Consider the following 72089-nt stretch of genomic DNA (forward strand, 5'->3'; position numbering starts at 1 on the left):
ACACTCATGCATAGAGAGATAAACAAACTAAATTTGCAGACAATACGGAAACGACCCACCGCTCCACAAATTTATTGCACTAGCATGGTAATGATATATCAGAGAAATAACCCAGAACCATGAAACTTTTCTTCTGTAATTTGGTCTAACCTAGAAGCCATATCTGCATTTAAATATTTTTTTCCATCTCCAACAATCCCATTCCGGAAAAATGAATTATTGCTTATACCATGTGCTTCAAATGTCCGGTGTTATTAACCTTTAATTTGCTCATAGTATCAAAACTACAGACACTTATGATTTGATCAAGAAGACATGAATTTTCTTCCTCTAGAGAGAAAGGTTTTCCAAGAAAATGTGCAAGGCGCCTCAGCTGAAACCGGGGCTCATTTCTCAGATCTTCATACCTCATGAAAGGTTTTCCTTGTTTGGCTTTTCTAGGCTTTCTTTCCAATATCCCAGGATTTGATCCCATATCGGTCCAAGTGCACTGATTCCTCTACAGTACAGATCAAAGGCCTCTTCTAATGATATGGGAGATGGCCGCATGTTGAACTTGTAGGCAAAGTGAAAGAGGGAGACAAAGTTCTCCTTAATGTCCCTGCAGAGATAAACAATTCTGCAGTTTGATGAACTAGAGTCATCCGTAAGGGATTTTGGGAGGCTACCTACTGGAATATGAGTAGCAAAAATCCTAGTGCTGCTATCTGAGGAGTTGCAAACAACATCATACTCAGATGGATCGAGTAATTCAAAAAAGGGAACGAGCTGATGGGGAGTTTTGTTAAGCAAAGGATGGTGAGGATTCTGAGCCTAAGGGTTAATCAACGTATAGATGATGGCCTTTAACCAAGTGGTGCCGGATTTAGGGGCACTAACAAGAATTACATCATTTTCGCGGGGTTCAAAACGATTTTGATAATTAACAACACCTTGCAAAGCTAAAGGAGAATACCAGAATCCTTGGTATTGATATGAGTAGGTTGGAGCTAAACCTCTCGCTTTGGGCAAGGATGAAAGCAAGTCCTTAAACTCTTGGTTGCAGACTTTCTCATCGTTGGCTTGCTGATAGAGAGGTTGTAATGTTGCTGGTTCCATAAAAGATCGAGTAATGAATCCTTATCGTTATCGATGCTTGCAGATACTGTTAAAAAATGAAAAGTTTGAGGAATAATTTATATATGTTCTTGATATGATTTCCGGAAACTAACACTTGGAGGTTGTTCCTTGACATGAGTACTTAAACTTTCATATTTGGATCTAAGATATTTTCTTAGTGGAATCCATGAATATATTGAGACAAAGTTGCTTGTTTGAAATGGGTTATGGGGATTTTATCCCACATTGGTATTGTAAAATAAAGATATTGAGTTTATATAGCATCTTGTGTTAGTTTTGTTTACAACTACTAGCATAAGTGGATTGCTTATGTGGCCTAGTGCTAGTGGGAACTCTTATATTTTCTCTTTTATTACAAGTTTAATTATTTATATTGATTATTTAATTATTAATATAAAATATATTGAGTAAGGATTATTTTAATCATACTCTAAATATATTTTGTAATATTAATATTAATTAATCAGGATATAATATAAATAATAAGGAAAACCCATTTTGTTTACTTTTTCTGTTTTGTTACTTGGTGTACCACATCGAGTAAAATAGAAGAAGAATAACTTGAGATGCCTATATATTGAGAGGTATACTTGAGATTAAAATGACACAAGTCTCGGTGCCTACCTCGCAAACATATAAGAGTTGCATAGGTTTTTTGGGCAAACTGAGGTGCGAGTCGCCGTTGATCATTGTTGGTTTTGTGGTCAGATTGATCTGTTGTTGTTTTATCCTGGAAGCGATATTGCTGCATTCCATCACAGCTTAAGTGGGGTGCAATAATCTCTTCAAGAACAGTCAAGTCTTCTTAAAGGGTTTGGCGACTCAGCTGTTGTGTTCTTCTTCTTATCAGAATTTGGAAAGCGATAAGAGATAAGTTTTCTTTACTTTCTTTGTCAATTACAGTCTTTATAGTTGTTATTGCCTTCATGTTTTATTACGTTAGTTGGTTATTTTCCATGTTCTTGTTATTATATATATAACTGCCCATTGTTGCTGTGTAGTTAGAATTATACCCAACAATCTTGAAGAGATTATATGTGTTATATATTAATTAGCAAGATGGTTAACGAAACTGGTGATGTTTCTAAAACTGTTGAGACTGGTTCTGGTTCTAGTGGTACTACTATCATTGACTGGACCACGTATCGTTTTCCCCATCCAATTGATTTATCGGATATGCGTAATAAATTCAGTGGTGGAGCTTCTTTTTCTCGTTGGCAGAAAAAATGAAGTTCTGGTTAACGGTTAAGGGTCTATGATTAGTGGTACAGTATGATCCTCCTGGGTTGGATCAAGAGAAAGCTGAATCAGTTAAGGTTTATGCTTTATGGGCTGAGAATGATGAGGTGGCTAGGGCAGCTATTTTTGCATCCTTGGAGAACACCTTGTTCGATGTTTATTCATCAGATGCCTATACTGCTAAAGTCTAATGGGAAAAGCTGGACCAAACCCATAATACTGATTCTTAAGGTCTTGAGAAGTATTATGTGGCTAGGTTTCTTGATTTCAAGTTGGTGGATGGGAAATCCATGACTGAACAGGTTCATGAGTTTGAGATTTTGGTTCATGCTTTGGGTGAGTCCGAAATGGTCTTGCTTGAAAAGTTTCGAGTGATGTCTGTGATTGAAAAGCTCCCTAAGTCTTGGGAAGAGTTTGCTCTCTCCCTGAAAAGACAGAAAGGAGAGATCACATGGACTAACTTGATGTTGGACATCTCAGTACAGGAGCATCACAAGTCCAAACAGGGACATGTGTTGCATGTGGAACATGGGAGCTCGAAGGTGAATGTAGTGACTATAGGACAAAAAAGAAAGGTAGTCACTAAGAAGGCTAACACTAAACTTGACAAGAACAAGGCTAAGAAACCAAAGGCGAACAAATTGTGTTGGTCTTGTGGACATGTTGGTCATTGGAGCAAGAACTGTCCAAGTAAGAAAGCTAAGAAAGCTGGAGTGGTAGCTCAAGCAAATACTGTGCTTGGACTTGGAACCACAAATAGGCCAGTAACTAACATGGTCATTGGTGAGGTTGTTGCCTCTGGAACCGATGATGGGTATGTTACTTACAACCCTGTACTACTTTCCACTTATCTGTCACATGAGTGGTTGATTGATACTGGAGCTAATGTACATATTTGTGTTGATATTAGCTTGTTTGTATCTTATCAATAGAGTCATGGAGTGACAGTGACGATGGGGAATGCTAGTGCTGCACAAGTGCTTGGAATAGGAAACGTGGACCTGAAGTTTGCTTCTGGCCGAATTCTATCTCTCACTAGAGTGCATCATGTTCCCTCTATTCGCAGAAATATTATAAGTGGAAGTTGTTTAGTTAAGAACGGCTTTGAACTTTCTTTAAAATGTAATAAAGTAGTTATTACTCATACTGGTACATTCTTTGGCAAGGGTTACTTGTCTAATGGTTTGTTTTTAATAAATGTTGAACCCGTTTTGGGTGGTTTTATTAATGATAGTGTTGCACCTTCTGTTAATTGTGTAGAATCATCTGATTTGTGGCACTTACGACTTGGTCATTTAAATTTTGGTGCTCTAAAGAATATGATGAATTTAGAGTTGATTCCAAAGTACGCCATTGATAAGAAATCTAGGTGTCAAGTGTGTGTAACTGCTAGACAAACAAGGAAACCTTTTCATAATGTTGTTAGGGATTCAGACTTGTTAGATTTAGTGCACTCAGACATATGTGAATTTGGTGATGTGTTGACCAAAGATCACTGTAGATATTTCATTACCTTTATAGATGATTGTAGTAGATATTGTTATGTTTATTTGCTTAAACATAAGAATGAAGCACTAGATAAATTCATTATGTATAAAAATGAAGCTGAAACACAAATTGGCAAAGTACTTAAACGTTTGAGGTCTGATAGAGGTGGTGAGTATACGAGTACCTTGTTTAATGAATTTTGCGCAAACAATGGTATAGTTCATGAGGTTACTCCATCATACACACCTGAGTCTAATGGGTGGCAGAATGAAAGAATAGAACTTTTAAAGACATGATTAACAGTATGCTAATTAATTCTGGGTTGCCTAAGTACATGTTGGGAGAGGCTCTGAATACGGCTTGTCATATTCTGAATAGAGTCCCTCTGAAACATATGGACAAGACACCATATGAATTATGGAGAAAGCGTATGACAAGTTTGAGTTATCTTCGTGTGTGGGGGTGCCTTGCTAAGGTGCTTTTCCCTGAACACAAGAGAAAGAAACTGGGTCCGAAAACTGTTGATTGTATCTTTCTGGGCTATCTTGAAACCACAACTGCTATGAGATTTTAGTATTAAAATCTGACATAGATGGTATTGTGGCGAATACGATAGTTGAGTTTCGTGATGCAACTTTGTTTGAGGAAGTATTCCCAATGAAGACTGGTATATCTTTGGGTAGTTCTGAGGATGATCCCACTCACACATCAAGTTATATTCCTGATCATGTGGAAAAGATGACAAATGTGGGGGCGGATTCTGGTAATAGCTCTACTCCTAACGAAGTAGAGGAACCTAGAAGGAGTAAGCGTGCAAAGGTAGTCAAGGAGTTTGGAAGTGACTTTATCACTTACAATATCGAGGATGAGCCTTTAACTTTTCGTCAAGCCAAGGATTCTTCGGAGTCAAGGCATTGGAAAGACGCTGTAAAGAGTGAAATTGACTCAATTGTTTCAAACGGAACATGGGAGTTAGTTGATCTCCCTCCAGGGTGTTCTACTATTGGATGTAAATGGATCTTCAAGAGGAAGCTAAACCCTAATGGCTCAATAAATAAGTACAAGGCTAGACTAGTTGCTAAGGGCTTTAGGCAAAGGGAAGGCATTGATTATTTTGATACATATTCTCCAGTTGCCCAAATGACAACAATCGGAATGCTTATTGCATTGGCTTATGTACATGGTCTTATCATCCATCAAATGGATGTAAAGACAGCTTTTCTTCATGCTGACCTTGAAGAAGAGATTTATATGGTTCAGCCTGAGGGATTTGTTGCTTCTGATAATGAGAGGAAAGTATGTAGACTAGTCAAGTCCATCTATGGCCTTAAACAAGCACCTATAGACTGGCATAAAAAGTTTGATAAAACTGTTTTAGACTTCAAATTTTTTAGTTAATGAAAGTGACAAGTGTGTCTACTATAAGGTTAGAGGTAATGATTGTGTGATCGTGTGCTTGTATGTACATGATATCTTGTTGTTTGGAACCAATATTGAGATTATTAACGAGACAAAGAGTTTCTTGAAGATGCACTTTGAGATGAAGGATATGGGTGAAGCTAGTGTGATTCTTGGGATCAAGTTGACTCAGTCAACTGATGGAATAACTTTGTCACAGTCTCATTATATAGAGAAATCTATACTTGAGAAGTATGGTTATTCAAATTGTAGAATCGCTAGTACACCATATGATTCAATTCTGCAGACAAAGTTCTCCTTACTGTCCCTATAGAGATAAACAATTCTGCAGTTTGATGAACTGGAGTCATCCGTAAGGGATTTTGGGAGGCTACCTACTGGAATATAAGTAGCAAAAATCCTAGTGCTGCTATTTGAGGAGTTGCAAACAACATCATACTCAGATGGATCGAGTAATTCAAAAAAGGGAACGAGTTGATGGGGAGTTTGTTAAGCAAAGGATGGTGAGGATTTTGAGCCTCACAGTTAATCAACGTATAGATGATGGCCTTTAACCAAGTGGTGCCGAATTTAGGGGCACTAACAAGAATTACATCATTTTCGCGGGGTTCAAAACGATTTTGACAATTAACAACACCTTGCAAAGCTAAAGGAGAATAACAGAATCCTTGGTATTGATATGAGTATGTTGGAGCTAAACCTCTCGCTTTGGGCAAGGATGAAAGAAAGTCCTTAAACTCTTGGTTGCAGACTTTCTCATCGTTGGCTTGCTGAGAGAGAGGTTGTAATGTTGCTGGTTCCATAAAAGATCGAGTAATGAATCCTTATCGTTATCGATGCTTGCAGATACTGTTAGAAAATGGAAAATTTGAGGCATATTTTATATATGTTCTTGATATGATTTTTGGAAACTAACACTTGGAGGTTGTTCCTTGACATGAGGACTTAAACTTTCATATTTGGACTAAAATATTTTCTTAGTGGAATTCATGAATATATTGAGACACAGTTGCTTGTTTGAAATGAGTTATGGGGATTTTGTCCCATATTGATATTGTAAAAGAAAGATATTGAGTTTATATAGCATCTTGTGTTAGTGTTGTTTACAATTACTAGCATAAGTGGAATGCTTGTGTGGCCTAGTGTTAGTGGGAACTCTTATATTTTCTATTCTATTACAAGTTTAATTATTTATATTGATTATTTAATTATTAATATAAAATATATTGAGTAAGGATTATTTTAATCATCCTCTGAATATATTTTGTAATAGTAATATTAATTAATCAGGATATAATATAAATAATAAGTAAAACTCATTTTGTTTACTTTTTCTGTTTTGTTACTTGGTGTACCACATCGAGTAAAATAGAAGAAGAGCAATTTGAGATGCCTATATATTGAGAGGTATATTTGAGATTAAAATGACACAAGTCTCGGTACCTACCTCGCAAATATATATGAGTTGCATAGGTTTTTTGGGCAAACTGAGGTGCGAGTCGCCGTTGATCATTGTTGGTTCTGTGGCCAGATTGATCTGTTGTTGTTTTATCCTGGAAGCGATATTGCTGCATTCCATCACAGCTTAAGTGGGGGGAAATAATCTCTTCAAGAATAGACAAGTCCTCTTGAAGGGTCTGGCGACTCAGCTGTTGTGTTCTTCTTCTTATCAGAATTTGGAAAGCGATAAGAGATAAGTTTTCTTTACTTTTTTGTCAATTACAGTCTTTATAGTTTGTTATTGCCTTCGTGCTTTATTTCCTTAGTTGGTTATTTGTCATGTTCTTGTTATTATATATATAACTGCCCATTGTTGCTGTGTAATTAGAATTATACCGAACAGATACTGTGTTAGTGGCGAAACTCCTAAAAACCCGAATCCAAAAATTTTTGCGGTAAAATACAGAATAAATTTTACCCAAAATTGAAGTACACCTGCAGTAGCCATGTTTTTGAAAAAATACTGAGCGACAACTGGATCATGTGATCGTGCATAATTTAATAACAGTGCAGAATCTTTTAACTCAACCACTCATCCTTGTGCCATTGCACAATCTTATTCTCAAATATTTCCATTACAGAAAACACATTCTCAAGAGTATATGAGATTAGAACTAGCTCATCATGTAAGATTAAGTAGCGGATAAAGACAATCTCAAGAGTATATGCGTCCCCAGTACCCCTTACTAGATTCTCATGAATTTTCATCCTCTCGAGAGAATGGTTTTCCAAGAAATTGTGCAAGGCACCTCAGTTGAAAGTGAGGCTCAGTTAGCACCTTACTTGGATTAAGTAGCCGATAAAGATAATCTCAATAGTATATGTGACCCTGACTTCAGTGACTATTTTTAGATTTAAGCTCACGTTAAACTAATACTATACCGAACTAAATGCCGAACATCACGAAGTAGCAACAACTGTCGACCTGGAATGAAAAATCTTAATAAGAAAGTTGAGCAAGTTGAAGAAGACTTATTTCTTTGAAGTGAGACTAATCTAGTAGATTATTAATCTAATTTACCTACTAAAGCAATTCTTTGTGATCAGATAAATATAAATCATAGTAAATTTTGGATAGGTAAAAAAATAATAGTACTACATTTCAAAGTTTTGGTTGGGCTGTTGTTCTCACTAGGCATTCTCCGCGGCCAGCTATGTAAGATGACAAAATGTGTCTCACGAAATTATTAGGAACAAGGTGCACATGGAGCTCAGAACTGACAAGTGCATTTGTAAATAAAATGCAATTATTGACACCTACAATGGTGGGGATAATACATGAAAACATTACGCAAATTTGCGTAAACACAAACACTGTTAATGAAACACCACATGTAAACAACCACAACTGAAATCGCAAAATGCCCATATTTTATTGGCGGCAGGGCAGTAAACTGGTGACGGATCATAGAGATAAACCAGAACCGCGGAATTTTTCTTCGGTAATCTGATCCAATCTGTAAGCCATATCTGGAGTTAAACAATTTTTCCAATCTCCAACCATACCTTTACGGAAAAATGAACTATTTGTAACACCATGCAAGAAGTTTTCAGTCTTATTAACATCTATCTTGGTCAAGCTCTCGAAACTACACAAACTTATGATTTCATCAACCAAACCTGAATTTTCTTCCTCCTCGGAGAATGGTTTCTCAAGAAAATTTGCAAGACGCCTCAACTGTAACTTAGGCTCATGTATCATCTCTTCGTACCTCATGAAGAGCACCTTATGTGGGTTCTTCTGGCTCTCAATCCAATATCCTAATATGTGGTCCCACACTGGTCCAGCTGTACTTACTCCTTTACAGTACAAATTAAAAGCTACTTCCAAAGAAATAGGAGAGGTTTGCAAATTGCTCTTGTTGACAAATTGAAAGAGTGACACAAAGTTGTCTTTGATGTCCCTGCACATGTAAACTATTTTGCAGTTTGATGAGCTTACAGTTATGGATTTTGGGAGGCTAACAAATGGAATATGAGCTGAAAAGATCCTGGCATTTGTGTCAGGGGAGTTGCAAACAGAGTCATATTCAGAGGGACTAAGAAATTCGAGAAAAGGAACAAGCTGGCGAGGAGCCCTGTGAAACAATGGATGGTGAGGTGATTGAGGGAGCTGAGCTTCACGGTTCATTAATGCATAGAGTATGGCTTTCATCCAGGTGGTGCCAGATTTAGGAGCAGTAACATTGAATACATCATTTTCGCGGGGCATAAAATGTTTTTGACTAATAATAACACCCTTCAAAAGTATAAGAGGATACCAGAAACCTTGGTATTGACATGAGTCGAATGCAGTCATAGCTCCCTCCTTTGGCAATGAAGAAAGCAAGTCCTCCAGTTCTTGGTCGTCGTCTACATGCTCAAGAGGATGTGCTGTTTCTGGCTCCATAACAGGCTACAAGCTACTGTCCTTATTATTTTTGAGAGGTGTTTCTTAGAGAGCAAGATGTTCAACAATTCCTTCCCAACAACGAATTTATATAAGAAAAGTTAAATACCCGTTCAGGGAGTAATATGGGTGCACATTACTCCTACAGTCCTACGTAGCTTAGCTGTTAGGTTTTCGGTTTGGACGTGCCTCTTAGTTTTATAGATTTCAAAAATAATAAGGTTTTATAATATTAAATTAATCACAAGAATTCACTATTTTCTTACGCTACACCCACATACATTAAATATCAATATGTGTCATCACTTTATCTACTTTTATTAATTTTCTACACTTAATTTTTTTTAACCCACTTGGCACAAGCCATACACTCCCTCCATTTCATTTTAAAGGTGACTTGACTTTTTATCACACATCTTGCATTAATAGCATAGTAAAATTATCATTTTTAAATTATTTTGTTTGTAAATAAAAGTTTGAGTTAAATATTTTATTCAAAAAAAATTAAAAAAATTATTATTTTAACTATATAATCAAAACACTTAAAAATGAATTTAAAAAAAGTCAAGCAATTATTTAAAAAAACTGGGGAAGTAGGTACGAAGAGTATGCTCTAATAAACTAAACTAGCAGCGCAGCGAGAATCGAGGAGAATAAATAAGTATTTAAACATTTGAGATATCTGCCTTATAACTAATTACTCCCTCCCTCCCTTTCAATTATTTTTTTTTAGAGTGTCCGATACACATTTTAATGTTTCTGTAATTTTTTTTACAATTTTATATTTTTGAATAAAAATTAAAATATTCAACTTTTATTCAGAAAAAACAAATTATAAAAATAAGTCAAATAACTATATTTTTATGCATCTTAAAATGAGTGTCGACACTTCCTTAAAAATTTAAATAATTGAAAGGGAGTCACAGATGTTTTGAATAATGAAAAATTTAAAAGCAAGCATGGTTTACAGCTGTGTAGCTTATGCGTGGACTTTTCTCTTCCTTTTAGTTTTGGCAAGTGGGTTCGTCTAATAATGGGTTTCATAATTATCAAGTGACAAGTCTTCAATTTAAAAGTGATAAAACTGAAAACAAAATAGGAAAACACGCGCTGGGGAATCGTTTGTCATCGTGCTAAGTTTATTAATTATATGGGCTTATTTAATATATTTAGAATTGGTCAACTAGTTAGAAGCCAACGTTTAGTTATTACTAATTCTGTAACAAAGTTTTCCAGCTACACATAAAAAAAAATTGCAAGTACGTAAATTTATCCGGACTTTTACTGAAACTTTATTTTTGACAAATTCCCTGGTTGTTGAAGTTCAAGTTAAAAAAATACTGATACTTTCCTCCCAATATATATTTGTTGTTTGACTTTTAAATTTAAAATAATTTAATTTTGAATGTTAATAAAAATTCACTTTTTCATTATTTTGATAAACAGAAAAATAAATATATTAAATTAGATTAAAAATATTTTCTAATAATAAAATTTTTATAAATATTTTTCATAAAGTACTATGTAAAATATTATGTCAAAGTTGGGTAAATTTGACTGCAAAAAATTTAATTTGACAGATAAATTGGAAGTAAGAGAGTATTTCAGAGATATAATATAAAATGTTAAATTTAGATTATATTTAACTTAATTAATACATGAAGAATAAAAAAAATTAAATTAAAAAACGGGAAACGAAGATAAAATATTTAAAATTAGATAATAAAAAATTAAATATTTTCATCATGCAAATTTTATTATTATTTCAGTCACTTTCCTTACACCGACACTAGGCTTGGGCAAGTAGAGAACGTACACTTAAAATATTAAAAACTGTGATTGCTTTTATTATGATTTTATTTAATTTAAATTAAGCCCGCACTAGCTCAATGTTCAAGTTAATTTTACAGTGTTTTATTTTGGTTACCAAGTATTGCCACCGATATGCAAAATAATCCGATCCTACTGATATTCGATCCGAAATCTGAAATTTTGGATTTACCGAATCTAAAATTTTGGATTTAAATTTGGATTTCAACGAAACCAAACCGATATTCGATCCGAAATTCAATCCAAACCCGATCCAAAAACAGAAACCTAATAAAAACCCGATACATAATTAATATACACTACATACGTAATACATTATATATATAATATTTTAGATTTAAAATATGCAATTTAAATTTTTTATTTTGTTATTTAAGTAGAAGTATATTAATGTCAAGCTTGCCATGTAATAACCATGATTTTTGTAATTATATATATATATATACATTTTTCGCATTTTTAATTATTTGGTTATATAAGAAAAATATTATTTTATTATATAGATTTGTTATTAAATCTAAAGACGCGTATTTTTATATTAAAAATAAACATTTCTAGTTATCCAAAATGTTTAAGTAAGGTTAAAAAAATTGTTTTAATTTATATGTGCATAATTTTAATTTAACATATATTTATTTTATGACTAGAACTTAAAAATAGGTGTAGTTATGTTGTGTATATTTATTAGTACGTGTTATGTGTATTTGAAAAATTCAGTCAAACACTACATGTTAACAAAGAGATAATGTTTGTTTAAATTTGTGATCACATACCACTAACCCATTGAATCGGAGTATTAGTTGAACCAACTTGTGTATAAATAGGCTATTAGCGTATCATTTTATCTTTGTATAACATCTTCTCTTTTCAGGTACGTTCTATTTCCTATATTTTTACTTATGTATTTTACATGTTTATTGCATACTTCTATATATATATATATAATTAAATTACATTTTTGTGAACTTATGTATGACTACTCTAATTCAATTGTTATTAGTTTATTTTATTATTTAGTTTCATGGTTATGTGTATAACACTATAGTTTACTTAATTTAATCATTTAGTTTGATGTTGATTATTAAATGTTTTAGTTAACAATCACTATTTTTTTGTAAATATTTAATGCATGAATTTATGTTTATAATTATGTGTTTTGTGCATGTATAATAATTCATGTGTTATATGTTAAATATATGTTTGATTTAGATATGCATTTAGATTAGTGCACCAATTAAATATATGCTCATTTATTAAATTGGTTATACTTATTTTGTATAATGATATTTTCACACGTAAGGTTATGAAAATTTTATACACCAATATTGATATTTTGTCCACGTGCATAATCTAAGCATATGTTACCTATTTTATTTATCTTTGTTATTTTATTTTAAAGATTATATAGATAGTAAATAGTAAACGTACATCTATTTTATTCTGAATATAAATAGTTTACATATACTTGATTTATTATTATTATATATAATATATTTAAGTGTTGAGTTTTTTTTATTTGTCGGTACACTATTTTGAACTATTATATGAGAATGGTCGTATTTATATGTCAATATGAATTTATTTTGTTACTTGTAGTGACATTTAATTGTTATTGTGGGTTAAGCTTTATAAAGTTAAAGTGTGGTTAACTTAGTGGAATGTACATGTTAACATTCTGATTATTATATTAAGTGTATGTGTGTATGTCTAGGTTCATTTTGGCAACATAATTTGGGAGATATTGCTATTAAGGTAAGTTAACTCTTCACACTTTATTTTATATTAAAATCTTTTAAATATTTTTGCACTGTTTTTGTTTTAAAATTTATGGATCAAGTACCCTGTTTTAGAAATAAGAATTCCGAGTGAGCTCTGACTTATGAACTAGTTAGTAATTGCGTATAGTTCCGGAACTAACCTTTGATACTTTACTAGGGAGTGCTACTTATGATGCCTTCGGGAGCGCACACTCTATGATACCTTAGTAAGGGGCGCATTATTGACAAAATTTATGAACTTTTGATACTGTGTCACCAGGTATTTGTGTCCTTAGCGAGCTGTGGAATTTTATATCTTATGTCATATGGATTTTGAAAAATGATTTTTGTTTTATAAAATTCTGATACTTGATCCACTAGTGTAGAATTGTTTTCTTGCTGGGCTCTTGGCTCATTACTCACAAATTTTTAGGTGCTTAGATTTTGCGACATCTTAAAGGTGGATGCTTTGGAACAATATTTTAGTGATTATGTTTGTATTGAAGCTGCGTCTCCCAAGATTTGCTTTATTTTCAGATAGATGATTTTATTTCTGTTTGGGATTTTAGAATTTTATGAAAAACTAGAAACTTATTCTTATTATGGATTTAATTTGGAGTTTTAGCTGAATATTTAAGTATAACTATTTTTTGAAAAGTTGGGGTATTACAGTTGGTATCAGAGCCTAGGTTAGCTTCCTGTAGACTGCCCTTTTAGGCTTAACCTGTGAGTTATGAGTTTAGTTATTTGTGTTTCTAAAAAAAACTACTTTTATTTTTTTTGGTTAAATATTTTCTGACTTTCTCGATGCAGAAATATTTTTGGTATCATTAAATGTTTTTGGTATGTTTAAATTTGGGGACCAAATTTTTTTAAGGAGGGTAGAATGTAATAACCATGATTTTTGTAATTATATATATATATATACATTTTTCGCATTTTTAATTATTTGGTTATATAAGAAAAATATTATTTTATTATATAGATTTGTTATTAAATCTAAAGACGCGTATTTTTATATTAAAAATAAACATTTCTAGTTATCCAAAATGTTTAAGTAAGGTTAAAAAAATTGTTTTAATTTATATGTGCATAATTTTAATTTAACATATATTTATTTTATGACTAGAACTTAAAAATAGGTGTAGTTATGTTGTGTATATTTATTAGTACCTGTTATGTGTATTTGAAAAATTCAGTCAAACACTACATGTTAACAAAGAGATAATGTTTGTTTAAATTTGTGATCACGTACCCACTAACCCATTGAATCGGAGTATTAGTTGAAGCAACTTGTGTATAAATAGGCTATTAGCGTATCATTTTATCTTTTTATAACATCTTCTCTTTTCAGGTACGTTCTATTTCCTATATTTTTACTTATGTATTTTACATGTTTATTGCATACTTCTATATATATATATAATTAAATTACATTTTTGTGAACTTATGTATGACTACTCTAATTCAATTGTTATTTGTTTATTTTATTATTTAGTTTCATGGTTATGTGTATAACACTATAGTTTACTTAATTTAATCATTTAGTTTGATGTTGATTATTAAATATTTTAGTTAACAATCACTATTTTTTTGTAAATATTTAATGCATGAATTTATGTTTATAATTATGTGTTTTGTGCATGTATAATAATTCATGTGTTATATGTTAAATATATGTTTGATTTAGATATGCATTTAGATTAGTGCACCAATTAAATATATGCTCATTTATTAAATTGGTTATACTTATTTTGTATAATGATATTTTCACACGTAAGGTTATGAAAATTTTATACACCAATATTGATATTTTGTCCACGTGCATAATCCTAAGCATATGTTACCTATTTTATTTATCTTTGTTATTTTATTTTAAAGATTATATAGATAGTAAATAGTAAACGTACATTTATTTTATTCTGAATATAAATAGTTTACATATACTTGATTTATTATTATTATATATAATGTATTTAAGTGTTGAGTTTTTTTTATTTGTCGATACACTATTTTGAATGAGAATGGTCGTATTTATATGTCAATATGAATTTATTTTGTTACTTGTAGTGACATTTAATTGTTATTGTGGGTTAAGCTTTATAAAGTTAAAGTGTGGTTAACTTAGTGGAATGTACATGTTAACATTCTGATTATTTTATTAAGTGTATGTGTGTATGTCTAGGTTCATTTTGGCAACATAATTTGGGAGATATTGCTATTAAGGTAAGTTAACTCTTCACACTTTATTTTATATTAAAATCTTTTAAATATTTTTGCACTGTTTTTGTTTTAAAATTTATGGATCAAGTACCCTGTTTTAGAAATAAGAATTCCGAGTGAGCTCTGACTTATGAACCAGTTAGTAATTGCGTATAGTTCCGGAACTAGCCTTTGATACCTTACTAGGGAGTGCTACTTATGATGCCTTCGGGAGCGCACACTCTATGATATCTTAGTAAGGGGCGCATTATCGACAAAATTTATGAACTTTTGATACTGTGTCACCAGGTATTTGTGGCCTTAGCGAGCTGTGGAATTTTATATCTTATGTCATATGGATTTTGGAAAATGATTTTTGTTTTATAAAATTCTGATACTTGATCCACTAGTGTAGAATTGTTTTCTTGCTGGGCTCTTGGCTCATTACTCACAAATTTTCAGGTGCTTAGATTTTGCGACATCTTAAAGGTGGATGCTTTGGAACAATATTTTAGTGATTATGTTTGTATTGGAGCTGCGTCTCCCAAGATTTGCTTTATTTTCAGATAGATGATTTTATTTCTGTCTGAGATTTTAGAATTTTATGAAAAACTAGAAACTTATTCTTATTATGGATTTAATTTGGAGTTTTAGCTGAATATTTAAGTATAACTATTTTTTGAAAAGTTGGGGTATTACATGCCAAACTCACTTTTATTATTTAAGTTGTACTATTTTATCATTTATGATCAAATACTAAATTTTATTATGTTATTAGCATATTTTAAATTTCACTGATGATGCAAACCCAAGAAATATAACGCGTACCACTATTTTACAATTTATTAATTTTAATTATAATTGTTATGCCCACTTTTGGGTATGGGCCCGAAACAGGTCTGTATAGGTATATTGAAAAATTGGGCTTAAATAATTGGATGCACGAGCTGGGCTCACGAGCACATGCATGTTGGGCTCATGAGCACATGCGTGCTGGGGTAGCACATGCGTGTTGGGCTCATGAGCTGATGTATGAACTGAGCTTACAACATGCGAGTTGGGCTCACGGACTGGTAGTGCGAGCTGGACTTGTATTGTCTACGCTACACTTTTAGGCTCATTATTGAATGAAAAAGTGTATTCACACGCGAGCTGGGCTCGTGTGCTAGCATCTAATGGAATAACGAGGGGGAAGTCCCACCGGTGGATTTAAGAAGAGTAGGTGTGAGCCGAGGTGAACAGGCCGGCTCATACTTAGATAATTTATTTGAAATAATGAAAAATGACTTATAGTTGACTGAGTTATTCATAAATTTTGGGACTGACATGGGATTTTCCTATAATCACGGGAAGAAATGTGGAGATGCCGCGAGATTGTAGGAAGCGTGTAGGGCCGGTCGAGGTTTACGTGACAAATTGGATGAAGGTATGATTTAAGTCTGGGCTTGGGTTGCAAGGGTAGAAAAACCCTAACCCTATCCTAGATGACTTTTTCCCCAAAAACTACGGAGGCTTGATCCCTATAAATAGGGTACGTAGGCACTTGTATGAGATATGAGTCGACATTTGATAAAGAATAAAGAAAACCCTATTCTTTCTTGAGGAGTCAACATAGAAGCTCAGCCACCATCATACACAACCTTCCTCCGCCCCAAAGCACCATATTTAATCTTTATTCCAGCCAATAACCTCCAAAATACTATTATACGAAATTCTCCCTATAACATGTGGCGCTAGAAGGAGGTGATCTTTTTCATCTTAAGGAGAAAAGATGACTAAAGAGGGTATATCAGTGGTGATGCCAGGAAGCGGAGGCAAAAAGAAAGACCAGAACAGGGTCGAGCACACGTCCCCGGAGAATCAGGCGCCACCACCATCACCCACACCCATTGATGGGTAGGCGATCATGACGTATCTCGAGGGGATAGCTGACCAAATGAATGAAATCAACACCTGGATGTCGAAGGGAGAAAGAAGTTCTGCCCTGAATGCCAAGCGTAAGGCGCGCCGCCTCAAGATCTCTCGGCGTAACTGGAAGGGCAAGAGCCCTCAAAAATTGATGATCCACGAGTTCAACGACGCGGTGAATGAGAAGACACAAAAGAAAGAAGCATCGCTGGGGTGGGATGAGATACCCCAAGATTGGGTCGAGCGGGGCAGCTAGATCTCTAAGAGATCGGGGCAAAAACCAGCTTCATCCGAGGAAGATCAACTAGTATGCTCGACTGCGTGGGCAAGAAGCTAAGTGAGCACAACCTCAGGCTTAAGTTAGAGAATTCCAGAAAAGATAGAGAAGAACGCGAAGATAAAAAAAAACCCAAAAAGGAAGCGTGCGGAGACTCCTCCACGAAGACGTCAGAGCACCCCACCCAGGAGGTAGGAGCAACGAAGACTTAGGGTCAATCAGGAAGAGGAGTCGCATGCGCGACCCGGATGAGGGGGACTCCATGAGCGACCACAGGGCTCCCATCACTCGAGTAATGCAAATGGCGACAGGGAGAGAGAAGTTGTTAGAGTTGGATACCTAAGGAGGATCCTGGACTAGATGGACCGGGAGAAAAGTGGACCTTCGACCTCAACGGTCCCTTCTCCGTTCACAACTACTATTCGATCATCTCCCTTACCTCGAGTGTTTAGGCACAACCTCGATCTCTTATTTAATGGGGAGGCCGACCCGACAGAATACCTTATACAGTTTAACACTAAGATGGAGGTTTATCAGGTGCCAGAGCCAACCCTGGCAAACTCTTCGCAGCGTCACTCCGAGGGAGTGCCTAACAACGGTTTTCCAAGTTAGGGCCAGCTAGCATAAGGACATGGCGGTAATTGGAGGATCTGTTCGTAAGACAATTTTAGTCCACCCTCCATTACTCACCTCCAGTGGCCACGCTGTCCAATATCAAGCAGAGGGATGTGGAGCCTCTTGCGAAATACTTTCGATGATTTAAAATTGAGGTTTCTAAAGTCAGAGGTACTAGCGAGAAGACCATCAAGAACTTTTTGATTGCAGGGTTGAAAGAAGGGTCAAAATTTTGAAAGAGCCTCCAGGCCAGCGAACCCAGAACCTTGGTAGAATTTTATGAACAGGCCGAGCCCTTTAAGAGGGTAGAGAAGTCAATGAGGGAGCTAAAGATAAGAGAAAATAACCGACACAGGAGGGATCGATCTTCGAGCCTTGAGGAAAGGAGGAAGACATATCAGCACAGTTCGAGCCCGAAGAAGACAACTAGGGGTAGAGAGACGGCTAGAGATTCAGGGAAACCCTATACAAGTAAGTGGCAAACCCACATGCCCCTCGTGGCCTCCATTGATCATATATATCCTAACTATGCGGAAAATGGGGTATTCAAAAAGGCAGCCCCTTCACAGACTACAACAAGAGGGACAGTTCGAAGTATTGTGCATACCATGAGGCCACGAGACACGATACGGCTGATTGCAGACAGCTAAAGGATGAGATTGAGTCACTTATCCGTCAGGGGAAGATTACGGAGTGGGTTTTCAAGGAGGTTCGAAAGCACATGATAGACTATCATATAGTTGCTCCTTCATCCCTATAAAAAAGGAGAGGGTGCCTCGGGCCACCAGCATTCATATAATTCTAGGTGAGTCTCATATTGGGGGAGACAGCCGGAAGGCAATGGAGAGGTATGCCCGGGAGGCGCAGAACATACCCCTCACCAATGTCAATCATCTGAGCCAGAAGCCCCCGAAGCTCTTCGAAAAGGAGACTGATGATATTATGTTTAGAGAAACCGATGCCAAGTGGGTTCATTACCCTTTGATGCCCTGGTAATAAAGATGAAGATTTGGATGGTGAATGTACATCGAGCGTTGGTGGATACTAGGATATCAGCTGATGTTTTGACTTACGATGCCTACAAGAAACTAGGGTTGTTGGACAAAGAGCTCACCTCGGCAGGTGGGAACCTGTACGGGTTCACAGGAAACTCAATCGGAGTAAAAGGGACGATACGGCTCCTAGTGACCTTGGGAGAAGAACCTTATATGGCCACACAAGTTGCCATATTTATAGTTGTATATCACCCCTATGCTTACAATGTTATAGTAGGTAGACCCCTCGTGAGGGAAATGAGGATGGTGATCTCGATCCATCATTATAGTAGGCACTCAATGCAGTAGAGTTGGGAAACGCATCGAAAGAGACAATCAATTTGAATGAAGGTGATATCCTCATGGAAGAGGCTGAGGGGAGGAAAATAGTACGTCCTGAGGGAAACGAGACTTGCAATATGATCCCGATCAAGGAATTTCCAGAGGGCTATTTTGAGCACATGGGGATTCTAGTGGAGCCGCGCCCTAAGGTATTGTTAATGGAAGCCTCTCAGCCTGTCATGATGGTGCAAAAGGGGATTGTCGAGGAAGCATGTGATGATGAAGAGAGCCCCGAGTAAGTTGCTGCGAGACTCAAGAAAGGAAATGGAATTACCCCCAAGGTCACCATGACTGTTGAAGGTTTGGTGAGTTCGGGTCGAGCTCATGAGCCAGAGCTTGAGGTGGCAGAAGACTTAACGATCACAGAAGAGGGGGAAATTATTAAGGCCTTCCAAGGTGCTAAGAATAGGCTCTAACTTGAGCCCCGAGCTGAGAGAAGACCTGGCTCAATTCTTGAGGAAAAATTTGAATGTCTTTGCCTGGTCACACTCCGATATGGTGGGGATTGACCCGAATGTCATGTACCACCGACTCAACTTATATCCAAAAAAGAAGGGGGTCAGGCAGAAGAAACGGTCGATTAGTGGAGAGAGGGCAGAGGCCCTCTAGGAAAAAGTAGATAGACTGATGGAGGTAGGGCTCGTGAGGGAAGCTTTATACCCAATGTGGTTGGAAAACCCAGTACTTGTGAAGAAACCAAATGGAAAATGGGGGACATATGTGGACTTTACTAACTTCAACAAAGCCTTCCCGAAGGATAGCTTTCCTCTACCCCGGATCGACCAGCTGGTTGATTCCACCGTTGGGCACGCATTACTTATCTTTATGGATGCTTATTCAGGATATAATCAAATCTCAATATATGGGCCAGATCAGGAGCACACCTCCTTTATCACTGATCAGGGCCTCTATTGTTACACCGGGATGCCCTTTCGGGCACCTTAATCCTGGAGCAACCTATCAAAGTTTGGTGAACAAGATGTTCAAACACTAACTGGGAAAACTATGAAGGCGTATGTGGATAATATGTTGGTAAAGTTGAAGGAGGAAAAGGATCATGTTCGTCAACTATCAGACATGTTCCAGATCTTGAGGGAGTACAGGATGAAGCTCAGTCCCCAGATATGTGTGTTCGGGGTCGATTCAGGAAAGTTTCTAGGCATTATTATCAACCATAGGGGTATTGAGGCCAACCCCGCCAAGATATGAGCCCTACTGGAAAAAAAATATTTCAGACGGGTAAAAGATGTGCAGAGCTTGATCGGACGAGTGACCGCTCTGAACCGCTTTATCTCAAGGTCCTCCGATAATGCCAGGAATTATTTAAAGCAAGAAAGAGAGTGGGGAAGAACTTTGAATGGACAGAGGAGTATGAAGATGCATTCTGGAACATAAAGAAGCCCCTCGGCAGCCCTCCTATGTTGTCTAACCCCAAGGCAGGGGAAGTCACGGTCCTTTACTTAGCTGTCTCTGATTTTTCAGTTATTGATGTGTTAGTCCGGGAAGAAGATGGTGTCCATATCCCATTATATTATGTGAGTAAAAGACTAGCCGACACAGAGACTCGGTACACAAATCTTGAGAAGCTAGCATATGCTCTAATCTTGGCCTCTCGAAAACTTAGAAGTAAGAACCTCTTATCCACTCAGACAGGTGATGCACAACACCGGGGCTTCTAGTTGAATATTGAAGTGGACAGTAGAACTTAGACAGTTTGAGGTAGATTATAAGCCTAGGACCGCGATCAAAGGCTAAACCTTGGCTAACTTTATCCTAGAGTTTCCCTTACACCAGGAGGTGGACCAGGGGGCCCTCATTGTCATAACAAGGGTAGAGGAGAGTGAACAAGGGAAGCAGAACTGTGCCCCATGGTGGAGTCTGTTTGTCGATGGAGCCTCTAACGGGGAAGGGGCAGGAGCCGGAATTGAGTTGATCAGCCCAGAGGCACAAGATAAGAAATGCGACCCATTTGGTTTTTCATGGGCCCTAATAGTTGGCCTCAAGCTAGACTTGAAAATGAAGGCTGAGAATTTGAACTCTTTAAGTGACTCTATGATCGTGGTCTACCAGATAAACGGGGGTACCAAGCTAAGGGACCGAGAATGGAGCTTTACTTAAAATGGACACAGAGAATAATTGAGATTTTCAATGAGGTGAGGCTGGAGCTCATCCCACGTGAACAAAATGAAGGCGCAAATGAGCTAGCCAAGCTGGGGTCACGCCGGGAGGCCACTCTGTTAGGGGTCGTTCCCCTTGATATACAGAGGTAGCCTAGTGTGCCTGAACATGAGATTAGCATCATTGGTTTCGGCCTCGACCCAACATGGATGATCCCTATCTTGGCTTATATAAAAGAAGGATTGCTTCCAGATGGAAAGAATGAGGCAAGTCGGATGAGATACAAGACAGCTCTCTATGTAATATAAGATCTGAGTCTATATAGAAGAGGGTTCCATGAGCCCCTCCTCGAGTGCATAGATGGAGAGGAGTGCAGCTATATCTTGAGGGAGGTGCATGAAGGCATTTCCTGCAATCACTCGGGGGGTAGCTCTCTAGCTCAGAAAATCCTCCATCAGCTATTGGCCAATACTGAAGAGGGATTCCTTTGAACTTTCTCGAGCTTGTGATAAGTGTCAGCGGTATTCCAATTACTTTAACAACCCCATAGCTCACCTCACATCTCTTATGAGTCCCAGGCCCTTCTCCATGTGGGAAATAGATTTGATTGGAGAGCTTCCCACAGCAAAGGGGGTTGTTATGTATGCAGTGGTTGCGGTGGATTACTTTATGAAGTGGGCAGAAGCTGAGCCCCTGGCCACCATTACAGCAAAGGAGCTTAGAGAGTTTGTTTATAGAGCCATTGTGTGCCGTTATGGCTTTCCACACAAGCTGGTCTCTGATAATGGAAAACAATTTGATAGCAAGGAGATGAGAGAATTTTGTGAGCAGTTAGGTATTCAGAAGAACTTCAGTGCAGTTAGTCACCCTCAAAGTAATGGGCAAACAGAAGTTGTTAATAAAATCATCAAACACACTTTGAAGGCAAAGATGGAGGAGAAGAAGGGAACATGGCCAGATGAGCTTCCACGGGTCCTGTGGTCCTATAACACAACCCCAAGGATGATCACTGGGGAAACACCTTTCTTTGGTGTATGGATGCGAGGCCATGGTGCCGGTAGAAGTGGGGCAGGATCCTTTCGAAGGGATAATTATGACTCGGAGGCGAATGAGGTTAACCATCGTCTCTACTTAGACATGATTGAGGAAACTCGAGAGAATGCTTGGATCGGGATAACAGCGTATCAACAGAGGAAAGCTTGACATTACAACAACAAGGTCTGAGCCCAGACTTTTAAAGTGGAAGATTCAGTCCAACGCTGGGTCATGCCAACCACCAAGGTGGTGACCCATGGAGTCTTTGGCATAAATTGGGAAGGCTCCTATAAGATAAAATCTGTACTATGGGAGGGAATCTACCATCTCAATGATATGCATTAAAATTTTGACATTTGTTAATAGACTAAGATACCAGTAGGGGAGCCCATCCTTGGGAAGCCCGTGCAAGGACAAAACAGTTATTTCATTAACATGTTAAAATTATAAATCAAGTTGGGTCTCGACCCGCTTTACAACAAGGTTTATAAACTGAGTTGGGCTTCAACCTACTTGAAAATGATGTTAACAAAAAAGATATCAGAATTAAAGCAAGGAGAGCTCAAGAGCCCACCTAGAGTTACGCTATGCGAGGCCAAACTTACAAAATGTTTGAGGCCAGCTGCGATGCGAGCTTGTGGTCCCGACCCTCTATTAAGGAAACAAACTTGTCATATGCGGCCAAATAACAATTATAGGCCAATAATGATGCAAGTTTGTTTTACTTAGATTTATCATGAGTAAGTTTTGCTTTTTTTTAAATTGAAGACGTGAGCTCAGAGAATACAAGAAAAAAAGTTGAAGATGCGAGCTGGTGGGTCCGACACACTCTTAAAGTAAAAGCATTCGCCATACGCGACCAGAGTTAGGATAACTCTAGGCCAGTAGGGGCGAATATGAATAATGCGGGCACATACAACTTGTAAATAAAAGAAAGTAACAAGAAAAACAAGCTAGCATAATAGAAATACGCGAGCACAAAAGATTTTGAAAATTTGTACAACAATTATAAATATGCATAGTTAAGAGTTAAGCCCGAGGGGAAGAAATTTTAACTACAAATGCGAGGCAAAGGGAGGGTGCCCGCTTCCCCATCCAAAAGTTCATTAAATCAAAAGTTAAGAGTTAAGGTTTGTCAGCTTCAAGCTCTTTCTGGGCCTACTCAACTGCGACCCGAGCTTCCTCTGCCATCTTGGCATCTCTTTCCATCTCAAGCTTCAACTTGTCAAAATGACTAGCCTTGCCCGCGCCTAGGATAACCCAGTCCAAATCAGGGACCTTGCCAATAAAGTTCTTCATAAATTTTCCAGCCCCTAAGTTCCTGGCACCCGCGAGGGCGGCCTCCCGGCTCGCGGTCATTGCAGACAGCGACCCTTTCAGCTCAGCAACCTTCTTCTCGAGGGCCTCCCTCTTCTTCTTCGCATTCTCAGCAGCCAGATCATGGGCTTCTTTCTGCTCCCTCAGCGCCTTCTCATGGGCAGAAGAAAGGTCAATCATTTTTTATTATAATTCTCCATCATCCTATATAAAAAAAATTATTTATATAATTTTATTTTAATTTTTCTTTCAAATTTATATACATTAAAATTTTGTTACTTGGTATGTCAATAAAAATTTAAAAGTAAGTACATATCTTATAATTTTAAAATTAAATATAAATTTTTAAGTGAATGAATATCAATATTTAATTACATGAAGTAAGAAATTTAGTAATTCAAAGTGTAGTATCGATCTATTTTATTATATGAATTTTTTATCTATTAATTTGGATCAATAAAATATGATACGGTGAATGTTTAATATTTATATATGATCCTATAAGACATAAATTAAAGGTAAAATAATTATATATATGAATTCACGTCCATTTAGGTCTAAACCGGAGTTTTTAGGTCTTGGACCGGATTAGACCGAAGACCGGATTTTTACAATTATAAGGATCGGGGACGGGACCGGGTATGTTCGGTCCGGTCCGGGCCTTGGACCTGTAGACCCGGTCCGGTACTGGTTACGAGTCCAGACTCGAATTTTGTGTAGCCCTAGTCGGGAAAATGATTGAAAGATGGGAAAAACAAAGGTAACAGTTCAATAAAATATAAATATATCCATAGTTAAAAGCCTTATCCTAGAAGAATTAAGTGGGTTGAGATAAGGATGGTACCCCAAAGACATTCATGTGCCAAGAAATTTCTTTGTTATTAAACCAAAATATGCTGATGAAATTATAAAAGAGGAGAATGTGATAGAAGTTCTAGAAAAGGAGGAAAATGTTGTTAGGTCAAATTTAATGAAACACGAAGTGATTCTTCAGTCAGGGATAAAAATACAGGGCACAAGATTGAATCAGTGAATAAGGAAAAAGAAGTTTGAGCTAGTCAAGATAGCAAATGAAAAAGCAAGATGATGACAGGAAATAAATATGACCATCTACCGACTTTTAATCAATATCAAACATGATGCAGATAATATATCAGAACACAGAAATATAAAACAAAATTCGCTTTGAGGAAATGTGCCTCCAGGAGAAACTTGTGGAAGTGTGATTAATAATGTCGAAGAGGATGGAGCTAGGCACCGCATGTTTTAAAATTAAAAAATGTTTAGTAAGATTAAAATCTTGAAGCAAGTATTGTTTTAATAATTATGCAAGAAATGAGAGATTGCAAAAAAAATGAATGAGAATGTGGAAAAAGACCATATAGAGGAAGTTATAGCCCAAATGTAGATGCTCTATTTTGGTCAGCTTGTATTAGCCTCTGCTTTATTACATGTAGAAATTCCCCTATTCCTTTAGTCTTTTTAAAGGTACTTGAATCTTAAGTAGCGGTCATGTCTTGTCCCCCAGTATAGTGACCTGTTCTAAGTTGTGGAAGTGTGATTAAGAACGTTCAAGAGAATGGAGCTAGGCACCACATGTTTTAAAATTTAAAAATGTTTAATAAGACTGAAATCTTGGAGCAAGTATCTTTTTAATAACTATGCAAAATGAGAGATTGCAAAAAAAATGAGTGAGCATGTGGAGAAAGACCAGATAGAGGGAGTTATAACCCAAATGTGGATGCTTGATGGACCTGTGTAGGGATGTCAATGAATCGGATTTGAATGTGATCACCCTTTATCCATATCCCTATCCGTCTAATTTGACCGGACTCGGACTCGGATTCGGATCGAATTATAACCAGATTTTTTAGATCATGATCCATATTTGAATCCGTAGGATTACGGATTTTGGGATCGGAGCTCCGCTCCGTGTATATTTAGAAAATAAAGTCTTCATTATTGTAAAAAATATGTCAAAATTATTTATAATAACAATTCACAAAATTAAAATGCAAAATTTTAAAATACTAAGAAACAAGCCAAGAGAGTGGCAAACAACTTCTGCAAAAAATAGAAAATCATATGCTCATTAGTTAGACAATGAGCTACAGTTTGGTAATTTGTACTAGTTCTACGGCCTTAAGGCAGGGACACCGAATGATTTTTCAGATATGTCTTTTTGGACAAGGTTGTTGCTCTATTTTTTACAGGACAATGGCTAACTTGTGTGCCTCGGTGGCTGATGTAAGCAACAAGAGATTGTCCAACAATATTGCTTCCGGCAACGCATTGGTGATGCATAAACTCTTCACACTATTATTTTTAAAATATTATATATATATATAGAGAGGATATTGCTCCAATGAGAACCTCACTATTGTGAGATATGAGATCTAATCCTAATCACTAATTTAAATACATCTTATTTATCTCTCACCATTTATTTAATATTTAATATTTAGAAATTTAGAAATTTTACCATCTTTTTAATTCAACTAACATCACCTTTGGCGACCACCATTTCCGGTCGCCACCACTTCTGGCCACAACCATAAAATCACCACCGTCAAACATAAAATCACCACCGCCAAACCATAAATCACCACCGGAAAACAAAAAATCACCACGTCTATCCACTATTTTTATCCGCCAGATCGGGCCAACAACTCTGTTTATCGGATATCAACTCCGAGGGATGTCATCATATCAAAATTCACTAGATTTAAGTATGAATTACCAGATTAAAATCATAACCATCGCAATAAAATCAACAGAACTACATTCAGTTATCAATTTCGACAATAATACATTTCTGGTTACCAAGTCCTGCCCATTACAAATCACCACTATCTTAAGAAAATCACTATATTTAAATATAAATAAATAACTATTATATAACGAAAATCACCTCCGGTCACCATTTCCAGCAATATACAGACCATCGTTACACACAACCATCACATCTTGGATAATAATATTACTCCATTGATTGATTATGCGGCGGAGGTTGAAACCATGAAAAAAATGAGACTCAAAATGACGTCGAAGTATAATCAGAGCTTTGTAGAAGAAAATTGAATTGCATGTATGTAATGTTTATATATCTGAGTGAGGTGGTGATAGGTTTGGATGGGATTGACTCGAGTTAGTCGGGAAAAAAGAGGAGTCAGACAACGCCGTGGAGCAACGACGGTGGTAGGTCGAAGGTGGTAGGGTGTTGGTGGGGAGGGGGGTGGAGAAAGACCAGTAGGTAAAGGATGATGTCGATGAGAAATTTAAGATTAGGAAATAGTTAGGGGAAAGGAGAAAGAAAGTAATGTAGGGTGGAGATTAAAATAAATATATTAAAATATTATAAAATAGAGGGCTGCGATTAGATCTCATATTTCACTTTAATTGGGTTCTTATTTGAGCAACTCCCTATATATATATATATATTAACTATTATATTATATATATATATATATGTGTGTGTGTGTGTGAGGAAAATTTTATGGAGACTACTATTTCATCGGAAATCTCAAAGACAACGTATGTGTAGTAAAAATACTACAAAATATATTATTTTGTGAAATATATTCTACAAATATCAATAACTCATTAAATTTTTTTTTTATCGTAGGTAACCCGCAGCCGCTACCCTTCGGGTGCGCAAATGTTCAGCAAACCAGATGTAATATCCTGGATTTTTGCGAATTAAATTTTAAAAATGCAATATTAATTAAGTATTTATGTGCAAAATATGTGAATTATTAAATGAATAATTAAATATAAGTATTCCAGTTTTATGAGTCGTTTAATAACCTATGTCATGGTATCTGATTGTCGGATGAGTCGGATCGTCGGAGTCGGATGAATCGCGACTCGTAAATATCGTATACACAAAGAGTGGACTTTGTGATAACAGGAAAAAAAGAAAAGTTGATAATTGGGATTGAGAAATATACGAGATGTTAACTATGAAACGATTAAATACTAGCGTGAATAAAGAAAATTGAAAGTTGGTTCGTTATTTAAATTATTGCATGATTGTATATGTAGAAAAGTAGGTTATAAATAATATTAATTAGTAAAAAATGTAAGGTATGATTTCTTGGATTGCTATGTGTGATTATATGTTATAAGTATTGTATATGCTTGACTGTGTGGTCGGTACATTTTAAATAATTTAAAAAGGTTTATTTTGTTAAAAATAATTAATATTTGACTTTTAAATATTTATGTAAAATAAAAGAAATGTGATTAAGCTAATCCTAGAGATTTTCTAAAAATGAAAGCTGAATTTAGTTTGTTGATATTGTATTCTAAAATGAAATTATAAAGATTATTTCACTTTCGGGCAATATTTCCTAAAATACGTATAAAATAAACCGTATGCTCGAACATATTTGAAAACTATGGCTGGAAAGCTAATTTCGTGATATTTATTTTAAAAATAAGTTTCAAATTATTTTCACATTTTTCATCATCCACATATTTTATTTAATTTGTTTTCAACATTGTGGTATTAAAAGAAAAGAAATCAAAAATCAAAAAATAATTACATGCACATAGCTTTAGGGTCTAACTTTTCGTAAGTATTTAAGTATTTTTGGTTTGTGATTTCACTCCCCTAAATTTTGACACTTTAGAGTTTATGGATATAGTCTTTTGCCCTAATTTTAAAAATAAAGGTTACACAAATTGGGTGAAAAACTAAAATACCCACCATTTGGGACAAACTGCCCAAAATACCATTTAGTGGTACTGTGTGCCCAAAATACTCACGACATACGCATTTGGCGATGTGTATTCGACTTTTAAAAAATTAACAAAGGATACGCATGAATAGAGTACGTATTCCCTTTCACTTTTTGGGTATACGCATGTTAGTCATGCGAATACCTTACAAAAAATTAAAGGGATTCGCATGCTTGTCATGCGTATTCTTTGTTAAATTTTTAAAAGCTGCATACGCATTCCTGTAATGCATATTCTTTGATTAGTTTGGGCGGATAGTACCGTCAATCGGTATTTTGGGTAGTTGAAGCCCAAAAATGATATATTTTGGGCATTCTTTCACACAAATTATAATGGGCGTTAGAATTTAATAAAAAGATCTTGTTGATTTTTCCTCTAAAACCTTATCTTGGGTGACGGGGAAGACAAATAAAATTAAGTATCTTTATTGTGTGTCTATACAAGATTATATCACAGTTATAGGGAACAATTGATTAGATCTTTTGTTGCGACATTTGTGTGTAGATTTAGAGTAGTATCTATTCATATTTTCTTTGTAATTATGTACGTTCTGGAATAATGTTCTTCCTATGAAGCTGGATAAAGTTTTAGTATCTTTGTAACCTGCGTAAATCCATGCATTAACTTGCATACTGAATGAAAATTGTACTCCCTCCGTCACTCCCATTTGTTAACATTTGGGTTGGGCACGGAGGTTAAGAAAAATGATAAAGTAGTGGAGGAAATTTAAAAAGTGAGTAAAGTAGTGAGACCGATTAATATTATATGTATAAAGTGGGTATAGCGGAGAAAGTAGTGGATGTAGTTAGTTTTTATATTATAAAAAATTACTATTTTTGAAATTTTTTGAAATGTAAACAATTGGAAGGGACATCCCAAAAAGGAAAGTGTAAATAAATGGGAGGAACAGAGGGAGTATGTTGTTAATCTCGACAACTACGGGTTGGGATCCATTTGCCTTCTTCAGCAGATTAGAAATCCTTTTGTTTATAAATTTTTCTGCCATTAATCCACTGAAACAAATTTTAATTGTATGCACTAGATAATTCCTTGTTTTGAAATTTTTTAGTCACATGACATTCGAACTGCTGTTTAACTTGTCAAAGAACCGAAAAAGAGGTTCAAACACAACTGCACTTCCATCCATCTTTACTTCACATTGGATTTAGTTTTGATGTGCAAATATTTGAAAGCTCCTCACTGATGTTGAATTCATGATAAGGATTTCTTTAAAGCTTCGTTTATCTCTTTATCTCTTAGGTATGGGCTTCAGGCTTCTCTATTGCTTTTCTGAAAAAGCAAAGTGTTGTAACAAAAGAATTCAAAACAACAGAAGTACCAGGTGGAACCAAGTTTCCTGGAGAACCCAAACCATCCTTCAAGGAAGTGGCTTTGTATTCATATTAAAGAAAGTTTTTGAGGTAGTCTTGCGACTTCCTGTGTTACATGGGTAAGACATTTGAACTTATGTCAGCTGCGCGCACGTGTGTGTTGGAGCAATACATAAGTAACACATTTGAACACTACATAAGTGTTTTGCTATATAAAGCTATGTATACTCCTTTGCTAAATTAATGTAGGACTTTCTATTCTTCCACAGATTTTCACTACTAAGAGGCTAACTTTGGATAATCATATCTCATCCATCTCTTAGTCATTTTGAGTGATTCAAAGTGCCTCGAAAAGCTATATAAGAGGAGAACACATTCTAATTGTCACTGGTTACGCGCATGCAACATTCGTCCACTCAAATTTTGGCTCAAATTAACTTCAAAATGGGGGACTACTACCCACATTTCCCAACATTATCGTCACAAGAAATTATGGATTGAACACTCATGCATAGAAAGATAAACAAACCAAAATTGCAGACAATACGGAAAAATGCCATTCCGAAAAAATGACCTATTTCTTATACCATGCTTCAAATGTCCAGTTTTATTAACCTCTAATTTTCTCATAGTATAAAAACTACACAAACATATGATTTGATCAAGAATACATGAATTTTCTTCCTCTAGAGAGAAAGGTTTTCCAAGAAAATGTGCAAGGCGCCTCAGCTGAAACTGGGGCTCATTTTTCAGCTCTTCATACCACATAAAAAGCAACTTGTGTGGCTTTTCTAGGCTTTCTTTCCCATATCCCATGATTTGATCCCATATCGGTCCAAATGCACTGATTCCCTTGCAGTAAAAATCGAAGGCCTCTTCCAATGATACGGGAGATGGTCGCATGTTGACCTTGTTGGAAAAAAGAAAGAAGGAGACAAAGTTGTCCTTGATGTCCCTGCAGAGATAAATAATTCTGCAGTTTGATGAACTAGAGTCATTCGTAAGGGATTTTGGGAGGCTACCTACTGAAATATGAGTAGCAAAGATCCTAGTGCTGTTGTCTGAAGACTTGCGAACAACATTATACTCAGATATATCTGTTACACATAGTACTGCTCCAGCTAAGTAACACAATGATGAGGCTGTTAACTCTACAGGTGTCAAGGATGCTGAGGTTGCAATTTAGTTTGTGGATGGACAGCTTTTACAAGTTTGTTAGATCTATATGTACCCTCTATTCACTATGTTTAATTACTTGTTAAGATACAGTTCTAAATTTATCATTGTAATCTCTTCTTCTTCAATATATATAAACACTGTGTGTTCTTAATTTCATTGATGGAGATATAGATAAACTTCATATTGTTCAGTTTATAATTGTGTCATGGTATCAGAGCAGACATAAGATCTCTCTTTTCTTTTGTTTGATCTCTTTGGTGTCAATATCAATCTCGTCGAGATCAATTAATTACATTTCTTCGATAATCCCTGAACATCTATTTTTTAATTCTTCAAGTTGTAGGTGTATCAGAAAACATACTCCGCTGCGGTTGCATCGACTTCTTCAATGGAATACCAAACTAATTAGAATTCTACACGCAATCAGTCCATAACTGCTAACAATACTAATTAGACTGCTGTATCTACATCTACTACAACAATTATCGATGCATATCATCCTTATTATCTTGAAAGTTTAGAAAATCCAGGTATTGCTCTTGTTACTCAAGCTCTAACTCTCAAAATTATCAACAATGGAGTAGATCTGTAAAATTAGCTCTATCTGTTAAAAATAAGATCGAAATGATTGATGGATCTTAGACTACACCAGTAGAGACTTCTCCTCTATTTGCTTTCTGGCATCGTTGTAACGATATGGTATTGTCGTGGCTGTTGAATTATATATCCAATGAGATTCGAGATATTGTTGTGTATTTTAGCACTGCTCGAGAAATTTGGGAGGATCTTACAGTTAGGTTCTCTCAAGGAAATGTACCTAGAATTATTCAACTGAAAAAGGAACTTACAGGTCTTAACCAAGTTTCTATGTCTATCACTGCTTACTTCACCAAAATGAGATCATTAACAGATGAGTTGAATGCTTTAGCTCATATTCCTAAATGCGTTTGAACTCAAAATTCATGTACTTGTGGTGTTACTGCCAAACTTGAGGCATATGAACAAATCAATAGTCTTAGTCAGTTCTTAATAAGAATCAATGATGTTTTCACTGGTATTCGTGGTTAAATGCTAATGAAGAAATCATTACCCACTCTTAGTCAAGTTTATTCCCTGTTACTGCAAGAAGAAAGCCAGCGTGCTTCTCCTATTGTCTCAACTTTCGATTCAGTGGCAATGAATGTGAAATCTGCTGGAAAATCAAAAAAATTTGGTCAGTTCTCTGTCAGAAAGCCTTCAGAATGTGCTAAATATTGCGATTACTGTCATAATCCAGGGCATAATCAAGAAAAGTGCTTCTTTCTGCATGGATATCCAAATTGGCACCGCTTGTATGGTAAGCCTAAACCAAATTTGAGGCCAAAGAAATCTGCTCAGGTGATATCCCAAAGTGCAGTCGCCGATGGTACATATATTTTTGGTGTTGAATCATGCACTAGCACTTTCACTGATTCTCAGTCTGAGCAGATTGCAAAAATGATCCAGCATAGCATGAAATCTTTTGGTAACATTTGGAATTATTCTCCAGCTCATTTGTCAGGTAAGATTAATAGTGTCGCTCTTTCACATAATGCATATATTGTTCACTCTACATCTTCAAGAAAATGGATATTGGATTCAATTGCTACTGACCATATAGTATTTAATGTTGACCTTCTTCATAATGCAAAATCAATCACCTCCGTACTTCATCTACCAAATGGTGATATTGTACCCATAACTCACATTGGCAATGTTACATTATCAACTAATGTCACTTTTTTCAATGTTCTGTGTGTTCCTTCCTTTCAATGCAATCTTATTTTAATATCCAAACTTACTTCAGACAATCATATATCTGTTATATTTTCAAACACCAATTGTCTCATACAAGACCTTTCCCAGAAGCAGATGGTAGAGATTGGTAAAGCGGATGAAGGTCTTTACAATCTTTACTTTTCTTCCTATGATGTTGCTTCTTCTGTTCCGCACCTTTGTTCTAGAGTGTGCACTGTTCCTTCTGTTGAAGCTCAAATCTGGCATTCTAGACTTGGGCACCCTGCTCCTATAGTGTTAAATAAAGTGTTTGTTATTCCTTCTGTTGACCAATCTTTGTTCACCACTTGTGATGTATGTTTGTTAGCTAAACATCAGAGATTACCATTTCATGATAGTACATCTTCTAATTCTGAGTTGTTTGGTCTTATACATTGTGACTTATGGGGTCCTTACAAACATCACACTCATGGTCATTGTAATCGACTTTTTACAATTGTTGAAGAATGCTCTAAATGTACATAGGTATATCTTTTATTAGACAAGTTTCAAGTGTCATTATTGTTCCAAAATTTTATCACTCTTATCAAAACACAGTTTGATATCACCATTAAAATAGCCAAATCAGATAATGGGTCTTAATTTATTAATCAGTCTTTACAACAATTCTTTCAATCTGTTCCTATTGTTCATCAAACCTCATGCCCTTACACCCCTCAACAAAATGGGGTGGCAGAAAGGAAGTATAAGCACATTCTAAATGTTGCTAGAACTATAATGATTCAATCTAAATTGCCTTAGTCTTTCTGGGGTGACTCTATTCTTCATTTGATCAACATTTTACCTGTTCAACAATTAAATTTCAAGTCACCTTAAGAAGTGATATTTGGTAGAGTTCCTGATTATACTTATCTCAAAGTATTTAGATGTCTGTGTATTATAGCAGATGTTAACTCTCCTCCTGATAAATTTAATCCCAGAGGTCTTAAATATGTGTTTCCGGGTTATCCGTTTGGTAAGAAAGGGTATAGGGTTATGCATCTTGCCACTAAGAAATGCTACATCTCAAGAGATGTTATATTTGTTGAAAATTTGTTTCCTTTTTCTGATCTCTCTGAATTAAATATTTCTTCTACTCCTTTATTTCCTATCGATCTTTCCTATATAGATACACCAGTTCAGTTTCCTTCTGTTACTCTTGAACATTCTTCTCATATTGATATTGGTTCTTGTCCTACTGTTCTAGTTCAGTCTTCTACCTCTCCTCATAATACTCACTCTTCTAGACCTGTTAGAAATAGAAGTGTTCCAGCTAAATTTAGGGATTTTACAGATTTACCAGCAACTTTAAATTCAATCCCTGAGTCTACAACTTCTTCTTTCATGTCTCTTCATCCCCTTTCACAAGTATGTATCTTATCATGTTTTTACCCCCTTACATCATAAATTTCTGGCCAATATCACCAATATTTCTGTACCATATACTTATAAACAAGCTATCGTACATAAACCTTGGGTAGATGCTATGCTTTCTGAAATCGGTACTATTGAGGCCAACCACATTTGGGACATTGTTCCTAAACCTCAAAATAAGAACATTGTAGACTATAAATGGCTCTTTAAGGTTAAATATACAGCTAGTGGCCAGCTTGATAAGTATAAAGCTCGTCTTGTGGCTAAAGGTTTTACTCAAACCATTGGAGTAGATTACTCTGAAACATATGCTCCTGTTGCGAAAATGACAATAGTTAGAGTTGTTCTAGCCTTGGCTGCCAAATATAATTGGCATATTCATCAAATGGATGTCAATAATGCCTTCCTTTATGGTGTCTTAGCTGAAGAAATCTATATGAAATTACCTCTCGGGTTTAAATATTTATCTACTTCTGGTGTTCAGTTCCCTTCTAGTGTATAATTTGTATGTTGATTACGGAAGTCTATATATGTCCTGAAACAAGCTCCTCGTGTCTGGAATAAGAAATTGGAAGAAGCTCTATTAGAATTTGGTTTTTTACAAACAGCCTGTGATCACAGTCTTTTCACTCTCAAGCATGGTTCTCAAATCGTGGTGGTTATAGTGTACGTGGATGATATTTTACTCACTGGCAATTCCTCTGCATTAATCACTCAAGTCAAAACCTTCTTACATTCTAATTTTAAAATCAAAGACTTGGGGCCCATGAAATATTTTTTAGGACTTAAATTGGCTCGTTCTACATCTGATATCTTTCTTAATCAACGAAAGTATGCTTTAGACATTCTTGCAGACACTGGTATGCCTGGGGTTAAACCTTTTGTGGTTCCTATTAAGCAAAATCACAAACTTATCAAGAACACTTCTTCCCCTTTAACAGCTGATGATACTGCTATTTACAGGAGGCTGGTTGGTTGCCTTCTCTACTTGAGTCTGTTTATGCTTGAGAACAAGCATCGATTCAAGTTTGGGGTTGTGATAAGTGGAATTTATATCCACTTAGAACGCTTTATAAAGGCTCGAATTGGTGATTTGTACTCAAGTTATTTGTGTTTTAATGTGTTTTATAGTGTTTTGCATTTCAGGGTATATTTGGAAGAAGGAATAGATTTTACATTATTTCTATGCTAAAAGGGTGTTAGGATGGAGCCTCGGGAGTTAGCACGAAAGAAACCAGCAATTGAAGTCAAGGAAACAAGAAAAATCAGAATTTCCAGAAGGTCAGGGCGGCCGCGCTAGTCTTGGTAGCAGCCGCACCCATTTGTCAGAAAGCGAGCACGCCCGCGCTCGTATGCAGGGCGGCCGTGCTGGGTCGGGATTGCAGAATCCTGATTGTAATATAATAATGATTTTTTAGACTCCAGATCGTATTGGGCTTATATATAAAGCCTTTTGAAGATGTTTTTGATAACAACGAGAACAAGGAGAAGAAGGAGAGAGCAGTAAGAAGACCTAATAGCACAATACAACGAAGGAGGGGAATATCTTATTTTTACTTGTGATTCTTTACTTAAGTTGTAACGTTGGATGCTTGTTTTCTTATTTGTTTGAACCTTACACTCTTGTTAACGTACTTTTGATTATTATTCATTTTATAAAGATCTAGTTTTTATACCATGCTTTCATTGGAACCCATGGTGACGATGAGTTCGGATATGAACTAATCGTTATAATGGGGTTCTCACGAATTTACTTATGGATTTGTATAGTTAATTTATTTCAATATCTTGGTGTGTGGTGATTGATTGATATCCTAGTATTGGTTGTGCTTATTTGTCTTATGTGCATAGCTAACATATAAGATAACGTGTTAATCTCTACTGAAGCGAAAGTGAAAATAGAGGTTTAGAACTTGACATGCTAGCATAGGTTCATGTATAATTTTTATGCATGATTCGTAGGTAATTTTAACCATCTTACTTGTCCTATATAATCACGATAGATAACTTGCGCATTAAACCGTTATGTTTTCAAATTCTATAGACATATAGGGTCTAAGCATAACTTCTATCTCTTTTGTGGATGTCTAGTAGTAGCGTATTCGTGCAACGAAAGTTGGCGTTTACTAGTTCCGTGTTATCCGATTAGTTGTCATCACCATTGCATGCTAAGGTTAAGAACAATGACTTTGAATGAAGTATTTAATGAAGTTAGAATCCCATATTTATCTCATATAGTTAATTCAATCACTTTTAATCTTAGTTAATTGCATGTTAGTTTAATCTTAGTTATAAACATCTCAACTTGTTATTGTCTAAGCATTGAGTGATAGCCATACCATTGTTGTATAGGTGCATAATCTTAAGTTAACTAAAAAGAGTCTATGTGGGTATGAATCTGATTTATATCTTATACTAATTGCGAACGCGTATACTTGCATCTAATTTTAGTGCATGTTTTCGCCATAACAAGTTTTTGGCTCCGCTGTCGGGGACTCGGTGTTAATTTTTAGTTTATGTGCTTGAAATTAGTGGTCGTTAAAGTTCACTAACTCGAATTCTTTTACTTTCACGGTTTACTTGTTTGTATTTCAGGTACTCGAGAGAGCGTGTATGCGAACACGTTCTCAATGTCTTAAGGAAACTATTGAAGAAATGGAATAAGAAGTTCTTGAAGAAGTTGATATAGTTGAAGAAGAAAGTGAAGAAGAAGAAGTAATCATTACAATTGGAGAACCAGCTGCACCAACGAAAGCATTGATGGATTTTTCTCAACCGAAGATCATTATTCAGTCCAACATTGTCAGGCCAGCCATCGTGCCTTGATCCAGATGGTCCAAAATTTAGTCTAGTTTGGGGGTTCTCCAACGGAATTTCCCAATATGCACATTAGGGATTTCATCGTTATATGTGACACCTTCAAGTTCAATAATTTTTCTGAAGATGCTGTGAAGATGAGGCTTTTCCCATTCTCTCTAAGGGATAAAGCTATGTGTTGGTTGCATTCTCTACCACCAGGTTCTATCACTACTTAGGAGGATCTTGCTCAAAAGTTTCTTACTAAATTCTTCCCTATGGAAAAGACAGCTGCAATCAGAAATGCTCTTACTTAATTTGTGCAGCAATCGGGAGAATCTTAATGTGAGGCTTGGGAGAGTTACAAGGAGATTCTTGGAAGAGTTACAAGGAGATGCTTAGGAAGTGTCCTCATCATGGAATGCCTGATTGGCTGATCATCAATTGCTTTTATAATGGTTTCGGAGCACAGTCGAGACCTATGCGCCCTCGATGCAGCATCAGGTGGAGCTCCATTCGCTAAAAGCTATGAGGAAGCTTATAAGCTGATCGAGATGATGGCTGCGAATGAATATCAAAACCCAACCCAAAGAATGCCACAAGGCAAGGTAGCAGGAGTTCTTCAAGTGAATACAGCTACGACTATCACTTCTCAGCTAAAGCCGATAGCTATGAAAATCGATTCTCTGGCCAACTATGGAGTTAATCAGATAGCCAGTGCTTGTGAGCTGTGTGCAGGTGCGCATGCGACGGAACATTGTGCTATATCTTGTGAATCAGCTTAGTTTATGAGCAACTTTCAGAGGCTGCAACAACTAGTTCATACCACGTACCATCTTAACAACCATAATAATCTGAACTTTAGCTGGAGCAACAATCAGAATGCAATTTAATAGCCGTACCAGTAGTTTGGAAACAAGCAATTCAATCCTCCTGATTTCCAGCAACAGTTTGCACAAAGTCATCAATTTCAGCCATAGGGGATGCAACAACAGTCTCATAGAAATCCAGGTCCATCTGTTAATGAAAGATCTGATTTGGAGCAGTTGAGGCTTATGTGCAAAAGCCAAGAAGTTTCAATCAAGACTCTGGAGACCCAAATAGGGCAAATTGCTAACGCCTTATTAAATCGACCACCAGGAATGCTTCCTAGTGATACAGAAGGCAATCCATGCAAGAGGGAAGTTAAAGAACAGGTGAACGCAATCACCTTGAGGTCTTGAAAGGTCGCAATCTCCCAAATTCAGCAAAACGAAGAGTCTGAAAATTATGTCCAGAATGCAGGTGCGTCTGCACCCTTGCCAATTCCAGAAAATGAGATTGTAGCTAAAAATATTGTTCAGAAGGATGCCGAGGTGGAACCGAAGAAGAAAGCTGTTGTAAACAATCCTCCTGAGGGTAATACAGGGGATAAACAAGTCTATCCGCCTCCCCTATTTCCTAAAAGGCTTCAAAAGCATAAGTTTGACAAGCAATTTGCCAAGTTTTGGAGGTTTTCAAGAAGCTGCATATCAACATACCTTTTGCGGAAGTTCTATAACAGATGCTGAGCTATGCTAAGTTTATGAAGGGTATTCTATCTCGGAAGCTGAAACTTGAGGATTTGGAAATTGTTGCTCTAACGGAAGAGTGTAGTGTTGTGCTGCAATAGAAACTACCTCATAAACTTAAAGATCCAGGAAGCTTCACAATACCTTGTACCATTGGCAATCTATCTTTCGACAATTGTTTGTGTGACTTGGGAGCTACCATCAATCTGATGCCCTTGTCCGTGTTCAAGAAACTTGGTTTGCATGATCCAAAATGAGTAAACATGTCTTTACAGCTAGTCGATCGGACCATCACTTATCCACGAGGTATAGTGGAGGATGTCTTGGTCAAGGTGTACAAACTCATCTTCCCCGCTGATTTTGTATTTCTGGATTTCGAGTAGGATGAGAAGATTCCCATCATCTTGGGAAGACCATTCTTGGCTACAGGTCGAACTATGATCGATGTGCAAAAAGGAGAGCTTATGATGAAGGTTCAAGATCAGAAGGTCACCTTTAATGTGTTCAAGAAAATAAAGTTACCCACGGAGAAAGAGGAGTGCTTTAAAGTAGAGCGGGTCGACTCTGTCGTGAATTCGGAGCTTGAGAAATTGCCAAAGTCAGATACCTTATAGAGATCCTTAATAGGGGAATCAGTTATTGAAGATGAAGAAGGAGCAGAGCAACTACGGGTTTTGAATGCACCTCCGTGGAAGAGGAAGTTGGATATGTCATTCGATTCTCTTGGGTTAGCAGAGAGGAAAATTTCTCAGGAGCTTCTCGAGCCGTCTATTGAAGAAGCTCCCACACTTGGGCTCAAACTGCTGCCAAATCATATGAGTTATGCATTTTTAGGTGCACCCCCGACAAGGGGTTATAATATATCTATGATAATCTAAAGGATGACCGGCCGGTTCCTCCCGTGCTTACAGATGGTCCCTCTCGTGCACCACAGACAGTTGATATGTTTGGTCTTGGTGATGCGTATACATCCACCGACATTTTGCTGAAGATTTGACACACGCTCTCGGTACTGTTTTTCGAGACACTAATGTCGAGGTTGATTGACCACCTAATTCTCCACCCGAGGAGGGTGATCCTCCCGACGAATAGGTATTACTTGTATCCTTATTATTACCTTCAATGAGGACATTGAAAATTTTAAGTTTGGGGGTGATAATGGAAGGATTAGTTTGTGTGTGTCCATATAGATTCTTATAGAATCATATTGCATGTTTAGTTGTATTTCATTCATATTTTTGCATGATTATTCATATTGGACATTTTTATTTGTGTTTTTATGTGAGTTCATTTAGTTGCATGTGCATGCATATAACATGCTCCCGTAGGATGAGCTGTTTCTGATTGATTGGTTGATGTTGATTTGAGTGTAGTGATGACGAATATAGGTATGTTTAAGTCTTAATGAATTGATTTGCACGCCCAGAAAAAAAAATTCACAAGTCTTATAGGACTGTGTTTGAGCTAGATCATGATCATAATTGTTTATTTGTTGATATTTAATCTCTTGGTTATATTTAGAATTTTTGTTATTCTCGTAATGACATAGGAGCACTGATTATTAAACTGGAGAAAAGCAGGATTTCATTGCTAATTATGAATAAGGCTAGGCGTCAAATGGCTAGTAGCCGACTCATATTTTTATAAGTAGTCTAGGGTTGAATGAGATGTAGCGAAACGCACTCATTCAGAAATCGTTGAAAAAAAAGAAAAAAAAAGAGAGAGAAAAAAAAGAAAGGAAAAAAAGTATGTGTTATGCATAATTGATCAACGGTGGGCTCTTTAATACTCGAGTTATTAAGTTCTAGGGGACTTTGTGCTTAGTGACTTAAGGCTTTGTTAGTCTGGGATCCGCTAACCTAACGCTCGCTACATTGGTATTACTGTATAAGTCTTTTGGGACCTCACTCAATGCACGGTTAAATAAGCATATTTGTTATGTGTTCAATAATAGCATGAATCCTTGTATAACACTAGTAGAAAGGAGGTGTTGTGAGTCATTATGTGTTTAGCGTCTATTCTGTTTATAAGCTCGTGATTGTTTTGATGACATATAAGTTATGGTTATTGATCTAGTATCGAGGGTATATCTGTTAAGCATCCACATACGCACGTTTCGGGTTGTGAATTGGTTCGTGAGATTTATTTGAACTTTATTAAAAGTCATTGCATTCCTAGAGGCATTAGCTTGTTGGTTGGTTATGGTTATTTTGAGGGGATCGATTGCATTGTCATCTAGTTGCATTTCACGTAGTTGCATTCATGCATTAGTTTGTTTGTAGTTTTTGAGTATGTTTATGCTTGAGGACAAGTATCGATTCAAGTTTAGGGGTGCGATAAGTGGAATTTATATCCACTTAGAACGCTTCGTAAAGGCTCAAATTGGTGATTTGTACTCAAGTTATTTGTGTTTTTGATTTTGTTTTTGTAGTGTTTTACATTTCAGGGTATATTTGAAAGAAGGAATAGATTTTATATTGTTTCTATGCTAAAAGGGTGTTAGGATGGAGCCTCGGGAGTTAGCACAAAAGAAACCAGCAATTGAAGTGAAGGAAACAAGAAAAATCAGAATTTTCAGAAGGTCAGGGCGGCCGTGCTAGTCTTAGGAGTGGCCTCACCCATTTGTCAGAAAGCGAGCGCGCCCGCGCTGGGTCGGGATTGCAGAATCCTGATTGCAATATTATAATAATTTTTTAGACTCCAGATCGTATTGGGTTTATATATAAAGCCTTTTGAATACGTTTTTGATAACAACGAGAACAAGGAGTGAGCAGTAAGAAGACCTAATAACATAATACAACGAAGGAGAAGAAGATCTTGTTTTTACTTGTGATTCTTTGCTTAAGTTGTAACGTTGGATGCTTGTTTTCTTATTCGTTTGAACCTTACACTCTTGTTAACGTACTTTTGATTATTATTCACTTTATAAAGATCTATTTTTTATACCATGCTTTCATTGGAACCTATGGTGACGATGAGTTCGGTTATGAACTAATCGTTATCGTGGGTTTCTAATGGATTTACTTATGGATTTCTATAGTTAATTTGTTTCAATATATTGGTGTGTGGTGATTGATTGATATCCTAGTATTGGTTGTGCTTATTCGTCTTATGTGCGTAGCTAACATATAATGATAGTGTGTTAATCTCTATTGAAGCCAAAGTTAATATGGAGGTTTAAAACTTGCCATGCTAGCGTAGGTTCATGTATAATTATTATGCATGACTCGTAGGTAATTTTAACCATCTTACTTGCCCTATGTAATCACGATAGATAACTTGCGCATTAAACCGTTATGTTTTCAAATTCTATAGACATATAGGGTCTAAGCATAATTGATGTCTACTTATCTTCTATCTCTTTTGTGGATGTCTAGTCGTAGGGTATTCGTGCAACGAAAGTTGGCGTTTACTAGTTCCGTATTATCTGATTAGTTGTCATCACCATTGAATGTTAAGGTTAAGAACAATGACTATGAATGAAGTATTTAATGAAGTTATAATCCCATGTTTGTCTCATATAGTTAATTCAATCACTTTTATTCTTAGTTAATTGCATGTTAGTTTAATCTTAGTTATAAAGATCTCAACTTGTTATTTTCTTAAAATTGAGCGATAGCCATAACATTGTTACATAGGTGCATAATCTTAAGTTAACTTGTTATTTTCTTAAAATTGAGCGATAGCCATAACATTGTTACATATGTCCACATTATTTAAGTGTCAAGATTTTTTTCAATATGGTGTTTGATAATTGGCCAGGATATGTATCGGAGGAGAGGAGGGATGGCACCGATTATTTAGTTAAAGTGAGTGGAGTAGACCATGATTTTTATTATTTATGGGACCAAGCTTTGTTTCTTCTGCTCTTCCAAATTAAGGCCAAATCAGGTTGTGTTTTGGACTGATCTCCGTTGGGGTTTAGTAAACTCTAGATATGGTTTGTTTTCTTGTTTTTTTGACAAATAAGCTAAATACTCGTTAAAATATTGAAATTAGAATGCATATTGTAAAATAAAAAATAAATAACTGTTTTGTTTTCAGATCACTTAATAGAATATCTATTTTTTTTCAATTTAAAAAGAATATTATAATTATATCGAATAATCCAACCTACAACAATTGTGAAATTAGTAATATCACAATCGACATTTACATAAATGTCATCTATAGTTAGTGATGAAGGGAGGATTATATTGAAGTGGGGCACAAAATAATTGTACAAAAAGTTTACAATAATAGTAAATTGAATTAAAAAAGAAACTCATTAGATAATATACAAAATTTGCACACTTTATTTAAAATTGTGAAATAGCTGATAGTATATTATTTTTGTGGGATGGTAATTTATGTTATTACGTAATTACGTGGTAAAACAGGGTAGGGTAAAATAGAATGATAAAATGCAATTATTGACACCTACAAGATCCACCGGTGCTAAGAACAAATGTGATGGTATTATCAAATTCCAAAAAGAGAAGTGTTTCCAAGCAGTTAACAGAGTACATTCTTATTATTAGATGAACTGAGTCCATTTGATGCAGATCAAAGGAAGGTCTTAGTTTGATCCCATATGTTTATAGATAATAAAAAGAAATCACACACAACAGAAGAGATAAACCACAACTGAAATCGCAAAATGCCCATATTTTATTGGCGGCAGGGCAGGAAACTGTGACGGATCATAGAGATAAACCAGAACCACTGAATTTTTCTTCTGTAATCTGATCCAATCTGGAAGCCATCTCTGGAGTTAACCAATTTTTCCAATCTCCGACCACACCTTTCCGGAAAAATGAACTATTGCTAACACCTTTCACGGAGTTATCCTTCTTATTAACATCTATCTTGGTCAAGCTCTCGAAACTACACAAACTTATGATTTCATCAACCAAACCTGAATTTTCTTCCTCCTCGGAGAACGGTTTCTCAAGAAAACTTGCAAGACGCTTCAGCTGTAACTTAGGCACATTTTTCATCTCGTCGTACCTCAGGAAGAGCACCTTATGTGGATTTTTCTGGCTCTCAATCCAATATCCCAAGATGTGGTCCCACACTGGTCCAGCTGCATTAACACCTTTACAGTACAAATTAAAGGCTTCTTCCAAAGAAATTGGAGAGGATCGAAAATTGGACTTGTTGATAAAGTGAAAGAGTGACACAAAGATGTCTTTGATGTCCCTGCACATGTAAACAATTTTGCAGTTTGATAAGCTGGAGGTTACGGATTTTGGAAGGCTAACAACTGAAGTATGAGCTGAAAAGATCCTCGCATTTGTGTCAGGGGAGTTGCAAACAGAATCATATTCAGAGGGACTGAGAACTTCGAGGAAAGGAACAAGCTCGCGAGGAGCCTTGTGAAGCAAAGGATGGTGAGGTGATTGAGGGAGCTGAGCTTCACGGTTCATTAATGCATAGAGTATGGCTTTCATCCATGTGGAGCCAGATTTAGGGGCAGTAACAATGAATACATCATTTTCGCGGGGCATAAAATGTTTTTGACTAATAATAACACCCTTCAAAAGTATAAGAGGATACCAGAAACCTTGGTATTTATATGAGTCAGAGGCAACCATATCTCCCTCCTTTGGCAGCAAAGAAAGCAAGTCCTCCACTTCTTGATTGTCGTCTCCATGCTCAAGAGGATGTGCTGTTTTTGGCTCCATAACAGAGAGCAAACCCATTAAGGAATTTATATGTAAGAAAAATGTCAAACTACTCCCACCTAAATTGTTAGGTTTGCATTGTACTCAACTTTTACATAAATTTCATATCCATTCATCAATTATAAAAATTAATATTTTATAAACTTAATCGTAGAAATATAGACATATAATATTACTTTTATTTATATTCTATACGTTCCAATGTTATTTATAATCAGAGCATGCTAAATTTAAGATGGTTTGATATATATGTTAGATTGTCACAGAGTTCACAATGCTAAAATATTTGCAGTATTACATAAAATTGCTAATTCAAAAGATATTTAATTACATAATTACAAGAAGAATAAAAGGTTAAAAACGGTAAAAATGAAAATAAATACTTGACTAATAAAGAATGTACACTTTGCACACTAATAATAGATATTATAAGTAGAGATATTTTGAATAATGAAATTAAAAACAAGCTTGGTTTACAGGCTGTATCCTGTATTACGTCTGTGTGGACTTTTTTTGCCTATTTGTTTTGGCAAGTGGCTTGGTCTATAATTTGTTTCATATTTATGAAAGGGAGACTGACAACAGGTCTGTTAGGAAGATTTTCGACAACAAACGAGTTGTATAATGTTGGATAAAATTGGATGTTGACCTTTAAAATTACTAGTATAGCTCAATTACCTGTATGCAATCATGGACCCACGTTATAATTTGGTTTTTCTATTTATTTAAAATATAAATTCGTGTTATTTATTTATTTGTTTACAAGTATGTCTATTGTATTTTCAAAATATACCAAGAAATTTGAGAGTTAATTGTTTTTATTTATTATATTCTCAAATTTTATTTGGTTTTACCAACTAACAACAAAGAAAAAATTGAAAATTAAAGTAATTACTTTATAAAATTATAATAATAATTTATTATTTCAAATTTATTTGATTAAGGACAAGATAGTTTAATATAAATATAAGCAACCAAGATAGATAAAATGAACTCGCAAGACTTGACTCAGTGGGTTAAAAAATGGATAATTATCCTCTTGGTCACATGTTCGAATTCCACGGGAGGAGAATTTATGATTATGTCTCCTGAGTCAGAACTTACCGCTTAAATGCGGTTTAACTAGTTGGCATCCGAAGGATAGCGGCTGCGGGTTATCTACGATAAAAAATAAAAATAATTAAGATAGATAAAATATAACTTTTCTGTTTTCCGCCCCTCCATTACGTCATAGATTGCATACTGCAACCACCAACAAGCGTTGCTAAAGGCCAAAAAACAGTTGCTATAGATGCCAAAAAAGCAATTGTAACACTTTTGGAGGGTTACAAATTTTAGCTGTTGGGAAAATACTCTATTACAACCCGACACAACCTATTGCAACGCCTACTTATCTCTTATAGAAACATTCAACTACAATATCAACCAGGGTTGTAATAGGACTTGACCAGTGGGCCCCACATCCAACAGTCGGGCCCCAAACAGACCAAATAATTTTTTTAATAGGACCTACTCATTAATTTACAATTCCCAAAAATATAAAACATATTCAATTCATTACCCAATCGTACCAAAACACAAGTAATATTCATTACACCAAAATAAAAAATTAAGTTTTATCCACTGATCCTAATCAAGCACACCACATAATTACATTATCAAAAAATTAAACACCTAATCTACAATTGTAAAACTCTTTTCCTTGTAGTAGTTCATCAAAATATTTTGCTCCCCATCATCCACAACTATTCTTCTAATTCCCGTTCTGCTCTTTAGTCATAATAATGAGTTATTCTATGCTTGCTCTGCTCGAAAAGATAATTGACTTTCTTGCATGCTTTGCTTGTTATGTAGTCTCTAAAATCAATATTAGATGTATGTTAAAACTTAAAAGAAAAAATATGCAAAGAATCAAAATTTTATATAACGGCGGCGGAGTTTAAAAAATAGCAGTAGTAGAATGAAAAAATAGCAGTATCAACGGAATGCAATATGTACTTTTGTAAAATAGAGGAAGCTTATGTGACCTGCAAAGAACAGTTTGGCCTTCCACCTTCTTATTTTCACCTTCCAGGTTGGCCGCTTTAGAAATCATAGTCATTAATTTATTTGAACCTGAATGAAATAACATATAGTTATTGCCATTTTAAAGCAGAGATCGTAAATATAAAATAAATTGATCTAACAGTAGGGTTCATCAATTAAATCACAAGTACTGCATTAAGGATATCCGTACTAGAAATTGCTACAGTAATTTTATATGTGAATTGGGGATATGTGTGGAATGAGGAATGTAATTTTAAAAAATTTCAGACGTGGACTACCACTGTGGATTACTTTAAGAATATGATACAATGACGATTATCTTCATGATTGCCTGAAAACAACCTTATAAACATTAACGAGCGCATAAAACATGCATCAGTTTTGTGCTAGTGTTGATAACTTGACACATAGGTCAAATTAAAAGCAAAAGATAAGAATATACAAAATAACAATAAACAAGACCAAAAGTAAAAGCCTTAAAAGAAAAGGCACTTTTGAAGCAGACACTAAAGGGCAAGTCTTAAACATAAAACAATCCAGCAACCCAAGAAGCCCAATAAGTTACAGTTTCTATCCTGAAAATAAATGAGATCCACAAGAATAATTTTACAACATATACTCCAGTTAGATAAGAAAGAACAAGAACCGCTATTATGTGTGGAGTTGCCAATATGGAAGAAAAGATATTTATTAAGAAGTAACATACCTGAATGCAAGACCTTCCGATGCACTACAAGGAGAGATGGATCTTGTACTTCTGATAAGTGTAGATGTTCTAACATAGTGATTTTCGATGCATCTGCGGAGAAACCACAATCAACCATTTTTTCTACCAGAATACTTTTGTTTTTTTGTTTGAGATGAGGTCATAGTTTGAGTTTGAGCTTGAGTTTTAGAACATCAAGCAGAACATAAGTTCATGTGAATAAGACAAAACTAATATCATAAATTTGAGAACCAATAGAGCAAGTTGATAAGTTCAAGAGATATCACAGATAAATCAATGTTATTAACCAAGCAAGCTAGGAATCTCACAACTAACCATCACATAATTGTATTGTAATGCAAAATTTATCAATTCACAAACCCTCTATAAATATCACTTAGGAAGGATAATGTAGTGCTTGCACACTATAATCAGATAATAGACAAAGTTATTGCCACTAGAATTAATCAACATACTCAGTGCATATAAATCTAAACTGATTGAACACTAATCAAGACATCAACCTTATGTACATAATAACCAATCCAAAAAATAACTCGAATAAAACAGAGACATCGATTTACTTATACAAATACAAGGGTTTTGAGAATTTTTCACCTGAGCCATGGCCTTAAGTCTTATGGAACTTCCTATATCTATACCTCAAAGTACAGATCGATTTGTATTAGTAAACAAGGATTTGGCCTGAATTTTTGTTTAAAAATTAAGGTTTCAGTGGGGTTTGGAAAAGGGGGAAATCAACACTGATATTATTTTTCTTAAAATCTTTTTTCTGTATAAGAGATAACTTCATTTTTTTGTTAAAGTAACAACGCTGTAATTTTCCCGCCTCTAAAACTTTTTTGGACTTTTTCTTTTTTTATAAATATATATTTTGATATTAAAATTATTAATTACTTTTATAAATTTTATCATTTAAAATTCAAATTATAAAATACACTTTATAAAATACTATCATAAATCACTCATTTAAGGAATAGTTAAATTTTAGAAATCATAATTAATTATTTCTTTTATATAAAGTATATGTTATTTTTAATATTTAATCCTTTTCAAATAATTAAAAAATTATTATTTTATCAAAATATCATAAATATATGTAATAATACCCTATTACATCTACATTAGACGAGTGTTGCAATTTAAATCAATAATTTCTCTATTTTAATAAATATTATTTTTAAAATTTAACTATGAGAAATAAATAAATTAAACAATATTTAAATATCTTAAAATGATCAATATAACTAATTAACGTCTTGTTAAATTTTATAAAGCGTTCAATATATAAATATAATATTATAAATCACAACACTAATATTATTAATATCTAAAAATAAATAAAATATATATTTCAATTATTATTTCATTTTTATGTAAAAAATCATTAATTAGTTAAATTAAAAAAATCATCTTTATATTTATGTCATTTTGGTAAAATATTGTAAATATACCGCAACATCAAAAAAGAGGGGTTGCGATATATATTCTCCCAAGATCAAGGGTTGCAGCATGTAATATATGGCGTAGTGCTCCCAGGGTTAGGGTTTGTGTTTTTTCAAGTTAATCGAGTGGCTTCCAATCCTAATGCCATTATTTTCTTTTATTCTCGTTAATTTCCTTTCAATAAAACCCAAATTTTTGGGCGTTTACATGTTTCTTCTATTGAAATGTATTTTTTGTCTCTTCTTTTGGAGTGTTTTTGTTATATTTTTGTTCAATTATGATTGGGTTTATTTGGAGTTAGATCTATTGAAAATAATTTTGTTGATATTTTTGGTGATCTGAAAAGCGTTTATCGAATCTAGGGCCGTGGTGATTATTACAAGAGTTCGCCTTTCACAACCAAAGATTTTTCATCATTCGAGGGTTCACACTTCCGGCACGTCTAGAGCTGGTATCCGGCATGTAGATATATGTGGTGTTTTCTGCATATTTATAGCGGATGAGAAATCCATCGGTCGGAGAATTTTCTTATCCGTGAAGTTCCGAAGTCGTAACCGAGCCTTTGACCTTTATGAATAGGCCGCATCGCTGGGAACTCCTAAAGAAAATTAATGTTCGCTTTATAATAGGAAGTTGGTTCGACAACTCCTATTGGGTCACGGAATGAAAAGCCAAATCCATCTAGGTTTCTTGTTCTCCAAGAACTACGTAGGGCTTGATCATTTATAAAAGAAGGTACGTACGTATGTGCATTGTAATGTATTGGAAGCGAGAGATCTATACTGCACCACCAAGCACTCTTATGATCTCAGCTCCCGATTCATCATAATCACCACATCCCGATCATGACGAAGGATCACCACTGCAAATTTTGATTCCGGATTTTTGTTAATCAAATTCGTCCGTCAACAGTCAGCTTGATGATGAAGAGGTTCTTATGAATTTGGCTCCATAACAGACCACCAGAGTATGACAGAGTCCTCACTCATTTTTCTTGACATTTATACTGTATTTCATTTGGTGAAAGAATGTTGGGTCAATTGATGTTTGCACTCCTTAACAATTCATATTAAGTATATCTCTTGTGATTAGTTTTAAGATCATAACCTATTTTTCCTCAATTTCCATATTATATATGTTTAGTTATCACTCTTGTCTACCATTATTATGACAATTTTTTTTTTACCTTTTGAGTAAACAAAGAGAAACTCTTGGAAAGATGCCATTGTCTATCAGATATTTGGAGATCGGATCTGTTTGATGTTATCAAAGACACTATAACATTACGTTTTTTTTATTATTTATTTTGTGTAATTTTAGTCTTAAAGTAAATTTCAATCTATAAACAATTTTTAAAAAATACATAAAAATACATGGGTGAATCAATATGGAGAGGTCTACGGGGACACATGCCCTAGAGATGAAAAAGTTTTTTTTAAAAAAATTATATATGAATTCAACTTCACAATTATATCAAGGAATCGTTTGGTTCAATATGTGATATCGGGTTGTAATCAGGAATCGGGTTTGAGTGGTATGGAGATGAGGGTTCATATCCGATATCATGTGTTTGGTTGAGTGCTATAATAAATATGTTTTAAATTAAAATATGTTAAGTCAATAATTTTAATTTAATTAAATATATTAATTTTATTATTATTTTAATATTATTTAGGTTCATAGATTTCTTTTAATACTAATCATTTATATATAATTACTTAAATAAAAATTAAAATAGTAAAATAAAAATTGATACACATATCCGTACTTCGTGCCCACCTCCCTAGGTGGGTGGTGGGTATGAAAAGCCTACCTTGGGCGTTTGAGGAAATATTAGGTATGAAATTGAAATGGCTGAAACATATATCTAATTCCAGCTAACCAAACCAACCTTAAAAGAGTTACACTTATTACTTTCGAGAGCTACCCCAGACCTCCCATTCTGGTGTTATAGTTCTGAGAGATTAAGATAGAAAACAAATTATGATTCTTTGTTCTCCTGCAACTATTATCTCTACAAATTATAATAGTACTTGCTCCGTGATATTATGACATACAAATATACAACATTAAACAAATTTAGATTTAAGTCACACATACTTACAATGAAACAACAAAAAACATGGAAACAACCACACTTTGAAATCGAAAATTGCCCATATATAGTATGTTTATTGGCGGCAGGGCAGCAAACCGGTGATAAATCAGAGAAATAAACCGAAATCATGGAATTTATCTTCTGTAATCTGATCCAATCTGGAAGCCATGTTGGGAGTTAAACAATTTTTCCAATCTCCAACGGCACCAATCCAGAAAAATGAACTATTGGTAAAACCATCCACAAACTTTTCCGTCTTATTAACATCTACCTTGGTCATGCTCTCGAAACTACACAAACTTATGATTTCATCAACCAAACCAGAATTTTATTCCTCCTGGAGAATGGTATCCCAAGAACATTTGCTGGACGCCTCATCTGTGACTTAGGCTCATGTTTCATCTCTTCGTACTTCATGAAGAGCACCTTATGTGGATTTTTCTGGCCCTCTATCCAATATCCCGATATTTGGTCCCACACTAGTCCAGCTGCACTTACTCTTTTACAGTATGAATTGAAGGCATCTTCCAGAGAAATGGGAGACGGTGGCAAATTGGCCTTGTTAGCAAAATGACTAGCAAATATGACTAGCAAATATCCTCATGCTCCTGTCAGGGGAGTTGCAAACAGAGTCATATTCAGAAGGGCTAACAAATTCAAGAAAAGGAACAAGGTCACGAGGAGCATTTTTAAACAAAGTATGGTGAGGAGTTTTAGGAGGGTGGGCTTCGCGGTAACAATGAATATATCATTTTCGCGGGGGCTTAAAATGTTTTTGACTAATAATAACACCCTTCAAAAGTATAAGAGGATACCAGAATTTTTTGGTATTGTTATCTGTAGGGTGTAACAATACTTCTTTCTTTTGGCAAAGATGAAAGCAAGTCCTCAAATTCCCTGTTGTGGAGAACTACTGTCTCATTGTCGACTTGCTGATGAAGAGGTTCTGATGACTTTGGCTCCATAACAGAATTCCCAGACTAGTACCAGAGTCCTACTAATTATCGGTTGGTATCGTGTTGCTTTTGCTTGGAACTGTTTTTCCTTTTGGCAGGTGACTTTATCTTTAATTTCATGTTTATAAATAAGCAGTCGTCACAGAAGCAAAACTAAAATTAAAATAAGATTACATTGGATAATCGTGTATCATGCCAAGATTTTTATAATTTCAGTCGCTTTTTATTCACCGTCCAAAGTGCAATGCAGGTCAACTCTTATCTTCATTGTGTAATCACAGAATTACGCTTATTATTACTTTCAAGAGCTACCCCAGAACTCCCATTCTGCAGGTGCCATAGTAAAATACAGGAATGATATGATTCGATTCTTTGTTCTGCTGCAACTATGTATCTCTACAAGTTTATTAAGGCGCCATCGCGAATGACAATAGTTCTGCAAGAACTAAGACACTTATCTTTCTTTCTTTCAAAAAATAAAAAACTTACGACAGTTGTCTTTAAATTAGTAAATCCCTGCTTAAAATTTGACACAGTTGTAATTCACCCTTTCCAAGTGCAGAATCATCTCCAAAAGGTTGTCTCACTTAAACACTGTCATTTGATTATATGTAACCAACTTGCACACAAGACCATGATCAATAGTACTTGCTTCGTGAGGTTATCACAAGAGACATTACACAAATTTAAATTAAATCCACACACACTAATAACGAAACAACAAAAGTGATGGAAACAACAAAACCTGAAATCGAAAAATACCGATATATATCAGAGAGATAAACCGGAACCACGGAATTTTTCTTCTGTAATCTCATCCAATCTGGAAGCCATGTCTGGAGTTAAACAGTTTCTCCAATCTCCAACCACCCCTTTCCGGAAAAATGAACTATTGGTAAAACCATCCACGAAGTTTCCCATCTTATTAACATCTACCTTGGTCATGCTCTCGAAACTACACAAACTTATAATTTGATCAACCATACCCGAATTTTCTTCCTCCACGGAGAATGGTACCCCAAGAAAATTTGCAAGACGCCTCATCTGTGACTTTGGCTCATTCTTCATTTCTTCGTACTTCATGAAGAGCACCTTATGTGGCTTTTCCTGGCTCTCTTTCCAATATCCCAAGATTTGGTCCCAGACCGGTCCGACTGCACTAACTCCTTTACAGTATGAATTGAAGGCATCTTCCAGAGATATGGGAGAGGGTCGCAAATTGGCCTTGTTAGCAAAATGAAAGAGTGAAACAAAGTTGTCTTTGATGTCCCTGCACATGTAAACTACTCTGCAGTTAGATAAGCTGCTGGTTATAGATTCCGGGAAGTTAGAAACTGGAATATGAGTTGCAAAGATCCTCATGCTCTTGTCAGGGGAGTTGCAGACAGAGTCATATTCAGAGGGACTAAGAAATTCCAGAAAAGGAACAAGGTCACGAGGAGCATTGTTGAGCAAAGGATGGTGAGGAGTTTTAGGAGGGTGGGCTTCCCGGTTGATTAATGCGTAAAGGATGGCTTTCATCCAGGTGGTACCAGATTTAGGGGCAGTAACAATGAATATATCATTTTCGCGAGGTTGAAAATGTTTTTGACAAGTAATTACACCCAGTAAAAGTGGAACAGAATACCAAAATCCTTGGTATTGATACTTGTAGGGTGTAATAATACTTCTTTCTTTTGGCAAAGATGAAAGCAAGTTCTCTAATTCATTGTTGTCGAGAACTATTGTCTCATCATCGACTTGCTGATGATAAGGTTCTGATGACTTTGGCTCCATAACAGACTTCCCAGACTACCAGAGAGTCCTACTTCTAATATTACAAATTATGTAGTAATTATTGGTTGTCACAATGTCGCTTTCTATTTATTGGCAGTGGTTGAGGTGGGGAAAGCTAAAAATTAAAATAGGCTTGCTCTTCTGATTCTCTATTTAAATCATAAAAAAACAGTATGGGTTTGGCATCTTGTGGAAAACTCTGCTAAGGAACAGGCTCACGAGAAACATTGTTATGACCAACCTTTGCATTGTAAACTGGTGACGTATCAGATAGACAAACCAGAACCACAGAATTTTTCTTCTGTAATCTGATCCAATCTGGAAGCCATATATGAAGTTAAACAATTTTTCCAATCTCCAACCACATCTTTTTGGAAAAATGAACTATTGGCAACACCATCCACGAAGTTTTCCTTCTTATTAACCTTTACCTTGGTCATGCTCCTTTACAGTATGAATTGAACGCGACTTCCAAAGAAATGGGAGAGGGTCGCAAATTGGCCTTGTTAGCAAAATGAAAGAGTGAAACAAAGTTGTCTTTGATGTCCCTGCACATGTAAACTACTCTGCAGTTTGATGAGTAATTGTTAATGACATTTACGAAAGTTGTCATTAAATTCCTGCTTAAATTTGGCACAGTTGTAATTCACCCTTTTCAACTGTGGGATTATCTCGAAAGGTTGGAATTCCTGCTTGATAAAGAAAAATAAAAAATTTAAATCAAGTTTCTGCAAGGGTTTTTTCCATAAAAGAACCGGAAGACATCCCAGTGAGGTGGTGAAAAAAATTCAAATGACAAAAGGGAAATAGACAATGCAAATGACAAAACTTATAGCTTAAACTCGTTTATGTATCAAATATTCAACTGATCACATTTCCTATGGTTTGAATCACAAGATGGTTAACCAATTTCTAGAGAGCTAAACTGTGAAGGTAATAAAAGGAACTGCTTGCAAGCACACCTGGCCTGGTGAACAATATTCAGTTGGTCTATATTACTGCACTTGCCTATGCCGTTTTATATCACTGAATTTGGTGGATGGCTGGCTTCTCTTTCCAAACCCTCTTGACATTCGTCTGACTTCATCATCACTTACATGGAAACATGAAGTCGCTGGCTAGAAGAACTTGAGACGCTCGATTGCTGTTCAGGAGAAATTGTTGATCAGTGAGAAAATTTTGCTTGATAATCACAAAATCTTGTACAAAAATCTTAATATAAACATTTATTTGTCATTATGATTCTCTAATACCTTTTTTGTATACTTGAAATCAGGAACTGACGACAAATATGTAATCAACTTGTACACAAGGTCACAGATATATCTACAAATTGGTCATGCTGGACATAGAGTTTCAGAATATTACTATGCATGATGAAGGTGGAAGTTTATGTCAAGCATATAGATGAAATTTAAACGGAACACACTGTCACATTAGTACAACACTGACTAAAATATTTATACTTACTTTCACCTAAATTGCCTCGACATTTTGTATTACTGTAGGAATAATTGCGGTACACAAAAGCCAATGTATTAGAGCGGTAGCCATGAACCCCTTAATAGCGCTATTTGTTTTCTATTTGTCATTCTATATATAAACATAATTTTCAACCAAGATGATGACCTTAAAAAATTTCAAAGGTAAGTGAGCACAAAGAATCGGGTTGTACTTTCTGGAAACAGAATATTAGGCAGTAAACACCACGATTCAGAGTTACAAGAGTAAAAATACGAGCTTAATAAGAGGACTTTGAAATAAATTTTCTTTTGTTTATATATGTGATGTCGATCACCGCTTTAAGATGGTTTTATACGGCTCCCGAAGTACATAGTATAAATCGTCTAAATGGTGCATCAGTTTCTTAGCTTGCCTAATAGCAGGATTTTAAAATAAATATTGATGTGATTCCAGAAAGACAAACTAAACCACTGATTGAGCCAACCAAGTAGGCTCCTTCATGTGACTTTTTAGGTTAAGGAGAATCATACAATCGACTGTGACTCTACGATACATTTAGTAACAGACTAAAAGCAAGGGAGCACAAAGAATAGGATTGTACATTCCAGAAACAGAATACTAGGCAGTAAACTCCAAGAATCAGAGTTGCACAAGTAAAAATATGAGCTTATAAGAGGACCTTAAAGTAAATCATAAAGATAATTGAGCTAGGGTTCATTACCTTCATTACTTCCAGGAAAGCCTCTGCTTGATGTAGCGGGCTTCATTCCTTTAAGAAAAACAAGGCTGGGCTTATAACTAAAGCAATTCAGCAAATAACCTCCAATGATGCCAAGATCCTTATTTTTATTTGTTTCTCGATCATGGCACATAAGTTTCCCTCTTACACCGAACACAATATCACAATCATACTTTAAAAAAGGGGAGATTGGATACACGTGATGGGCTATTGGACTGACATTGTACATTTTAATCCAAACACCAGATCTCATGTCAAAACAACATACATCCGCAAACCGAACCAAATACCTCACGTCATATACTAGTGCATACATATACTCCTTTAAATTAAAAATAGAAAAATTTAAATGATACGCGGACGAACACTCAAACTTAGGGATGTACTCAAACTTAGGCAACATCCCGAACTCGTTCCTCACAACATCAAACTTTAACACAGAAAATGTAAATTTAGATTCTGAATGACGACCAATCCAGTATCGCTTTCCATATATATCTGAAGACGTCCAGTATGGCATTCCATTTATAATTGCAGATGGCACTGAGCGATGACAAGAATTAAACGGAAAATGAGGTAGCAAAAAACTCCATGAGTCAGATTTACAAGAGTAAACATACGAGTTATCAAGAGGCTCTTCTTCGTCGGATATAGTTTTGTTGCAGTAGTAATCAGTGAAAGTGATGACCAGTTTAAATTCATTTTTCACCGCATCACAACAGAATCCATATAAGTAATCAAGTCTAGTCTTATCTAGATTACACTTCTAAAGGGTGGATCAATGTACTTAGCTTGTTGGATAGCAGGATTAAATACTATAAACTGGTCCAAAATCCCAAAAAAGAGACAGACTAAACCATTTATCAAACCTACCAAGTATAAATCGGTTGTAGCGGAACTCTCTTCATACAACCTAGATTCTGATAAATTCGATAACGAAAGTAATGTGATATCATAATATAAAATCTTTTCTTCAAAAGAGAGCTCTAACTCTTATTGAAAATTTTGTTATGTATGGGATACCGATGATTCTGTTCCACTTTGGGCTCCGGTTGCCTATGCATCCTTTCTTCCTAGCGATGTTCGAGGCCATTGGTTGTGGAATTAATCAGTTAACGCCCAACTCTGTTGCTCAAATCAGCGGATTTGTTGCTCTGTGTTGTGATAAGAATTTGGTACCGTTGTTTAAGCTATTTTTCTCGATATATGCGGTTCGCTATCACGACGGCCAGGTTTATTTTGATTGTCCTTATAAGAGGGTTAAGATTGTTAGTGTGCGATCTTCCAATTCTGGGTATCACACAAAGTGGCTATATGTTGGGGGTCCTGATTTAGAGTTTGTGAAGCCTTGTGGGAAGATTAACCAGCTTACTATCGATTACCTGAATAATCTGGAAAAATGTGAAACGAGTTATTTGAATGGGTTTCAAGGGTTGAGGTCGGTGTATACCCACCTGCAATTGAAGGAACTTAATTTTCTGAAAATACACGATTGTAAGGGGGGATTTTTAATGATTAATCTTTCCTTTAGCTTTATATTGTATATTCTTTCTATTTCTTCGTTCCTCTTCTTTTCTCTCTTTTTTTTATGGATATCTTTATGTCGATATTCGTTTTCCTTATTACTTGTTTAACTTGCATTGAGCTGTCCTTTTCCTTTGTTTTATTTTAGTGGCTGGAGCTTCTTTGAAGAAGATTTTAAACCACGGGATTCAGGAGGAGATGGACAAGAGGCATCTTTTTGACGACTGGGGAATAAACCTTCGGAGTGCGGCGATACAACCAGTTAGTTTCTGTAGATCCCCAACGGATTTTGGATTCTCCATTTCCAAGATTGCTTTTATTTGAGATGGATCTGCTTCGATACTTCTTTGGGTAACTAAAAAGCCAAGAAATTTCCCCGCAGTAAGACCGAACGAACATTTAGTTGGGTTTAACCGCATATTATTTCTTCTTGCATTTTCAAAAGTTTCGCGAAGGTCGGACACATGGTCGGAGGAAAGCTTCAACTTTGTAATCATGTCATCAACATATATTAGCATGTTTCTCCCGATCTGTGAAGCGAATATTTTATCCATCATCTACTGAAAAGTTGCCCCCGCATTGATTAAACCGAAAGGCATCACTCGGTAGCCAAATACTCCCCGATGTGTGATAAATGCAGTTTGCTGCCAATCTTGGGAGTCCATTTTAATCTGGTTGTACCCCGAAAAGTCATCCATAAAAGAGAGGAGTTCATTTCCCGTTGTCACATCGATGAGTTCATCGATGTTTGGAAGTGGGTAAAAGTCTTTAGGGCAGGCTTTATTCACCTCTGAGTAATCAATGCACATTCTCCACTTTCCATTACTCTTCTTGACCAGGACTACATTCGAGATCAATGAGGGGAATTGTACCGGCTCAATAAAACCGGCCTCGAGTAATCTGTTGATCTCTTGGTCGATGGCCGCTCTTTTCTCGGCGTAAAATGTTTGGTGTTTCTGCCTTACTGGCCTGATGCTTTTGCTGATGTGTAAAGAGTGTCGAGCGATGACCTCCGGGATTCTGGGCATATCTTTGGGATCCCAGGAGAAAATGTCAGAGAATTCACAAATAAAGCCCGTGATATCTTTCTTTAATAGCTCATGGAGATTTTTGCCAATCCTTGGTTTTCTCAGAGTTTCCTTCAAACACTTCAATTTCTTCGATTTCTTCGATAGGAGAGCAAGAGTTGCTAGTGGGCGGATCAACGAGGGCTCTAAGGTCGATGTCAAGCACTTGATTGACCTCTAATTCCTCATCCGTCTTTTTTCTTAGAGATATTATGGTTAAGTAGCACTTTCTTGTTGTTGCCTGGTCACCGGTCATTTCCCCTATGCCAAAGTCTGTGGGGAATTTCATTATCAAGAGGGAGATAGAAGTTATAGCTCGGAGTGCGGCGATTGTTGTTCGCCCCAATATGACGTTGAAACTGGAGGAGGCACCGATCACATGAAACTTAACCATCTTCCAAACTTGGCATAGTGGAGAGCCAAAAAGTACTGGTATGTCGATAGTTCATATCACATGGACCTAGTTCCCTCTGAAACCATACAAAGGCGTTCGAGAGTTCTCAAGTATTCGATCCCCGATGTCCATTCGAGAGAAAACATGATGATATAGGACGTCAACGAAGCTACCATTATCAATTAGCATTTTCTTAACTGTATTATTTCCCACATGTGTCGTAATGACAAAGGCGTCCGGGTGACCTTCGATGAGATCGGGACGGTAATCGTCGTCGGAGAAAGATATGACCGGGGAGGGATTCGCTTGAGGGCGTTTGGCTGTCGAGGGATTGACATTAAAAACTTCTCAAGTGTAAAGCTTGCAAGAGTTGTGAGAGAGGCCCCCGGCGGATTTACCGCAAAAAATGACGTCAATTACCCGGTCGTCTTCATCTTGATGGTGGCGTCTGGGTGCATCATCTTGTTGCACATAGTGGACAAGTTGTCCCCGGCGAATCTTTCCTTCGATGAGGTTGCTGAGTTAAAAATATTGTTCTATTGTATGGCCGGTGTCTTCATGATAATCACAATATCTGGAGCTTGGGGGTCTGCCAGGTTTCATGGGTCTTGGAGGTCGGTAGTCTGGTTCTATTTTCAATATTGCTAAAATTGTTGCCTTTTCGGCGTTGAGTTTAGTAAATTCTTTCTCGGATCGATTACGGGGTTGTGAATCCCTTTCTCTTCTATCCCTCAGAGGGTGGTCAGCTGCATGTGACGGTGGTGATTGGCGACGTTCTCGGCGCCTTTCATGCGTGGGAAATCGTGGACTATAGCTACGGTATCGGTCATATCTTGACGATCGTCGAGGAAATTGTATGCAACTTACTGCTTCTTGGAGCATCATGCGATATTCTATAATCTGAAATGCAGTTTGAAGAGTTTTTGACCTTTTTTAAAAAATTTCCTCTAGAAGTAGCCCATATCTAGATTTATCAACGCCTGCTGTCAAGAAATTGACTGCCATATGCTCTATCAAGTTTGGAATTTACGCTATCTTTTCTTTGAATCGAGTTAGGAAACTTCGGAGGCTTTCACCAGAACGTTGGTGCATTATCATCAAGGACGCTGTGACTTTGATCCTTTGTAGTTACTGGAGAATCGAGCTTGGAACTTGCTCTTTAGTGTTGTCCATGAGTCGATTAACTGAGGGGGCAGGTTGCTGTACCATCGAAGGGCTGTGCCTTGAAGACATGTGGAAAAAAACTGACAACGGGCGATTTCTGAGTGGCTGAAGAAGGCCATGTGGCAGTCGAAGGTGTTGAGAAATGCTAAGGGGTCCGAAGATCCGTCGAAATGATCGAGGGCAGGGGTTTTTAACGTCCTGTCGATGCGTGCTTTCTTGAGGACCAATGACATGGGGCTCTCGGAGACAGTTTCGATTCCTGATTGATTTCTCATTATGGTGCGCATTTGAGCCATTTCCTTTTACAATTTGGCAAATTCTTCGTGGGAGATGGAATCTGTGGATTCGGTTCGCTGAGAGACATCAGCAGGCGATACCGCTGTCGATGCTCGCACAGCTGTGAGTATGTTGACTCTGCTGATGGTTCATATTCGTATTTAGCGTCATCATCTTCATCGTAGAGCTCATCATCTTGTCCTTGGTTCTGAATTGATGCTTGCTAGAGCTCTCGGCGGAGACGATGAATTTCGCTCTGTCGCTCAAGCTTGGCTTGAAACATTCGAGTCTCACGTTCTAGGAGCTCAAGTTCTTCATCTGAGTAAGGCAACTCTTCCGGGTCTTCCTTGTCTTGAGCCTTTAGCCTTTATCTCTTTTCAAGATGGAGTCGCATGTCCCTTGAGAGAACCTTTTTGCCCTTGGATGTTTGGACTCTGAAACGCTGATCTGATTTGAACTTTCTCTTCTTGTCTATTTGATCTGCATCTTTCAAGTTCACCGGCTGATCATGGGAAGCACCTTCCGATGGAGAAAATAAACATTTCGGCTTCAACGCCGATTGCTTGGGCTGTTCCTGTCCACCGTGGGTCGAGGAGTCGGCGGCGATTTCTCCCATCAACTCCTTTACCTGAGTTGGTCCGGCCGTTCCCGGATCAATTTCTTTTACAATCATATCTCGATTGGATTTGTAAAGTAAAACTCCTTCTAGCGCCAAATGATATGCCTCAGAATTATTAATAATTAAGATTAATCTTTAAGGAGGTGTTCTCTTTACTTAATTTGCGAACCCCTATAAATGAGGTTGTTGTCTTATATTTATACTAAATCCCAAATGGGCTATTTCTTACAAATGGGTCTTCTTGGGCTTTACATTATGTTCCATAATAATCCTAGTCGCGACTCCTTTGGGCTTTGTCTTCTTTCAGTCCATGGTCCAACACCACTTTAAAATCGTTTTTAACTGCATCCCAACATAATCCATATAAGTAATCAAGTCTAGTCTTATCTAGATTACACCGTCTATGGGTGGATCAATGTACTTAGCTTGTCGGATAGCAGGATTAAATACTATAAACTAGTCCAAAATCCCAGAAAAGTGATAGACTAAACCATTTATCGAACCTACCAAGTATAAATCGGTTGTAGCGGAACTGTCTTCACACAACCTAGATTCTGATAAATTTGATAACGAAAGTAATGTGATATCATAATATAAAAAATTTTCTTCAAAAGAGAGCTCTAACTCTTTGGAAATTTTGTTAACGATGAGATAGTCATCTTTAGGGTTTAGAGGGGTGCAACTTTTAATAAAATTATAGTCAGACATTATAAAGGATTTCCATAATTTATAAACGGAGCGGGAACGTGCTAAATATTTTATCGATATTCATGAAAATATCTCCGTTTGAATAATATCTTTCGGCATCGGCAAAGGCGGTGGCGCCATATAATTAAATTTGCCAATGAAAATAAAGAAACCAAAATTTTCGGAAATAATTTATACTACACGTTACTGCAAATGCCCTAACCAAACGGTCCAACCTTACAACAAAAAGGGCATCAATCAACACTATAACTAAAAAGGGCAATATATATAATAGGGCGCATATTTAGGATTTTATTGCGTGTTATGCAAGTATGAACACTACAAGAAAAAAGAGCAAAAGCGACCAAACAAAAGCGACCAACTATAAATTCCACCAAAAACGGTGACTTTTAAGGTCAAAGTCAATTGACAAAAAACCGCGCATAAAAGCGACCGACCTCGGTGGATTTTGTTAGCGGTCGCTTTTATTCGGTGGATTTTATTGACGGTGGCTTTTAGTCGGTGGCTTTTATTAACAAAAGCGACCGACTATTTTGCGGCGGTCGATTTTAAGGTTTCAAGATTTGGTGGGAAAATTGCCGCCAAAATGAAGCCTAAAATTAGAAAACAAAAGTGACCATCCGGTCGCTTTTAAAGTAATTACCAAAAATATTAAGCAATGATATTAAACTAGTCAAACTGAAGTTTGACTATTTAAATGGCAAACCAAATAAAATTATTTAAATATTAAACTTTGGTTATATCACTAATATATATATTTATTGACATCCATACGGTTAGATCGAAGAATTTTTTTTTTAAAATAATCGAAACACAAATTCAGGACTAAACGCTAGTTAGCTCTACTAGTCAACTTAAGTTTGACTATTAAAATGGAAAAGCAAATAATATTATTTTGATATGAAACTTTGGTTATATTACTAATATATATATTTATTGACATCTATACGGTTAGATCGGTGAAAACTATTTTTAAATAATCGAAACACAAATTTAGAAATAAACACTAGTTAACTGGACTAGTCCAACTGAAATTTGACTGTTAAAATGGAAAACCAAATAATACTATTTTGATATGAAACTTTGGTTATATTACTAATATAAATATTGATTGACATCCATACGGTTAGATCGATGAAAAATATTTTTAAAATAATCGAAACAGAAATTCACGACTAAACACTAGTTAGACTTAACTATTCAAACTGAAGTTTGACAGTTAAGATGACAAACCAAATAAAATTATTTTGATAAGAAACTTTGGTTTTATTACTAATATATATATATATATTGACATCCATATGGTTAGATCGATGAAAAATATGTTTAAAATTATTGAAACACAAATTCACGACTAAACACTAGTTAGCTGGACTATTCAAACTGAAGTTTGACTATTAAGATGGCAAACCAAATAAAATTATTTTGATATAAAACTTTGGTTATATTACTAATATATATATCGATTAACATCCATACGGTTAGATCGATGAAAAATATTTTTAAAATAATCGAAACACAAATTCACGCCTAAACACTAGTTAACTGGACTAGTCAAACTGGAGTTTGACTGTTAAAATGGAAAACCAAATAATATTATTTTGATATGAAACTTTGGTTATATTACTAATTTATATTTATTGACATCCATATGGTTAGATCGATCAAAAATATTTTTAAAATAATCGAAACAGAAATTCAGGACTAAACGCTAGTTAGCTAGACTAGTCAAGCTGAAGTTTTACTGTTAAAATGGCAAACCAGTTAACATTATTTTGATATTAAACTTTGGTTATATCACTAATATATATTTATTGACATACATACGGTTAGATCGAAAAAAATATTTTTAAAATAATCGAAACACAAATTCAGGACAAAACGCTAGTTAACTGGACTAGTCAACAGAAGTTTGACTGTTAGAATGGCAAACCAAATAAAATTATTTTGATATAAAATATTGGTTATATTACTAATATATATTGATTGACATCCATACGGTTACATCGGTGAGAGTAACTTTTCAAATAATCGAAACACAAATTCAAGAATAAACACTAGTTAGCTCTACTAGTCAACTGAAGTTTAACAGTTAAGATGACAAACCAAATAAAATTATTTTAATATGAAACTTTGGTTATATCACTAATATATATATATATATATATATATATGCATACGGTTAGATCGATGAAAAATATTTTTAAAATAATCGAAACACAAATTCACGACTAAACAGTACTCCCTCCGTCCCTAAAAACGTTTCCTATTTGTGTTAGACATATTTGTCAATGCACACTTTTAATTGTTAATATCTTTAATTTCGTATTAGTATTAAATATAAAAACTTCATTGTATTAAAGTAATCATAAATACGAATCCAACAAAATCACTCATAACGTATGCTTGGTTTATCAAAAAATTATGTGATGTTTTAAATTCTAAATTTTGTGCATAAATAATTATATTTAAAATGAAAATTCCAAAACATCCAATTCACATTTGATATTACTAGATAATTTAATATATTATAAAGCTGGAGTTTATAAATTGAAAATTCTGTAAATCTATATGAGAGTGGTTATAATTGATAAATAAATAATTTTTTATCACTGTACATATTGCATTAATAGTTTTCACATGTATAAATAACTAAGTAGCCAAAAATATCCACACTTAGAGTGTACTATGTTTTTTGTTAAAAAGTAAAATAAAATATATTTTAAGATCAAGAAGTTAAAAAGGTTTTGGCAAAAAAAAAGAAATTAAGGATGTAATATTCTTTGTCTATGAAATTTTAATAACAATTTATGGTAAGGAAAGAATTTAAAATTATAAAAATGAAAATTAATATGTATAATTATATCACTTCCATTTTAAGTATTCTCTGGAAAAGAAAATTATTATTAAACATTATATCTTAGGCATACCACAAAAAAATTAAAAGAAATATTATTTTGAGAACTAAATTTTAATTTTCAAAGAAAATGCAACCAAAAATACGATAGTGTTATCATATATATTGCTGATATATGTGTTGTTTATGTGATTTCATGGATAATTATATTCTTTTACTTTCAGGGGAATTAAACTTAGGGTTATGCTAGAATCTGACAAAAAATTATTTTATTTTATTATAATATATAATTATCATAGTAGTAGTATGTTAAATGAATATATTGTATAGATTTTTAAAATAATATGCTCATAAAATAAGTTACATTTGTGCAAAAACAATTACTTTAATATAATATAATAAACACATTTAAAAATTGATTTAACAACATTTTTTATTATACATGTTATGTTATGAGTTAACATTTATTAATGGACTTAAAATTAAAAGTTTAATTTAAATTTTTATTGATTAGCTTACAATAACTATAGTAAATTAATAATTTAAGTTTAACATTTGTAGATGAAAAAATTAAAATGGGTCTTATATTTATATGAATCTTATAAAAATACGTAAATAAATACCAAACTTAAAGATGAATAGCCCATTGATCAAATTTAAATTCAAGTATTTATCAAAATCAAAATATGGATCTAAATCTCAATAATGTGTTATCTAGCAATGTATAAATAGTGCTAAAAATCAAGCCTTGAATATTGTCTCAGCCCTTTTAATCAAGGCCCGGCCCAATAGAAAACCGTAACAATCCAGCATGTTGATATAAAGTCTATCACACACACAAGCCTAAAGCAACTCCCTGCCGCTGCTCTCAAACCCCTGCCTCCCCTTCCCATCTCAAAAAAGAAAACAAAAAAATGTTGCTCACAATCTCACATCTCCAAACCAATTTTACAGCCTCTCAATCATGGTCTAGTCTGTAAATCGCCGGGTTCTTTGCGTATGCGATGAATCACATTTCGGAAGGCCCTGTTCTTGGCATATTCTCAAGCTCTAGGAAGAACATCGAGATAGGCGCAATTAGTTCATGTTGGCCTCTCTCAGTATGAGTGATGTTCCATGTTTTATACGAGATTCAGCTCCGATTAGTGCTATTTTTCCCGGTTGTGATGGAGAAAGTGGTGGGTTTACTTGCTGTTTTCTTTTTTCTTGATTGTAATATTATTTCTCTATGAATCTCTCTTTGTCTCGTGTGTTCATATGGCTGTATGTATAGGCGGATGCAGATACAAAGGATGCAAAGTTCATCAACATTGTTAGCGCACACAAGGTGTTTGATAGATTATATAGCTCAAAAAAGAGATGGTTTTAATGTATTATAGTAGTGTTATCGGATTGTTTTAGCCATTGAATCTATTTGTGTCGATATTCTTTTTATTAATTTTATACATTTCCGTTATGTAAGTTGCAGATGATATTGTATAGAATTGTGGATGTTAATATGATAAGTTCCAAAGATGTTCCAGTTTGTTTGTTTTGAAATTGTAAAATGAAATTGAGCAGTGTTTTGCTGCCTTTTTTTAAAATCTGGTGTAGGTTCAAATTGACCGAGTTAAGTGGAATTAAGGATAGGGTTTCATCTATATTTGGTCAAATTTAGTAAAATTATTTTGACAATATTCTGTTGAATTTAGCATTTATGCGGAAGCATATAAAAGCCACCAACTTTGGTGTCTTTAGTTTAGAAGCGGGAAGTTTAAATTTTAACGAAAATTAAGAGCGGGAGGTTCAAATTTTCACCAAGGGAAAAGCTGGAAAGTTGACCTGGAATAAAAGCAACCGAAAATGCGGTCGCTTTTATATAAATTCCACCGCTTAACACAATTTCGACCAGGTTAAAATCCATCGACGGGGAACGGTGGATTTTATAACAAAATCCACCGATTTCGGTCGTTTATAGCTAAAAGCAACTGATTTTTGACCGGTGGCTTTTAGCCTTTTTTCTTGTAGTGGAATTATTTAAAAAAAAATAAAAATTAGATACAATACTGAAAGTAATATTTGGATTTTCGCTAATAATATATTATATTTGAATATTTATTTTAAAAAACATTTATATAATTCTCTTTTATCATTGTTTTCCTATTAAAGAAAAATTATTTTAAAATAAAAATAATACAATTTTGATAAAATTCGAATATAGTCCGCAAAAAGGGTTATTTCTTGATTATTTGTATTTCTTTTCCTATAATTATTTGTGCTAACAGGTAAATATTTTTCTTTTTAAAAAAAGGCCAATTAAATTTCTACCGATTTATACCCAACATTATAAAAAATCAAGTTCCTACCATTTTCAAACCATTTCCTAGCATCTTCATAAGAGATGTACAAAAAAGATGGTGGGAAATTGTGCTTCAAGCATGTCTGAAAATTTCAGGTGGCAGCTGACATGGATGGGACCCCCTCCACATTGCTGTTGACTAGGCATCTGAAGTAGATGGGTTCCCCTCCATGGATGGGTCCTGTTACATGGCTGTCCAAGTGAACATTGTCCAAGTGAACATGTGGGATATAAGTTGACCATGGTAGATTCATTTCCTACCAATGACATTTCCCACATGAGAATTTTCTACCGTTCATGATCGGTAGGAAAAATGATCCATTTCCTTTCGAATTTGGGTCATTTCTTATCGATTTAGCGGTTGAGAAAACCCATTTTTTTTGTAGTGTGATGAAACTCGAATCTTTAACTCAAAATATATAATAATATAAGATTTGAAGATAATTCATTATTGCCTTTTTTATTTGTATAGCTCCATATTTGTTATTATTATAGAAAACGTATGACCAAGTGGGTACGCCGATCAATCTAGGGCTGAGCAAAACCGAACCGAAACTGAAAAATCGCACCGAACCGAAAAATTTCGGTTCAGTTTAGTTTGAGTTTTTTCAAAAAATTTGGTTGTTTCGGTTTGTCGGTGTGAACCGAATTAAATTCGATTTGGTTCGATTTCTAGAATATTGATCAATTTTAACCGAATTAACCGAATTATACAAATATATATTTTCAATTATATTTTGTATATATTATAACTTATCAATATTAAACAAGGACCAGTCCATGAATTACCTAGTTATATACTTATATGAAACTGATTGTTAATAGTGTCCGAATAGCATATTATATTTGCATCTATTGGAATATATCAGAGTCGCTGTATTTTTCCTTTTCTGCTTAAATTTGAAACGAACCAGTGATATATTCACATACTATGATTTTTGATTTTTAACACTCGAAGGCTATTCTCTTGTATATGTAAACTGAAGACAATCATGAATACATGTTATATTTTGTAAATTTAAAACCTAATGGCTTTAAATCCTTTGGCCAGTAGTTTAACTGTAATTACAATTTACATCTTTTATTCCAGCTTCTCAAATTAATTTTTGTTTCCTTTTTATTAAATTGAGTAAATGGTTATTATTAATTTATCTTGCTGATTTGTTAGACTTTTAATATTGAATTTGCTATGAAACGCAATTTCATTTGTGTTCGTTGAAATAAGAATTTTAAATATTTCGGTTTTTATAAATTGAATCAAATAAATCGAAATAATTCGGTTCGATTTTTGGTTCGGTTTATAAATAAATTTGATTATGTTCGGTTACAAAAAAATCAGCTATTCAGTTCGGTTCAGTTTCTGATCGAACCGACTGAATGCGCTGTTCTAAATCAATCCATCCCAAATATTCCGACGCAAACAATTTTATTTATTATAGTGAGTACATCTTTGAAGAATTTTCACATTTTATTATTTCCTTCTTTTAAAAATGATCTAATTCATGTGCAATTTTACGATCTAATCGTGCAATATGCAGATGATGAAGAACAAACAAAAATTGAACAATTATTCACACTACAACTATAGCCTTTTACCATGATTTTTTTGCACTAGATCCGGTTAAAAAAAATTATCGTTTATAGTCCTATTATAGGTTGGGTATCCAAATGAGCGTGTTGTTACTTAGTACTCCTTCGGTCTCATTTTAGTTGTCAAATTTTGAATTTGACACAGACTAAAATTTGCACAACAAGAGATTTGATATTTAGCTACCAATAATTTAGCTACCAACACATATTAGTAGGTAAAAAATAACTTTACTCACGAGTATATATTTATTAAAGTTATTGGTAGGTAAAAATTGCATTTGTCATTTGTTTTTTAAATTACCAGATATTTTTTGATATACAGAGAATGTTATCTTTGTTCCTAAGTTTTTTTTTCTTTTTTTTTCCTCAGGATCTTTGTTCCTAAGTTGGTTGAAAGTTTTAATATTTGGGGCTCAACTTTATTCCTATTTTTCTAGTTCAAAAGTACGTAAATGCTGATATTGGCAGATGGTCTGGCATAATATCACTTACGTGTCTTATTTTCTGTTAAGTAAAAACAATACGAACCAATCACTACCCTGAGGCTTAATCTCTTCCGAAAAACGGACACAGTTTCCCTAACTCAATTCTACGCACATAATGTTTTATCCCAATTAATCAGCCATAATATTATTTAATATAAATAATATTGAAAATCCAAAAAATTGTAGTTTAAGCCTGCATAAAATTATGGAAAGTTGGCACCTTATCAAAAAGCTTTGATTAGACTCCATTATCGGGTGATAAAATTCCCCTTTGGTATGTCAATGTTTGTAAATTACATGCGGACGAAAAATATAACTAAAATTTACTTATATTATATTTCAAAATTTCTCAAAAATAAATATAAAATTTTAAAATCCATTTGTCACGTTTTTAGTTTTTCTTACTATATTTTCACAACTTAAATAATATATGTAATCACAAAAGGTGCAAAATTTGATGCGCGTTTACGTTCATGTGAGGCATAAATTACATTACCGGAAAATAGATTTAATCTATTTTAATATATAATTTTTAGTTTTTTAAAATAATATGATAGTAATATTTAATCTTTGGTCAAAATTTGATTAATTTAACTTCTATTAAAAAAATGTGACAGCCAAAAGGGACGGAGGGAGCACTATACTCGGTCGATTGCAAACTTCTATTTCCAACTCTAATCTTGTCATTTCTCTGACTTCATAATCATCAAAATGATGGCATTTCAGTTTATGTTGCATCAATACACGCAAAATCTACACATAACACGGAAATTATCCAAAGTGAGGATGCCATGGCGTACATATAAGGCTGATCGCAATGTTCATGACAGACACGTTGATAGAGGTTAACGAATCTGTTGAAAGGCACTTTTATTATGCACAAAGTTGTGTTACTGTATCAAGCTTCCAGATAAAAAGGCAGACACTTGTATTTTCTGCGTCTATTACCCTGTATGTCGATTTTCGGAAGAAGCTAAAGCATGGATCAATAAAATCAATATGTGCCAATATAGGAGCTCCCACCCTTCTCAGCATAGTTTTTTATCCTCCACTTGAGTTAATAATGTTGTAAATTTGAAAATTATGTTTTTAATTTCGTCTATATTGTATATTCTGATGTTGTGTATTGGGTTGATAATGATAATCAAAATTTTGGTCATTTATATTTCATTGATTACTCGTATTCTTATTTTTAGTATTTTGGTGCATATATATATATAATAGTTAAATTTGTAATTATAGACATCGGTCAATGACTGATGTCTTATTATGTTAATACATCGTTTATATTTACCGAAGTATTGTTGTATAGATATAATTGATATCGTTTCTTATTTTTCACATCAGTTACTAACCGATGTGTTGGCATATCTAACATATTAGTTATGTACCAAAAAACGATGTATTATATGGTGTTTTATATCGGTCCAGAATCGATGTGATAAACAGAACCTTTGACTACACCCACGAACACATCGATTTTTTGCATTTTTCACATAAGTGCATAACCGTTATCTATTGACGTTTTTCTCGTAGTGCCACTAGCTACAATAACTTGATACAATCAATATAGGAAAAAGTTTCACAGCCACAGTTGGTTCCGTGTGGCTGTAGAACCAACAAGGGATCCACAATGATTCTTTGCGAAAGCTACGTGGACTTCCACAATGATTTATTGCGGAAGTCACGTGGACTTCCACAATGAATCATTATGAAAGCTATTTACTTCTTTAATTATTTTAAAATAAAATAAAGATAACATACTTGTATTATATTAAAATTATGTTGTCAATATTAAATAATTCAACTATAATAAAATTAAATATTTTATAAATTGATTAAAAATATGCATCACTGAATAATAAACTTCTAATTTAAATATATTAATACTCATTTCATATTTATTACTATTAGAATACTTCGAGAAACATGTATCCGAGAAGATTTTTAATTCGTAGACTCATGACACCATGAGTTTATGAATCAAAAACCATCCTGGATACACGTTTCTCGAAATAATGTAATAATTAAATGAGTAATATTTATTAAAAAATTATTAATATTTTATTGTTTAATGAAATATAATTTTACTAAATTTATAAAATACTTTTTGAAAAATATCAATGTGAACATAAGAAGCGTACTTTCAAAAATATAAATGTGAACATAAAAAAACATACACACACACATATATTTCAAATTTAAATATACAAAATTCTACATTTAAAAAAAATGATAGAATTTAAAGTACTTCATTCGTGGTTATGATGTGGTAAAATATTTTGATACATAATTGTATATTATTATTTTCTAATCGGACTTTATATCATAAATAAATTATTCTAAAATAATATTACATTTGTTAAATTATTATTTTTTATTTTTTAGTGTACTTCTTTTAACAAAAGAGAAGGTCAAATAAACAATATTTATGTGTAAAATTTTTTAAAAAATGAAATCAAAAATTTATATAATATCAACAAGGGGTATCAATTTTTTAATGAATTTTATTTTTTTATTTTTTGTGACACAAAAAAATTATTTAAATAAAGAAAAAAACTTCACTGCTTCCGTAATAATTCATTGCCGAAGTATATGCTTCCGCAATGATCCATTGCGAAAGGAGAGTAAACTTTTTATAATTCGCGCATTACTAGCGCGTTGGTTGGTTGAAAACTTTAATACTCCTTCCGCAATGAATCATTACGAAAGTATTGAAAGCACCTTCACCAACCTCCTTTCGCAATGAATTATTGCGGAAGAAGAAATAAATGCACCCTCAACAACCTCTTTTTCGAGTTTTGAAAAATAAATTACTTTAAAAAATTATAAAAAACTAAAAATAATATAAATTTGGTCAAAAAAATTACATTATTTATTTTCTAAAAATAAATTTGTACATTTTTTTCTCGAATTTTGTGAATTTTTTTTCACTTTTTATTACCTAATTCTAATTTTCATATTTAAATTACTACAAAAAATAAAATAAAATTAAAATTAACATAAATTTAGTCATAAAAGTTACAAAATTTATTTTCTCAAAGTATTTTCTTTTCATACATATTTTCTGGAATTTATTAAAAATATTTTTATTTTTCCTTTTTTATCACTTAATTCAAATTTTCAAATTTAATTATTTTAAAAAATCATAAAAAAATTGAAATTAACATAAATTTACTTGTGAAAGGTGAAGAACAAGAAATTGTCTATGTTATCATCTTAATCGCTCAAAAATATCTAAGTTGAACATATTTTTGAGTTTTAATAGTATAAAAACTATTAATTACAGAAAATAAAATTTATCAATTCGCGTCTTCTACAATGAATCATTGCTCAAGGATCTTTGGCAATGATTCGCTGCGGAGAAGTGGTTGGTTCTGAAATAAAGCCCAACTAACCATGGTTGGGAAATGGGACCCATCAATATATTGCTGCTCAGGATATGATAATGAAGTTCACTGTTATATCTGGAATTTCTGTCATGACAAGACGTGATCAACGAATGAACAACAAGTCAATCGGGAACATGTCAAGACGAGAGGAGGTGGAAGACGTCCATGACAGGATCAACTAGGAAAGGCCAACAATGCAAAGTGAGAGATTAAGTCCACCACAGGCCGGATTTATATGAGCTTTAGTTGTACAACTGGACTTGGTCTTCAACAGCAACAACACATGTTGGAGAAAGAAAGGGGACAAGATAAGTGATGGGGTTTGAATGATGAGAGAAATAAGGGATAAGGTAGAGGGCCAAGAAATCAACAATGACATGAACAAACATATGGAGAAGAGA

At 34.9% G+C, this 72089-nt stretch overlaps 4 protein-coding genes and 1 long non-coding RNA gene across 5 annotated transcripts; 1 reads left to right on the forward strand and 4 right to left on the reverse strand.

Moving 5' to 3' along the window:
- Positions 1-8170: 8170 nt before the first annotated feature.
- Positions 8171-9154, reverse strand: LOC141717339 (cytosolic sulfotransferase 13-like). The gene has a single exon (XM_074519423.1). It carries the CDS (start codon positions 9152-9154, stop codon positions 8171-8173), a length of 984 nt encoding a protein of 327 aa, XP_074375524.1.
- A 22384-nt stretch (positions 9155-31538) lies between these two features.
- Positions 31539-34512, forward strand: LOC141717357 (uncharacterized). The gene is made up of 4 exons (XM_074519430.1): positions 31539-31787; positions 31923-33114; positions 33766-34008; positions 34118-34512. Exons 1-4 carry the CDS (start codon positions 31539-31541, stop codon positions 34510-34512), a joined length of 2079 nt encoding a protein of 692 aa, XP_074375531.1.
- An 8281-nt stretch (positions 34513-42793) lies between these two features.
- LOC141678652 (cytosolic sulfotransferase 8-like) lies at positions 42794-44057 on the reverse strand. The gene has a single exon (XM_074485005.1). The coding sequence runs from the start codon at positions 44038-44040 to the stop codon at positions 43039-43041; it is 1002 nt and encodes a 333-aa protein (XP_074341106.1). The 5' UTR covers positions 44041-44057; the 3' UTR covers positions 42794-43038.
- A 1590-nt stretch (positions 44058-45647) lies between these two features.
- On the reverse strand, positions 45648-46890 carry LOC141724318 (uncharacterized). Its single transcript, XR_012576591.1, has 3 exons — positions 46775-46890; positions 46050-46137; positions 45648-45879 (listed from the first exon to the last, which is right to left on the reverse strand). It is a non-coding gene; the product is annotated as an uncharacterized LOC141724318 (long non-coding RNA).
- Positions 46891-52066: 5176 nt separating this feature from the next.
- Positions 52067-53071, reverse strand: LOC141717369 (cytosolic sulfotransferase 13-like). Its single transcript, XM_074519436.1, has one exon. It carries the CDS (start codon positions 53069-53071, stop codon positions 52067-52069), a length of 1005 nt encoding a protein of 334 aa, XP_074375537.1.
- Between the last annotated feature and the right edge of the window lie 19018 nt (positions 53072-72089).

Source organism: Apium graveolens, chromosome 1, assembly GCF_009905375.1.
Source record: "Apium graveolens cultivar Ventura chromosome 1, ASM990537v1, whole genome shotgun sequence".
Taxonomy (NCBI): domain Eukaryota; kingdom Viridiplantae; phylum Streptophyta; class Magnoliopsida; order Apiales; family Apiaceae; genus Apium; species Apium graveolens.

Bases quoted from the DNA above. Each gene is read 5' to 3' on its own strand.
- LOC141717339 (XM_074519423.1), bottom strand. From the start codon at position 9,154: ATGGAGCCAGAAACAGCACATCCTCTTGAGCATGTAGACGACGACCAA.
- LOC141717357 (XM_074519430.1), top strand. From the start codon at position 31,539: ATGGTATTGTCGTGGCTGTTGAATTATATATCCAATGAGATTCGAGAT. The intron at 31,788-31,922 runs GTTTGAACTCAA...ATGCTAATGAAG, and splicing joins TAGCTCATATTCCTAAATGC to AAATCATTACCCACTCTTAG. The intron at 34,009-34,117 runs GTATCTTATCAT...AACCTTGGGTAG, and splicing joins TCATCCCCTTTCACAAGTAT to ATGCTATGCTTTCTGAAATC.
- LOC141678652 (XM_074485005.1), bottom strand. From the start codon at position 44,040: ATGGGTTTGCTCTCTGTTATGGAGCCAAAAACAGCACATCCTCTTGAG.
- LOC141717369 (XM_074519436.1), bottom strand. From the start codon at position 53,071: ATGGAGCCAAAGTCATCAGAACCTTATCATCAGCAAGTCGATGATGAG.